The sequence below is a fragment of the Rutidosis leptorrhynchoides genome, chromosome 6 (genome assembly GCF_046630445.1).
Source record: "Rutidosis leptorrhynchoides isolate AG116_Rl617_1_P2 chromosome 6, CSIRO_AGI_Rlap_v1, whole genome shotgun sequence".
Lineage (NCBI taxonomy): Eukaryota > Viridiplantae > Streptophyta > Magnoliopsida > Asterales > Asteraceae > Rutidosis > Rutidosis leptorrhynchoides.
Genome location: NC_092338.1, coordinates 425,669,865 through 425,741,953, shown reverse-complemented (window position 1 = coordinate 425,741,953; position 72,089 = coordinate 425,669,865). Strand labels below are relative to the sequence as shown.

Below are 72,089 nucleotides of genomic sequence, written 5' to 3'. Positions count from 1 at the left end.
CAAGTCTTTAATGCAAAAATAACCGCGCCTAATTCCAAATCATGCGTCGTATAATTTTGTTCGTGAATCTTCAATTGTCTAGATGCATAAGCAATCACCTTCGTTCGTTGCATTAATACACAACCGAGACCTTGCTTTGATGCGTTACAATAAATCACAAAATCATCATTCCCTTCAGGCAATGACAATATAGGTGCCGTAGTTAGCTTTTTCTTCAATAACTGAAACACTTTCTCTTGTTCATCATTCCATTCAAATTTCTTCCCTTTATGCGTTAATGCAGTCAAGGGTTTTGCTATTCTGGAAAAGTCTTGGATGAACCTTCTGTAGTAACCAGCTAGTCCTAAAAACTGGCGTATGTGTTTCGGAGTTTTTGGGGTTTTCCACTTTTCAACAGTTTCTATCTTTGCCGGATCCACCTTAATACCTTCTTTGTTCACTATGTGACCGAGGAATTGAACTTCTTCCAACCAAAATACACACTTTGAAAACTTAGCGTACAATTCTTCCTTCCTCAATACTTCTAACACCTTTCTCAAATGTTCACCGTGTTCTTGGTCATTCTTTGAGTAAATAAGTATGTCATCAATGAAAACAATGACAAACTTGTTAAGGTATGGTCCACACACTCGGTTTATAAGGTCCATGAACACAGCTGGTGCATTAGTTAAACCAAATGGCATGACCATAAACTCGTAATGACCGTAACGTGTTCTGAAAGCAGTCTTTGGAATATCATCTTCTTTCACCCGCATTTGATGATACCCGGAACGTAAGTCAATCTTTGAATAAACAGACGAGCCTTGTAGTTGATCAAATAAGTCGTCGATTCTCGGTAGTGGGTAGCGGTTCTTGATGGTAAGTTTGTTCAATTCTCGGTAGTCGATACACAACCTGAATGTACCATCTTTCTTCTTGACAAACAAAACAGGAGCTCCCCACGGTGATGTGCTTGGTCGAATGAAACCACGCTCTAAAAGTTCTTGTAATTGGCTTTGCAGTTCTTTCATCTTGCTGGGTGCGAGTCTGTAAGGAGCACGAGCTATTGGTGCAGCTCCTGGTACAAAATCTATTTGAAATTCAACGGATCGATGTGGGGGTAATCCCGATAATTCTTTCGGAAATACATCGGGAAATTCTTTTGCAATGGGAACATCATTGATGCTCTTTTCTTCAGTTTGTACTTTCTCGACGTGTGCTAGAACAGCATAGCAACCTTTTCTTATTAGTTTTTGTGCCTTCAAATTACTAATAAGATGTAGCTTCGTGTTGCCCTTTTCTCCGTACATCATTAAGGGTTTTCCTTTTTCTCGTATAATGCGAATTGCATTTTTGTAAGAAACGATCTCTGCTTTCACTTCTTTCAACCAGTCCATACCGATTATCACATTAAAACTCCCTAACTCTACTGGTATCAAATCAATCTTAAATGTTTCGCTAACCAGTTTAATTTCTCGATTCCAACATATATTATCTGCTGAAATTAATTTACCATTTGCTAATTCGAGTAAAAATTTACTATCCAAAGGCGTCAATGGACAACTTAACTTAGCACAAAAATCTCTACTCATATAGCTTCTATCCGCACCCGAATCAAATAAAACGTAAGCAGATTTATTGTCAATAAGAAACGTACCCGTAACAAGCTCTGGGTCTTCCTGTGCCTCTGCCGCATTAATATTGAAAACTCTTCCGCGGCCTTGTCCATTCGTGTTCTCCTGGTTCGGGCAATTTCTAATAATGTGGCCTGGTTTTCCACATTTATAACAAACTACATTGGCATAACTTGCTCCGACACTACTTGCTCCGCCATTACTCGTTCCGACACTATTTGTTCCTTTTATTCTATTAACCTCTGGTCCGTAGACCTCACACTTCGCCGCGCTATGACCATTTCTTTTACACTTGTTGCAAAATTTAGTGCAGAACCTCGAGTGATACTTTTCACACCTTTGGTATAGCTGCTTCTGATTGTTGTTGTTGTTGCGGTTATTATTGTTGTTGGGATGATTATTGTAGTTGCTGTTGTTGTTGTTGTTGTTGTTGTTGTTGGGCCGTTCGTTGTAGTTGTGATTGATGTTGCGATTGTTGGGATAATTGTTGCGATTATTGTTGTAATTGTTGTTGTTGTTGTATTGGTGATTCTTATCACCGTTTTCCTCCCACTTTCTTTTAACTTGCTTCACATTGGCCTCTTCAGCAGTCTGTTCTTTAATTCTTTCTTCAATCTGGTTCACTAGTTTGTGAGCCATTCTACATGCCTGTTGTATGGAGGCGGGCTCGTGTGAACATATATCTTCTTGGATTCTTTCCGGTAATCCTTTCACAAACGCATCGATCTTCTCTTCCTCATCTTCGAATGCTCCCGGACACAATAGGCACAATTCTGTGAATCGTCTTTCGTACGTGGTAATATCAAATCCTTGGGTTCGTAATCCTCTAAGTTCTGTCTTGAGCTTATTGACCTCGGTTCTGGGACGGTACTTCTCGTTCATCAAGTGCTTGAATGCTGACCACGGTAGTGCGTACGCATCGTCTTGTCCCACTTGCTCTAGATAGGTATTCCACCATGTTAATGCAGAACCTGTGAAGGTATGCGTAGCATACTTCACTTTGTCCTCTTCAATACACTTACTTATGGTAAACACCGATTCGACCTTCTCGGTCCACCGTTTCAATTCGATCGGTCCTTCGGTTCCATCAAATTCCAAAGGTTTGCAGGCAGTGAATTCTTTGTAGGTGCATCCTACACGATTTCCTGTACTGCTAGATCCAAGGTTATTGTTGGTATGTAGCGCAGCCTGTACTGCGGCTATGTTTGAAGCTAGAAAAGTACGGAATTCCTCTTCATTCATATTCACGGTGTGTCGAGTAGTCGGTGCCATTTCCTTCAAAATAGTCAAATGGAACAAGTTAATCATACAGAATATTAAGAGTAGTTAATAGTATATCGTAGCATAATATGAACTCATTTATAAAAGCTTTTTCTTCATATTAGCATTTTATAAGTTTAAATTCGGGTAGTACCTACCCGTTAAGTTCATACTTAGTAGCCAATATACAATTCAACTACTACAATTCTATATGAAAAACTGATTATAATAATATTTCGCGTTCAAACTTTTACACAATATTTTACAAACTTACAATACCGCTTATTTTACATATAGCATGAAATATAGCACACAATAAATTTGATACAAGATGGTTGTGAAGATAATTCTAGCTAGTACACAAGTCGTTCAGCAAAGGCAATAAAGACACGTAATTCATACGTCCAGAAACAAGTCATGCATTCTGGTTTTACTAGGATTACTTCCCATCCTTGGTCTTGTGGAACATAACCGTTATGGCCGTTGATAAGACAGCGTGTTGTAACGTCGTCAAAGGGATGAGGGTTACGTAATGTCCAACAGTCCCGTAACAATCTAAAAACCTCATTTCTTACCCCAATTACCGACTCCGTCACTTGTGGGAACGTTTTGTTTAATAGTTGTAGCCCGATGTTCTTGTTCTCACTTTGGTGAGAAGCGAACATTACTAATCCGTAAGCATAACATGCTTCTTTATGTTGCATGTTAGCCGCTTTTTCTAAATCACGAAGTCCAATATTCGGATATATTGAGTCAAAATAATTTCTTAACCCATTGCGTAAAATAGCATTTGGGTTCCCCGCAATATATGCGTCAAAGTAAACACATCGTAACTTATGGATTTCCCAATGTGATATCCCCCATCTTTCGAACGAAAGCCTTTTATAAACCAAGGCATTCTTGGAACGTTCTTTGAATGTCTTACAAACTGATCTCGCCTTAAATAGTTGTGCCGAAGAATTCTGACCGACTCTAGACAAGATTTCATCAATCATGTCTCCGGGTAGGTCTCTTAAAATATTGGGTTGTCTATCCATTTTGTATTTTTATACTGTAAAATAGACAAGAGTTAGATTCATAAAAAAAATACTTATTAATACAAGCAATTTTTACATATATCATAAAGCATAAGCACACTATATTACATATATTACACCACACGAATACAACTGTCTTATTCCGACTCGCTTGTTTCTTCTTCTTCTTCTTCTTTGGTTTTGGTTCGTTTTGCCAAGTTTCTAGGGATATATGATGTTCCCCTAATACGAGCCGTCGTTTTCCACATTGGTTTAGAAAAACCTGGTGGTTTAGAGGTTCCCGGGTCATTGTTACAACTTAAGGACTTCGGGGGTTGACGATACATATAAAGTTCATCGGGGTTGGAATTAGATTTCTCTATTTTTATGCCCTTTCCCTTATTATTTTCTTTTACCTTTTTAAATTCAGTTGGGGTAATTTCTATAACATCATCGGAATTCTCGTCAGAATCCGATTCATCGGAGAATTGGTAATCCTCCCAATATTTTGCTTCCTTGGCGGAAACACCATTGACCATAATTAACCTTGGTCGGTTGGTTGAGGATTTTCTTTTACTTAACCATTTTATTATTTCCCCCACCGGTTCTATTTCTTCATCCGGTTCCGATTCTTCTTCCGGTTCCAATTCTTCTTCCGGTTCCGACTCTTCTTCCGGTTCCTCTTCGGGAACTTGTGAATCAGTCCACGAATCATTCCAATTTACATTTGACTCTTCATTATTATTAGGTGAGTCAATGGGACTTGTTCTAGAGGTAAACATCTATCACATAATATCAAACGCGTTAAGAGATTAATATATCACATAATATTCACATGTTAAAAATATATAGTTTCCAACAAAATTTGTTAAGCAATCATTTTTCAAGTAAACACGGTCGAAGTCCAGACTCACTAATGCATCCTAACAAACTCGATAAGACACACTAATGCAAAATTCTGGTTCTCTAAGACCAACGCTCGGATACCAACTGAATTGTCCTGTTCTTATTGATTAAAAACGTTCCATATTAATTGATTTCGTTGCGAGGTTTTGACCTCTATATGAGACGTTTTTCAAAGACTGCATTCATTTTAAAACAAACCATAACCTTTATTTCATCAATAAAGGTTTAAAAAGCTTTACGTAGATTATCAAATAATGATAATCTAAAATATCCTGTTTACACACGACCATTACATAATGGTTTACAATACAAATTTGTTACGACAAAATAAGTTTCTTGAATGCAGTTTTTACACAATATCATACAAGCATGGACTCCAAATCTCGTTCTTATTTAAGTATGCGACAGCGGAAGCTCTTAATAATCACCTGAGAATAAACATGCTTAAAACGTCAACAAAAATGTTGGTGAGTTATAGGTTTAACCTATATATATCAAATCATAATAATAGACCACAAGATTTCATATTTCAATACACATTCCATACATAGAGATAAAAATCATTCATATGGTGAACACCTGGTAACCGACATTAACAAGATGCATATATAAGAATATCCCCATCATTCCGGGACACCCTTCGGATATGATATAAATTTCGAAGTACTAAAGCATCCGGTACTTTGGATGGGGTTTGTTAGGCCCAATAGATCTATCTTTAGGATTCGCGTCAATTAGGGTGTCTGTTCCCTAATTCTTAGATTACCAGACTTAATAAAAAGGGGCATATTCGATTTCGATAATTCAACCATAGAATGTAGTTTCACGTACTTGTGTCTATTTTGTAAATCATTTATAAAACCTGCATGTATTCTCATCCTAAAAATATTAGATTTTAAAAGTGGGACTATAACTCACTTTCACAGATTTTTACTTCGTCGGAAAGTAAGACTTGGCCACTGGTTGATTCACGAACCTATAACAATATATACATATATATCAAAGTATGTTCAAAATATATTTACAACACTTTTAATATATTTTGATGTTTTAAGTTTATTAAGTCAGCTGTCCTCGTTAGTAACCTACAACTAGTTGTCCACAGTTAGATGTACAGAAATAAATCAATAAATATTATCTTGAATCAATCCACGACCCAGTGTATACGTATCTCAGTATTGATCACAACTCAAACTATATATATTTTGGAATCAACCTCAACCCTGTATAGCTGACTCCAACATTCACATATAGAGTGTCTATGGTTGTTCCGAAATATATATAGATGTGTCGACATGATAGGTCGAAACATTGTATACGTGTCTATGGTATCTCAAGATTACATAATATACATTACAAGTTGATTAAGTTATGGTTGGAATAGATTTGTTACCAATTTTCACGTAGCTAAAATGAGAAAAATTATCCAATCTTGTTTTACCCATAACTTCTTCATTTTAAATCCGTTTTGAGTGAATCAAATTGCTATGGTTTCATATTGAACTCTATTTTATGAATCTAAACAGAAAAATTATAGGTTTATAGTCGTAAAAATAAGTTACAAGTCGTTTTTGTAAAGGTAGTCATTTTAGTCGAAAGAACGACGTCTAGATGACCATTTTAGAAAACATACTTCCACTTTGAGTTTAACCATAATTTTTGGATATAGTTTCATGTTCATAATAAAAATCATTTTCTCAGAATAACAAATTTTAAATCAAAGTTTATCATAGTTTTTAATTAACTAACCCAAAACAGCCCGCGGTGTTACTACGACGGCGTAAATCCGGTTTTACGGTGTTTTTCGTGTTTCCAGGTTTTAAATCATTAAGTTAGCATATCATATAGATATAGAACATGTGTTTAGTTGATTTTAAAAGTCAAGTTAGAAGGATTAACTTTTGTTTGCGAACAAGTATAGAATTAACTAAACTATGTTCTAGTGATTACAAGTTTAAACCTTCGAATAAGATACTTTATATATATGAATTGAATGATGTTATGAACATCATTACTACCTTAAGTTCCTTGGATAAACCTACTGGAAAAGAGAAAAATGGATCTAGCTTTAACGGATCCTTGGATGGCTCGAAGTTCTTGAAGCAGAATCATGACACGAAAACAAGTTCAAGTAAGATCATCACTTGAAATAAGATTGTTATAGTTATAGAAATTGAACCAAAGTTTGAATATTATTATTACCTTGTATTAGAATGATAATCTACTGTAAGAAACAAAGATTTCTTGAGGTTGGATGATCACCTTACAAGATTGGAAGTGAGCTAGCAAACTTGAAAGTATTCTTGATTTTATGTAACTAGAACTTGTAGAATATATGAAGAACACTTAGAACTTGAAGATAGAACTTGAGAGAGATCAATTAGATGAATAAAATTGAAGAATGAAAGTGTTTGTAGGTGTTTTTGGTCGTCGGTGTATGGATTAGATATAAAGGATATGTAATTTTGTTTTCATGTAAATAAGTCATGAATGATTACTCATATTTTTGTAATTTTATGAGATATTTCATGCTAGTTTCCAAATGATGGTTCCCACATGTGTTAGGTGACTCACATGGGCTGCTAATAGCTGATCATTGGAGTGTATATACCAATAGTACATACATCTAAAAGCTGTGTATTGTACGAGTACGAATACGGGTGCATACGAGTAGAATTGTTGATGAAACTGAACGAGGATGTAATTGTAAGCATTTTTGTTAAGTAGAAGTATTTTGATAAGTGTATTGAAGTCTTTCAAAAGTGTATAAATACATATTAAAACACTACATGTATATACATTTTAACTGAGTCGTTAAGTCATCGTTAGTCGTTACATGTAAGTGTTGTTTTGAAACCTTTAGGTTAACGATCTTGTTAAATGTTGTTAACACAATGTTTATAATATCAAATGAAATTTTAAATTATTATATTATCATGATATTATCATGTATGAATATCTCTTAATATGATATATATATACATTAAATGTCTTTACAACGATAATCGTTACATATATGTCTCGTTTAAAAATCATTAAGTTAGTAGTCTTGTTTTTACATATGTAGTTCATTGTTAATATACTTAATGATATGTTTACTTATCATAGTATAATGTTAACTATATATATATCCATATATATGTCATCATATAGTTTTTACAAGTTTTAACGTTCGTGAATCACCGGTCAACTTGGGTGGTCAATTGTCTATATGAAACATATTTCAATTAATCAAGTCTTAACAAGTTTGATTGCTTAACATGTTGGAAACATTTAATCATGTAAATATCAATCTCAATTAATATATATAAACATGGAAAAGTTCGGGTCACTACAAAATAAGGCATCGTTCTTGGACATAAAATCTCAAAGGAAGGAATTGAAGTGGATAGAGCTAAAGTAGATGTAATTACTAAACTTCCACATCCCACCAATGTTAGAGGAGTTAGGAGTTTTCTAGGGCATGCCGGTTTTTACCGATGTTTCATAAAAGATTTTTCTAAAATTGCCACTCCTATGAATAAACTCCTAGAAAAGGATGCTCCATTCATCTTCTCAGATGAATGTATCAAATCTTTTAATATTCTTAAAGAAAAACTCACTAATGCGCCGATCATGATAACTCCAAATTGGAATTTACCATTTGAACTCATGTGCGATGCAAGTGATTTTGCAATGGGAGCCGTTTTAGGACAAATGATTGAAAAACGATTTCAACCTTTATATTATGCTAGTAAGACATTACAAGGAGCACAAACGAACTACAAAACTACTGAAAAAGAACTCCTTGCTATTGTCTTTGCTTTTGACAAATTTCGTTCATATCTCGTTCTAGCTAAAACAGTGGCCTATACTGACCATTCTGCTTTTAGATACCTATTTTCGAAATAAGATGCTAAACCAAGATTAATCCGTTGGATCTTACTCTTACAAGAGTTCGATATTGAAATCCGAGATAAAAAGGGAGCAGAAAATCTCGCCGCTGATCATCTTTCTCGTCTTGAAAATCCTGAATTAGAAGTTCTAAATGAATCGGCCATACAAGACAACTTTCTTGATGAATATCTATTGAAGATAGATTATAGTGAAATTCCATGGTTTGCAGACTATGCAAACTACTTAGTATGTGGATTCTTTGAAAAAGGGTTGTTGTACCAAAAACGAAAGAAATTCTTTAGTGACATAAAACACTATTTCTGGGAAGATCTACATTTATTCAAAAGTTGTCCCGATTGAATAATACGCCGATGTGTATTCGGAGATGAAGCTAGTCAAATCTTAAACCATTGTCATACAGGACCAACAGGAGGGCATTATGGGCCTCAACTCACAGCAAGAAAAGTTTACGATGCTGGATTCTATTGGCCTACAATTTTCAAAGACGCACACCTTCTTTGCAAATCCCTTGATGCTTGTCAAAGGGCCGGAAAAATAAGTCAACGTGATGAAATGCCACAAAATGTCATTCAAGTATGTAAAGTATTTGACATTTGGGGTATCGACTTTATGGGTCCATGAAATATCCCGTTCTTATTGATTAAAAACGTTCCATATTAATTGATTTCGTTGCGAGGTTTTGACCTCTATATGAAACGTTTTTCAAAGACTGCATTCATTTTTAAAACAAACCATAACCATTATTTCATAAATAAAGGTTTAAAAAGCTTTACGTAGATTATCAAATAATGATAATCTAAAATATCCTGTTTACACACGACCATTACATAATGGTTTACAATACAAATATGTTACATCGAAATCAGTTTCTTGAATGCAGTTTTTACACAATATCATACAAACATGGACTCCAAATCTTGTCCTTATTTTAGTATGCAACAGCGGAAGCTCTTAGTATTCACCTGAGAATAAACATGCTTTAAACGTCAACAAAAATGTTGGTGAGTTATAGGTTTAACCTATATATATCAAATCGTAACAATAGACCACAAGATTTCATATTTCAATACACATCCCATACATAGAGATAAAAATCATTCATATGGTGAACACCTGGTAACCGACATTAACAAGATGCATATATATAAGAATATCCCCATCATTCCGGGACACCCTTCAGATATGATATAAATTTCGAAGTACTAAAGCATCCGGTACTTTGGATGGGGTTTGTTAGGCCCAATAGATCTATCTTTAGGATTCGCGTCAATTAGGGTGTCTGTTCCCTAATTCTTAGATTACCAGACTTAATAAAAAGGGGCATATTCGATTTCGATAATTCAACCATAGAATGTGGTTTCACGTACTTGTGTCTATTTTGTAAATCATTTATAAAACCTGCATGTATTCTCATCCCAAAAATATTAGATTTTAAAAGTGGGACTATAACTCACTTTCACAGATTTTTACTTCGTTGGGAAGTAAGACTTGGCCACTGGTTGATTCACGAACCTATAACAATATATACATATATATCAAAGTATGTTTAAAATATATTTACAACACTTTTAATATATTTTGATGTTTTAAGTTTATTAAGTCAGCTGTACTCGTTAGTAACCTACAACTAGTTGTCCACAGTTAGATGTACAGAAATAAATCGATAAATATTATCTTGAATCAATCCACGACCCAGTGTATACGTATCTCAGTATTGATCACAACTTAAACTATATATATTTTGGAATCAACCTCAACCCTGTATAGCTAACTCCAACATTCACATATAGAGTGTCTATGGTTGTTCCGAAATATATATAGATGTGTCGACATGATAGGTCGAAACATTGTATACGTGTCTATGGTATCTCAAGATTACATAATATACAATACAAGTTGATTAAGTTATGGTTGGAATAGATTTGTTACCAATTTTCAAGTAGCTAAAACGAGAAAAATTATCCAATCTTGTTTTACCCATAACGTCTTCATTTTAAATCCGTTTTGAGTGAATCAAATTGCTATGGTTTCATATTGAACTCTATTTTATGAATCTAAACATAAAAGTATAGGTTTATAGTTGGAAAAATAAGTTACAAGTCGTTTTTGTAAAGGTAGTCATTTCAGTCGAAAGAACGACGTCTAGATGACCATTTTAGAAAACATACTTCCACTTTAAGTTTAACCATAATTTTTGGATATAGTTTCATGTTCATAATAAAAATCATTTTCTCAGAATAACAACTTTTAAATCAAACCATCCAGGCCTAGCCTGGGTGACCACCAGCACTTTCAGTGAAGGGGAGGTCTCGGGTTCAATCCTAAGGGGTGCCCGCATTTAATGACCAAACTGGAGAATGCCTTACCTGGTAGCGGTGGAGGGCTGGCTTGCCGTTTACCTCCGGTGGGGGGGGCCAATGTGCTCTGGCCCATAGTGGGGTTCCTCGTAAAAAAAAAAAAAAAAAAAAACTTTTAAATCAAAGTTTATCATAGTTTTTAATTAACTAACCCAAAACAGCCCGCGGTGTTACTACGACGGCGTAAATCCGGTTTTACGGTGTTTTTCGTGTTTCAAGGTTTTAAATCATTAAGTTAGCATATCATATAGATATAGAACATGTGTGTAGTTAATTTTAAAAGTCAAGTTAGAAGGATTAACTTTTGTTTGCGAACAAGTTTAGAATTAACTAAACTATGTTCTAGTGATTACGAGTTTAAACCTTCGAATAAGATAGTTTTATATATATGAATCGAATGATGTTATGAACATCATTACTACCTCAAGTTTAGTAGGTAAACCTACTGGAAGTGACAAGAAATGATCTAGCTTCAAAGGATCTTGGATGGCTTAAAAGTTCTTGAAGTAGGATCATGACACAAAAACAAGTTCAAGTAAGATTTTTACTCGAATTAAGATAGTTTATAGTTATAGAAATTGAATCAAAGTTTGAATATGAATATTACCTTGAATAAGAAAGATAACCTACTGTATATAACAAAGGTTTCTTGATCTTAGATGATTACTTGGAATGGATTAGAAAGCTTGGAAGTAAATTAGTAAACTTGAAGGGATTTTTGAAGTGTTCTTCCTATGATGATTATAGCTTGATTCTTGAAGTGATTTTTGATGAAGATGATGATTAACTACTGGAAAAATACGTTCATAATAGTGTGTATGTGTTGAGAGAGAATTAGAAAGAGAATTGGAAGTGAAATGGAGTGAATGATGAGTGGTAATTGGTGAGTGGTGAGTGGGGTTAAAAGGAGTTCTAGTTAGTTGACTAGCTCATGGTAGAAGTTAAAATTGATTAGTTATACATGACATAATCAAGAGTGGAATCCCATGCTAGTTCCTATTGGTATATACTCATAGTAAGTACGTTTTGAAGCTGTGTATAATACGGGTAAGAATACGACTAGAATTCTTGATGAAAGAAAAGAATGGAAAAGTAACTGTAACCATTTTCGTTAAGTATGAGTGTTTTGATATATGTCTTGAAGTCTTCTAAAAGTATTTTAATACATCTAAATACACTACATGTATATACATTTTAACTGAGTCGTTAAGTCATCGTTAGTCGTTACATGTAAGTGTTGTTTTGAAACCTTTAAGTTAACGATCTCAATTAATGTTGTTAACCCATTGTTTATTATATCTAATGAGATGTTAAATTATTATATTATCATGATATTATGATATATTAATATATCTTAATATGATATATATACATTTAAATGTCGTTACAACGATAATCGTTACATATATGTCTCGTTTCGAAATCCTTAAGTTAGTAGTCTTGTTTATATGTATATAACTCATTGTTAATATACTTATGGAGATACTTACTTATCATAATCTCATGTTAACCATATGTATATCCATATATATCGTCATGTCATTTTTACAAGTTTTAACATTCGTGAATCGTCGGTCAACTTGGGTGGTCAATTGTCTATATGAAACATATTTCAATTAATCAAGTCTTAACAAGTTTGATTGCTTAACATGTTGGAAACATTTAATCATGTAAATATCAATCTCAATTAATATATATAAACATGGAAAAGTTCAGGTCACTACAATCGCCTGGACGTTGGTACACAAATTTGAGAGAAGATAACTCTATTACTCACAAGAATAGATTACAGAGTATTACAAAACTCAAAAAAATAAAAAAAACTCTCAAACTAACACACTAGGAATTCTCACCACTCTCTAGGGTGTATTCACTCTTGGTTATGACGCATCTTCTGGAAATAAATGCGGGTATTTCTTCTTCATATGATCTTCTCATTCCCAGGTGAACTCGAGTCCTCTACGAGCATTCCATCGAATCTTAACAATTGGTATCTTGTTTTGCTTAAGTCTTTTAACCTCACGATCCATTATTTCGACGGGTTCTTCGATAAATTGAAGTTTTTCGTTGATTTGGATTTCATCTAACGGAATAGTGAGATCTTCTTTAGCAAAATATTTCTTCAAATTCGAGACGTGGAAAGTGTTATGTACAGTCGCGAGTTGTTGAGGTAACTCAAGTCGGTAAGCTACTGGTCCGACACGATCAATAATCTTGAATGGTCCAATATACCTTGGATTTAATTTCCCTCGTTTACCAAATCGAACAACTCCTTTCCAAGGTGCAACTTTAAGCATGACCATCTCTCCAATTTCAAATTCTATATCTTTTCTTTTAATGTCAGCGTAGCTCTTTTGTCGACTTTGGGCAGTTTTCAACCGTTGTTGAATTTGGATGATCTTCTCGGTAGTTTCTTGTATAATCACCGGACCCGTAATCTGTCTGTCCCCCACTTCACTCCAACAAATCGGAGACCTGCACTTTCTACCATAAAGTACTTCAAACGGCGCCATCTCAATGCTTGAATGGTAGCTGTTGTTGTAGGAAAATTCTGCTAACGGTAGATGTCGATCCCAACTGTTTCCGAAATCAATAACACATGCTCGTAGCATGTCTTCAAGCGTTTGTATCGTCCTTTCGCTCTGCCCATCAGTTTGTGGATGATAGGCAGTACTCATGTCTAGAGAAGTTCCTAATGCTTGCTGTAATGTCTGCCAAAATCTTGAAATAAATCTGCCATCCCTATCAGAGATAATAGAGATTGGTATTCCATGCTGGAGACGACTTCCTTCAAATACAGTCGTGCTAACTTCTCCATCTTGTCATCTTCTCTTATTGGCAGGAAGTGTGCTGATTTGGTGAGACGATCAACTATTACCCAAATAGTATCAAAACCACTTGCAGTCCTTGGCAATTTAGTGATGAAATCCATGGTAATGTTTTCCCATTTCCATTCCGGGATTTCGGGTTGTTGAAGTAGACCTGATGGTTTCTGATGCTCAGCTTTGACCTTAGAACACGTCAAACATTCTCCTACGTATTTAGCAACATCGGCTTTCATACCCGGCCACCAAAAATGTTTCTTGAGATCCTTGTACATCTTCCCCGTTCCAGGATGTATTGAGTATCTGGTTTTATGAGCTTCTCTAAGTACCAATTCTCTCATATCTCCAAATTTTGGTACCCAAATCCTTTCAGCCCTATACCGGGTTCCGTCTTCCCGAATATTAAGATGCTTCTCTGATCCTTTGGGTATTTCATCCTTTAAATTTCCCTCTTTTAAAACTCCTTGTTGCGCCTCCTTTATTTGAGTAGTAAGGTTATTATGAATCATTATATTCATAGATTTTACTCGAATGGGTTCTCTGTCCTTCCTGCTCAAGGCATCGGCTACCACATTTGCCTTCCCCGGGTGGTAACGAATCTCAAAGTCGTAATCATTTAATAATTCAATTCACCTACGCTGCCTCATATTCAGTTGTTTCTGATTAAATATGTGTTGAAGACTTTTGTGGTCGGTATATATAATACTTTTAACCCCATATAAGTAGTGCCTCCAAGTCTTTAATGCAAAAACAACCGCGCCTAATTCCAAATCATGCGTCGTATAATTTTTTTCGTGAATCTTCAATTGTCTAGACGCATAAGCAATCACCTTCGTTCGTTGCATTAATACACAACCGAGACCTTGCTTTGATGCGTCACAATAAATCACAAAATCATCATTCCCTTCAGGCAATGACAATATAGGTGCCGTAGTTAGCTTTTTCTTCAATAACTGAAACGCTTTCTCTTGTTCATCATTCCATTCAAATTTCTTCCCTTTATGCATTAATGCAGTCAAGGGTTTTGCTATTCTGGAAAAGTCTTGGATGAACCTTCTATAGTAACCAGCTAGTCCTAAAAACTGGCGTATGGGTTTCGGAGTTTTCGGGGTTTCCCACTTTTCAACAGTTTCTATCTTTGCCGGATCCACCTTAATACCTTCTTTGTTCACTATGTGACCGAGGAATTGAACTTCTTCCAACCAAAATGCACACTTTGAAAACTTAGCGTACAATTCTTCCTTCCTCAATACTTCTAACACCTTTCTCAAATGTTCACCGTGTTCTTGGTCATTCTTTGAGTAAATAAGTATGTCATCAATGAAAACAACGACAAACTTGTCAAGGTATGGTCCACACACTCGGTTCATAAGGTCCATGAACACAGCTGGTGCATTAGTTAAACCAAATGGCATGACCATAAACTCGTAATGACCATAACGTGTTCTAAAAGCAGTCTTTGGAATATCATCTTCTTTCACCCGCATTTGATGATACCCGGAACGTAAGTCAATCTTTGAATAAACAGACGAGCCTTGTAGTTGATCAAATAAGTCGTCGATTCTCGGTAGTGGGTAGCGGTTCTTGATGGTAAGTTTGTTCAACTCTCGGTAGTCGATACACAACCTGAATGTACCATCTTTCTTCTTGACAAACAAAACAGGAGCTCCCCACGGTGATGTGCTTGGTCGAATGAAACCACGCTCTAAAAGTTCTTGTAATTGGCTTTGCAGTTCTTTCATCTCGCTGGGTGCGAGTCTGTAAGGAGCACGAGCTATTGGTGCAGCTCCTGGTACAAGATCTATTTGAAATTCAACGGATCGATGTGGGGGTAATCCCGGTAATTCTTTCGGAAATACATAGGGAAATTCTTTTGCAATGGGAACATCATTGATGCTCTTTTCTTCAATTTGTACTTTCTCGACGTGTGCTAGAACAGCATAGCAACCTTTTCTTATTAGTTTTTGTGCCTTCAAATTACTAATAATATGTAGCTTCGTGTTGCCCTTTTCTCTGTACACCATTAAGGGTTTTCCTTTTTCTCGTATAATGCGAATTGCATTTTTGTAACAAACGATCTCTGCTTTCACTTCTTTCAACCAGTCCATACCGATTATCACATCAAAACTCCCTAACTCTACTGGTATCAAATCAATCTTAAATGTTTCGCTAACCAGTTTAATTTCTCGATTCCGACATATATTATCTGCTGAAATTAATTTACCATTTGCTAATTCGGGTAAAAATTTACTATTCAAAGACGTCAATGGACAACTTAATTTAGCACAAAAATCTCTACTCATATAGCTTCTATCCGCACCCGAATCAAATAAAACGTAAGCAGATTTATTGTCAATAAGAAACGTACCCGTAACAAGCTCCGGGTCTTCCTGTGCCTCTGCCGCATTAATATTGAAAACTCTTCCGTGGCCTTGTCCATTCGTGTTCTCCTGGTTCGGGCAATTTCTAATAATGTGGCCCGGTTTTCCACATTTATAACAAACTACATTGGCATAACTTGCTCCGACACTACTTGCTCCGCCATTACTCGTTCCGACACAATTTGTTCCTTTCGTTCTATTAACCCGTGGTCCGTAGACCTCACACTTCGCCGCGCTATGACCATTTCTTTTACACTTGTTGCAAAATTTGGTGCAGAACCCCGAGTGATACTTTTCACACCTTTGGCATAGCTGCTTCTGATTGTTGTTGTTGTTGCGGTTATTATTGTTGTTGGGATGATTGTTGTAGTTGCTGTTGTTGTTGTTGTTATTGTTGGGCCGTTTGTTGTAGTTGCGATTGATGTTGCGATTGTTGGGATAATTGTTGCGATTATTGTTGTAATTGCTGTTGTTGTTGTATTGGTGATTCTTATCACCGTTTTCCTCCCACTTTCTTTTGACTTGCTTCACATTGGCCTCTTCAGCAGTCTGTTCTTTAATTCTTTCTTCAATCTGGTTCACTAGTTTGTGAGCCATTCTGCATGCCTGTTGTATGGAGGCGGGCTCGTGTGAACTTATATCTTCTTGGATTCTTTCCGGTAATCCTTTCACAAACGCGTCGATCTTCTCTTCCTCATCTTCGAATGCTCCCGGACACAATAGGCACAATTCTGTGAATCGTCTTTCGTACGTGGTAATATCAAATTCTTGGGTTCGTAACCCTCTAAGTTCTGTCTTGAGCTTATTGACCTCGGTTCTGGGACGGTACTTCTCGTTCATCAAGTGCTTGAATGCTGACCACGGTAGTGCGTACGCATCATCTTGTCCCACTTGCTCTAGATAGGTATTCCACCATGTTAACGCAGAACCTGTGAAGGTATGCGTAGCGTACTTCACTTTGTCCTCTTCAGTACACTTACTTATGGCAAACACCGATTCGACCTTCTCGGTCCACCGTTTCAATCCGATCGGTCCTTCGGTTCCATCAAATTCCAAAGGTTTGCAGGCAGTGAATTCTTTGTAGGTGCATCCTATACGATTTCCTGTACTGCCAGATCCAAGGTTATTGTTGGTATGTAGCGCAGCCTGTACTGCGGCTATGTTTAAAGCTAGAAAAGTACGGAATTCCTCTTCATTCATATTCACGGTGTGTCGAGTAGTCGGTGCCATTTCCTTCAAAATAGTCAAATGGAACAAGTTAATCATACAGAATATTAAGAGTAGTTAATAGTATTTCGTAGCATAATATGAACTCATTTATAAAAGCTTTTTCTTCATATTAGCGTTTTATAAGTTTAAATTCGGGTAGTACCTACCCGTTAAGTTCATACTTAGTAGCTAATATACAATTCAACTACTACAATTCTATATGAAAAACTGATTATAATAATATTTCGCGTTCAAACTTTTATACAATATTTTACAAACTTACAATACCGCTTATTTTACATAAAGCATGAAATATAGCACACAATAACTTTGATACAAGATAGTTGTGAAGATAATTCTAACTAGTACACAAGTCGTTCTGCAAAGGCAATAAAGACACGTAATTCATACGTCCAGAAACAAGTCATGCATTCTGGTTTTACTAGGACTACATCCCATCCTTGGTCTTGTGGAACATAACCGTTATGGCCGTTGATAAGATAGCGTGTTGTAACGTCGTCAAAGGGATGAGGGTTACGTAATGTCCAACAGTCCCGTAACAATCTAAAAACCTCATTTCTTACCCCAATTACCGACTCCGTCACTTGTGGGAACGTTTTGTTTAATAGTTGTAGCCCGATGTTCTTGTTCTCACTTTGGTGAGAAGCGAACATTACTAATCCGTAAGCATAACATGCTTCTTTATGTTGCATGTTAGCCGCTTTTTCTAAATCACGAAGTCCAATATTCGAATATATTGAGTCAAAATAATTTCTTAACCCATTGCGTAAAATAGCATTTGGGTTCCCCGCAATATATGCGTCAAAGTAAACACATCGTAACTTATGAATTTCCCAATGTGATATCCCACATCTTTCGAACGAAAGCCTTTTATAAACCAAGGCATTCTTGGAACGTTCTTCGAATGTCTTACAAACTGATCTCGCCTTAAATAGTTGTGCCGGAGAATTCTGACGGACTCTAGACAAGATTTCATCAATCATGTCTCCGGGTAGGTCTCTTAAAATATTGGGTTGTCTATCCATTTTGTGTTTTTATACTGTAAAATAGACAAGAGTTAGATTCATAAAAAAAATACTTATTAATACAAGCAATTTTTACATATATCATAAAGCATAAGCACACTATATTACATATATTACACCACACGAATACAACTATCTTATTCCGACTCGCTTGTTTCTTCTTCTTCAGTTTTGGTTCGTTTTGCCAAGTTTCTAGGGATATATGATGTTCCCCTAATACGAGCCGTCATTGTCCACATTGGTTTAGAAAAACCTGGTGGTTTAGAGGTTCCCGGGTCATTGTTACAACTTAAGGACTTCGGGGGTTGACGATACATATAAAGTTCATCGGGGTTGGAATTAGATTTCTCTATTTTTATGCCCTTTCCCTTATTATTTTCTTTTGCCTTTTTAAATTCAGTTGGGGTAATTTATATAACATCATCGGAATTCTCGTCGGAATCCGATTCATCGGAGAATTGGTAATCCTCCCAATATTTTGCTTCCTTGGCGGAAACACCATTGACCATAATTAACCTTGGTCGGTTGGTTGAGGATTTTCTTTTACTTAACCGTTTTATTATTTCCCCCACCGGTTCTATTTCTTCATCCGGTTCCGATTCTTCTTCCGGTTCCAATTCTTCTTCCGGTTCCGACTCTTCTTCCGGTTCCTCTTCGGGAACTTGTGAATCAGTCCACGAATCATTCCAATTTACATTTGACTCTTCATTATTATTAGGTGAGTCAATGGGACTTGTTCTAGAGGTAGACATCTATCACATAATATCAAACGCGTTAAGAGATTAATATATCACATAATATTCACATGTTAAAAATATATAGTTTCCAACAAAATTTGTTAAGCAATCATTTTTCAAGTAAACACGGTCGAAGTCCAGACTCACTAATGCATCCTAACAAACTCGATAAGACACACTAATGCAAATTTTCTGGTTCTCTAAGACCAACGCTCGGATACCAACTGAAATGTCCCGTTCTTATTGATTAAAAACGTTCCTTATTAATTGATTTCGTTGCGAGGTTTTGACCTCTATATGAGACGTTTTTCAAAGACTGCATTCATTTTTAAAACAAACCATAACCTTTATTTCATAAATAAAGGTTTAAAAAGCTTTACATAGATTATCAAATAATGATAATCTAAAATATCCTGTTTACACACGACCATTACATAATGGTTTACAAAACAAATATGTTACATCGAAATCAGTTTCTTGAATGCAGTTTTTACACAATATCATACAAACATGGACTCCAAATCTTGTCCTTATTTTAGTATGCAACAGCGGAAGCTCTTAGTATTCACCTGAGAATAAACATGCTTTAAACGTCAACAAAAATGTTGGTGAGTTATAGGTTTAACCTATATATATCAAATCGTAACAATAGACCACAAGATTTCATATTTCAATACACATCCTATACATAGAGATAAAAATCATTCATATGGTGAACACCTGGTAACCGATATTAACAAGATGCATATATATAAGAATATCCCCATCATTCCGGGACACCATTCAGATATGATATAAATTTTGAAGTACTAAAGCATCCGGTACATTGGATGGGGTTTGTTAGGCCCAATAGATCTATCTTTAGGATTCGCGTCAATTAGGGTGTCTGTTCCCTAATTCTTAGATTACCAGACTTAATAAAAAGGGGCATATTCGATTTCGATAATTCAACCATAGAATGTGGTTTCACGTACTTGTGTCTATTTTGTAAATCATTTATAAAACCTGCATGTATTCTCATCCCAAAAATATTAGATTTTAAAAGTAGGACTATAACTCACTTTCACAGATTTTTACTTCATCGGGAAGTAAGACTTGGCCACTGGTTGATTCACGAACCTATAACAATATATACATATATATCAAAGTATGTTTAAAATATATTTACAACACTTTTAATATATTTTGATGTTTTAAGTTTATTAAGTCAGCTGTCCTCGTTAGTAACCTACAACTAGTTGTCCACAGTTAGATGTACAGAAATAAATCGATAAATATTATCTTGAATCAATCCACGACCCAGTGTATACGTATCTCAGTATTGATCACAACTCAAACTATATATATTTTGGAATCAACCTCAACCCTGTATAGCTGACTCCAACATTCACATATAGAGTGTCTATGGTTGTTTCGAAATATATATAGATGTGTCGAAATGATAGGTCGAAACATTGTATACGTGTCTATGGTATCTCAAGATTACATAATATACAATACAAGTTGATTAAGTTATGGTTGGAATAGATTTGTAACCAATTTTCACGTAGCTAAAATGAGAAAAAATTATCCAATCTTGTTTTACCCATAACTTCTTCATTTTAAATCCGTTTTGAGTGAATCAAATTGCTATGGATATAGAAAATCTGTGAAAGAACGACGTCTAGATGACCATTTTAGAAAACATACTTCCACTTTGAGTTTAACCATAATTTTTGGATATAGTTTCATGTTCATAATAAAAATCATTTTCTCAGAATAACAACTTTTAAATCAAAGTTTATCATAGTTTTTAATTAACTAATCCAAAACAGCCCGCGGTGTTACTACGACGGCGTAAATCCGGTTTTACGGTGTTTTTCGTGTTTCCAAGTTTTAAATCATTAAGTTAGCATATCATATAGATATAGAACATGTGTGTAGTTAATTTTAAAAGTCAAGTTAGAAGGATTAACTTTTGTTTGCGAACAAGTTTAGAATTAACTAAACTATGTTCTAGTGATTACGAGTTTAAACCTTCGAATAAGATAGTTTTATATATATGAATCGAATGATGTTATGAACATCATTACTACCTCAAGTTTAGTAGGTAAACCTACTGGAAGTGACAAGAAATGATCTAGCTTCAAAGGATCTTGGATGGCTTGAAAGTTCTTGAAGTAGGATCATGACACAAAAACAAGTTCAAGTAAGATTTTTACTCGAATTAAGATAGTTTATAGTTATAGAAATTGAATCAAAGTTTGAATATGAATATTACCTTGAATAAGAAAGATAACCTACTGTATATAACAAAGGTTTCTTGATCTTAGATGATTACTTGAAATGGATTAGAAAGCTTGGATGTAAATTAGTAAACTTGAAGGGATTTTTGAAGTGTTCTTGAAGTGTTCTTCCTATGATGATTATAGCTTGATTCTTGAAGTGATTTTTGATGAAGATGATGATTAACTACTGGAAAAATACGTTCATAATAGTGTGTGTGTGTGTGTGTGTTGAGAGAGAATTAGAAAGAGAATTGGAAGTGAAATGGAGTGAATGATGAGTGGTAATTGGTGAGTGGTGAGTGGGGTTAAAAGGAGTTCTAGTTAGTTAACTAGCTCATGGTAGAAGTTAAAATTGATTAGTCATACATGACATAATCAAGAGTGGAATCCCATGCTAGTTCCTATTGGTATATACTCATAGTAAGTACGTTTTGAAGCTGTGTATAATACGGGTAAGAATACGACTAGAATTCTTGATGAAAGAAAAGAATGGAAAAGTAACTGTAACCATTTTCGTTAAGTATGAGTGTTTTGATATATGTATTGAAGTCTTCCAAAAGTATTTTAATACATCTAAATACACTACATGTATATACATTTTAACTGAGTCGTTAAGTCATCGTTAGTCGTTACATGTAAGTGTTGTTTTGAAACCTTTAAGTTAACGATCTCAATTAATGTTGTTAACCCATTGTTTATTATATCTAATGAGATGTTAAATTATTATATTATCATGATATTATGATATATTAATATATCTTAATATGATATATATACATTTAAATGTCGTTACAACGATAATCGTTACATATATGTCTCGTTTCGAAATCCTTAAGTTAGTAGTCTTGTTTATATGTATATAACTCATTGTTAATATACTTATGGAGATACTTACTTATCATAATCTCATGTTAACCATATGTATATCCATATATATATTGTCATGTCGTTTTTACAAGTTTTAACGTTCGTGAATCGCCGGTCAACTTGGATGGTCAATTGTCTATATGAAACATATTTCAATTAATCAAGTCTTAACAAGTTTGATTGCTTAACATGTTGGAAACATTTAATCATGTAAATAACAATTTCATTATATATATATATATATATATAAACATGGAAAAGTTCGGGTCACTACAGTCCATTTCTAAAATCTCATAATAATCTCTACATTCTCGTTGCCATTGATTATGTATCTAAATGGGCGGAAGCACAAGCTCTCCCGACTAACGATGCACGAGTTGTAGTCAACTTTTTAAAACGTCTTTTTGCTAGGTTTGGAACACCGAAAGCTTTAATAAGTGATCGGGGTACTCATTTTTGTAATAATCAACTTGAGAAAGTTCTCAAAAGATATGGAGTAACTCATAAAATCTCAACTGCTTATCATCCACAAACAAGTGGACAAGTTGAAAATACCAACCGAGCTTTAAAACGTATTCTAGAGAAAACCGTAGGATCAAATCCGAAAGAATGGTCCATGAAATTGGAGGATGCACTCTGGGCTTTTAGAACAGCCTACAAAACTCTAATTGGAACCACACCTTTTAGACTCGTTTATGGAAAAGCATGTCATCTTCCAGTAGAAATTGAACATAAAGCATTTTGGGCTTTGAAGACATGTAATCTTGATTTACATGAAGCTGGACGTCTACGGTTAAGTCAGCTAAACGAATTAGAAGAATTAAGACATGAAGCATATGAAAATTCGTTAATCTATAAAGAAAGAACGAAGAAATGGCATGATAAAAGAATCAGAAGTTCAAAAGAATTTAAAGAAGGAGACAAAGTTCTTCTTTTCAATTCACGATTCAAGCTATTTCCTGGAAAATTGAAATCAAGATGGTCTGGACCATTCATAGTCAAAAGAGTTTTCCCGTACAGAACGGTAAAATTAATAAATTCAAATGGAATTGAATTTAAGGTTAATGGTCACAAAGTTAAACATTACATAGATAGTCCAATGGAAGTTGAAGATGAAGTTAATCACAATTTCGACACCACAGCTAACTAAGTGTGGGAAGGTTCGAATCTTTTTAGGGTAATATATATTTCTGTTAGAGTTAGATATTCTGTTTTCGTGTAGTTCTCGAGAATGGAATCCGAATGGTCTTTCCCTAGCAGACCCTAAAGAACTAGTCTTCTCCCCCCATTCTGAATTTTTATTTTTTTTAGGTTGTACGAGATGAAGAATTCCTTTGATCTGAACCATGGTCTAATGCTACACGCTATGATTACTAAACGTAATAATGACACACTTTCGAGTGACCTGGTATCATTCATAAGAGGCAAAATGGACGGAGTAAGGAAAGAACTCAGAAAAGATCATCATAAGATACATTTTGGTAAAGGAAAATCAAAATCCGCAACAACAAAAAAAAGAGGACGACACCTTGAAAGATGTTACAAATGCGGAAAATGGTCACACGAAGGTAAATGTTCAAATAATCAAACATATTCAAATACCGAATTTGTTACTCTATGCAGAGAAGGACCATTCATATGTTTAGAAGAAAAGATATTGAAGATTCGAGGTTATGATTATGTAGCTATGGAGAACCAAATCACACGACTCTCCTATGAGTCGGCTAAAGCAGGTCTCTGAGAATTCTTTCTCACAGGTAAGTATGTAAAGTTTTTATTTTTATTTTTTTGCTTTTAACCTTTTGATAATAAACGCTAAATCGTTCGCTATAAAGTATTAAATTGGTATTCAATAAAATTAGGTATGCGTAACTGAAATTATTGATATCATACAAAAATTTATTACATCACTGTGAAATTTACCGTTTATTCTTAAGGTATAAATATCTTTAATCAATCAACCCAAAATATTTCAGAAATTCTTCAGGAGTAAAACTAGGTAATATAGCCGAAATTACTTTACCGAAAAGAGGGGCATATATTTTTGACAATATTTGATTGATTAAAGTGGGATAAAACACCAAGAAGATTTTTAATTTTAATTTCTTTTACCATGTTTTTAAAATTAATATATAAATATTAAATTAATATTGTAAAACTTTTTAAAATCAATATATTTAAGTTTGTAAATATTTGAAATTAATATTTTTAATATAAGTTTGTATGTATAAAAACAAAAATATAATATAAGTTTGGTGTGAATTTTTAATTTTAATAATACGAATTTTTAATTTTATGCATTTTAAATTTAAGTTTGGTGTGAATTTAAAAACAAAAATTTACTCTATTTTCACTAAGTTAAAAATTTAATATTTAAAATTCATCGTGAGTTGAAAACTAGGTCGTTGAACCGAAATTGCTTTACCCGAGGGAGGGACGAGAACTTTTATTATCATTATTTTTAATCTTATTGAATTAAAGTATGCCAAAAACATTAAAAAAACTCAAAAATCTTTACTTTTATAACAACGTTTAAAAAAAGACAAATTTTAAAATTTTGTCGAGGGACGGACTAGGACAACGATCCGAAACGCCCTCATCCTAAAAAGAAACAAAATTTTAAAAAATTTAATTAATTATTTGTTTTAATAAGTATAAGGTTTTTTATAAAAAAAAAAAAAGGAAAAAACCGCACTCGCGGTACTTTGTGGGTACCCACATCCGCACTCGCGGAGGACTGAAATCCCATACCAGATAAACTGGTCGACAGACCAGTTTCCCCAACACCCACACCCATTTTTTTTTTTTTGCGAAAAACACACACAAACCACTCTCAAATTCGTGATTTTTCACCGTTAAACATCAAATTTTTTGCTAAAATCATGTTGAGAAGGATGCTACCAAGAAGTTTCTCAAGGAAATCGTTAATTTCTACATCTAAATACCCTTTAATTCAGATTATTAGTGTTCTTGAACAAAAATATACCTAATTTGATTTTGATGATTTCTAGTGTAATTGTGCTTAAATTGATTGTATATTATGCTTGTATAACCTAGATTGATGCTATTTAACATGATTAGAAGCCTTAAACTTTAAATTTTGAGTAATCTAGGGTTTGTGTTATTGAGAAAAATTGGGACTTTTTGATATAAACGGGTTATGACCAAATTTTAATGTTAGTTTATACTAAATTGAGTAGTGTAACATGTTTAGGTTGCTAAATGATCAAAACTTTGATCCTAAACATGATTTTCAAGTATTAAAGTAGACTTTTTGAATAAAAAAATGCATGAACTCAATTTAATTGATATGAAGGCCATTTGGAACTTGTTTAATTGCTAGTAATGATTATTTTGGCATGTTATTTAAGATAAAAGCTAAAGAACATTGTATACATTCTCATATTTGTTCATTTGTAAAAGTGTAGAATTGTTAATGTTATGAAAATGCGTATAAAGTTTAATATGGATTAAACATGTCATTATGATTGTTTTGGTTTATGATTTTGCTAACACTAATGCATATTTGAATGTACAAAAATTGTGTTTAATGTGTTTTGCAGACTGAAAGGGGTGAATCTTCATCCGCATCTCAGGCTCACAATACTCCTCCTGAGAATGCAGAAGAACAGGAGATTAACGACCAATATAGACAAGATCTACAACATCAATTCATTTCATATTCAAATATAGAATTGGCAGATTTACATCCTAATTTAAGGTTTGATCGACATTGGATAGATTATCCAAAATACCAGAGGAACTTGCACACACTTCAGTCTAATGTTGTTGAAGTACCTAGAGTAATAGATTGGGAACCGTTAGAAACAGTTGGATTGGCCGGTCCAATCAGAGAATTACTTACACAAAGGTATGGTAATTCTACTTTTACTGATTGGGAATGTTTGTTTAATATACATAGGCGTGTATATAGAGAAAGTGTTGAAATAAATGATCGGGTATCTACCTTAATTGATCGTAGTTTTATTAGATTTTTATTAGGAGGTGTGATGCGCCATATGTCTCTACTAGATATGGCTCAGGCTTTGTGTATATATACGCCTGAGGAACTAGCATCTACTGATTGTCAAGGGTTGATACTTAATGGTAGGAGGATTGATGAAAATTTTGATATGGATGAAATATGGAGTAGAATGACTAGGCATAACCGATTTCGTGGGGGGAATAACTCTTATACTGATATTGATAGAGCTGAGCTAAGAGTAATCCATAGGTTCTTAGCAAACTCGATTACACAGCGAGGTAAGAACAAAGAGAAAGTAAATGAGAATGATTTATTTTATCTCATGTGTATTCGAGACCCACAGAGCACTGTGAGTATACCTTATTGTGTGGGTTATTATTTATCATCTATAGTTAAGAGTATACGGCCTAATGGTATAATAGGAGGTGGCATCTTTGTTACTTTAATTGCTGAGTATATCGGTGTCGATAGAAATCGGGGGGGGGGGGATTAATAATTGCAGCACCAGAACCCCGTGATCCAATTGGTTTGAAAGTATATCATGGTGCTAAGGTTTTAAAGAAATGACATAACGCTGCAGCACCATGTGATGGCCCGCATCCACAGGTCGAAAGAGATCAGCAGCAAGGTAACGCGGGAGGGGGGAATGAGATGACAGAAATGCAACTTTTTATGGCTCATCATGAGTATGAAATGGATAGACAACGAGCATTTCAAGATTGGCAGTATCATCAAAACCAAATCATAAGTCATCGTGCACACATAAATGCAAACTACATTGCTACTCCAATGCCCGTATTTCCTCCCTGGACTATACAGACCCGACCACCGTACCCTACATATGACCCAGCTCAAGCATTCTACAGTACATACGGCTATGAATGGGATCCCTACTGGCATCATCCTTATCAACCCTGATTTTCTTTTATGCTTATTTTTATTTATTTGGTAACTTGTAATTTTATATTTTTTAATATTTCTCTTGATACTTTAATAGTTTTTATAATTTTCTAACTTTTCTTATTAGATTTTTAATAATTTTTGAATGTGGGGTGATATACCCAACTTCAAAAATATGTATATATATATGCTTGTAGTTTATCTCATGTACAAAACAGGGTAAAACAGCGCATTTTCAAAGACTGGCATTAAGTTCAGCAAAAGCAACAAATTTTGACGACAAGATGCAAAATTTATGTGAAATAACAACTGCAGGAATGAACAAATGATGTGCACCATTTATCATTTAACAAACAAATGCCAATATGTTTAGAAACTTTGGTAAAATTTAATCATTTTTCTACGTTAATCACCCTCAATAATTTAAATTGTTACTGATTTCTTGCAAATGAGGGCATTGCAAGATCTTAAGTGTGGGAAGGGGTTAAATTCTTTCGGATTTTTTTTTTAAATTTTTTTGACTTAAACACTTGGTTACCATTAAAAATGCTAGTAATGCAGTAGTTGTATTAGAATCTAGTGCACTCTGATAATAAAGAACATCCCTAGTCTTATATACTGATTACCCAATTCTAGTAAAATTTTTCAAAATTTTCAAATAAATGAATTTAAAATCATGTTTATACATATTTATGAATGATAAAATTAGGTGTTAACACCGAAATTATTGTTACCTCGGAAAGGACATAAATTGAGAAACAACCCAAAATGTTAGAATTCATTTAAAATGGAATAGAGGACAATAAAAAGGCAAAGAAAGGAAAATAAAAGCCAAGTGTGGGAAAAATTTACCAAGTTCTTTAAAACATATATCACATATTTTGTACAAAGATACTTTTGTTTTGGACAAAATTAACCATTTTACCCGGAAAATTGTAATATATTTGAAAGAAAGATGGATCTACACGATGAATCAATTCTATCATTAAAAGGAAGTAAAGTCTTCCGAAAAAGACACGCGCTTCTTGATTTAGGTCAGGAAGTTGTCGTCCAGACCAGTTGTAGAGTCTATGAAAAATCTTGAAAAGTTTTCTCGAAAATCAGCTGGAAATCCACGGACCTCAGCATCAAACAGGGTCGCCATGTGATCAGACTTATCCTAACCATGAGAGGATCTGTCTCGTAAAATGGGGAGGGCGCCGTGCAAATTAGCTTGATAAGACTAATGAATCAGATCCCCAGAAAGGATAATCTCCTTAAAGATCAAAAATCAGCTTTTAAGCCTGATATTACTCAATCCTTGAGGTTGACTTTAAAGATTGAGAATTACAAACTCATGGAATTCAATGATATCTAAACTCGAGCTTGAACGAGAAAATATTTTGATCAAATTAAAACCGATTTGTTTTCTGAAAACCCATTTTCAATGCGTTCATTACCATTGAACGTAAAATCCTAGGAATTCACCTGGAATTCATTAGGTCACCTGAACCAAATTGGGTGTCAACCGTAAGAACGGTGATTGCATAGCATGGTCGAAGACAGGACCTTGTGCCAGACCGAAAAACTATAGGGTGAGCTTTACTATTGCTCCTACAAAGGATAGTAATTGCATCCGACACGTTATAGACCACAATTAAAAGCATGTCAGGGGACATTGCCTTAACAGTTGCTTGTTCAACGCTTTCTTTTACAACCGGACGATAGTTTACCGAAAGGTAATATACGAAGCAAGTAAACTGGACGTGTTGCTTTCCCAATACAAGGTTAGCAAGTGGGTAACACAAAACCGCAAGTTTTGAGCTAAAATTTTCAAATCTGAAACCCACCAAACCCGCAAAAACATTTTGCAAACACCGGTGAAGGGTTATTCCGGAAAACTTATCTAGGGTAAAAGCTAGATTTAATTTTCAAAAGATCAAATGCTTTCATAAAGATCCAATTTCCTTAAGGATCTAAATTTTTATAGTCATGTGGGACTGTAAACCACAACGTTACTATCATTGTTTATACCGCCGTATAGAAATCACTGATGTACAAAGTGTGAAGAATAAAGAAGTGATTCTAGTATTTTTATTTCAAGACTATATTGCTTGAGGACAAGCAACGCTCAAGTGTGGGAATATTTGATAATGCTAAAAACGAACATATATTTCATTGCATTATCCCTCAAGAAAGACAAGCTTTTAGTTGCAATTGTTCTATTTACAAGTGATATTCGTTTAAATAATAAAAGGTGAAGACAAAAGACAGATTCGACGAATTGAAGACGCAAACGACCAAAAAGCTCAAAAGTACAAAGTACAATCAAAGTGGTTCAAATTATTGATGAGAAACGTCTCGAAATTACAAGAGTACAAGACGCAAAACGCAAAGTACAAGATATTAAATAGTACGCAAGGACGTTCGAAAATCCGGAACATGGACATGAACCAACTTTCAGCATGCGACGCAACGGACCAAAAATTACAAGTCAACTATGCACAAGAATATAATATAATATATATATAATTATATAAATTATATATATATATATATATATATATATATATATATATATATATATATATATATATATATATATATATATTAAAAAATACAGCAGCCCACGTTTAAATCAAGAGATGAGCTGTAATCCATTCCTCCGCACTCGCGGAACTATTGTGAACAAAATATCCGCACTCGCGGAGGTCTACAGTGAAATGTGGGGCTATAAAAGTCGCGCATTCTGATCGATTTTTTTACACCTTTTTCTATTTCTTACTCTATATACATAATATATGTATCAATTATCAATCCAAGTCGTAATCTCAATTTGTAATTTTAATTTTAAGTTAGTGATAATAATAAGATTGGGTTAGTCGAATGTTTTAAGGTTTTGTAAGTCGGAACTCTGTCCGTGTACCACTACGCTATTAATACCCACTGTAAGTTATGCTTAATTTTATTGTTAAATTAATGTCTCGTAGCTAAGTTATTATTATGCTTATTTAAGCCGAAGTAATCATGATGTTGGGCTAAAATATTAAAGACGGGGTAATTGGGTTTTGTACCATAATTGGGGTTTGAACAAAAGAACGACACTTGTAAAAATTAGACTATGGGCTATTAATGGGCTTTATATTTGTTTAATTAAATGATAGTTTGTTAATTTAATATAAAGATTTACATTTGGACGTACCTATAAATAACCACATACACTCGATCGGACACTATGGGCGGGATATTTATAAGTACTAATAATCGTTCATTTGACCGGACACGGGAATGGGTTAATAATCTATGGACTTAATAAAACAGGGGTGAATTATATACAAGGACACTTGGTGTAATTATAGTTTAAGTCCCCAATTAGTTGGAATATTTGACTTCGGATATAAGGATAATTTGACGAGGACACTCGCACTTTATATTTATGACTGATGGACTGTTATGGACAAAAACCAGACGGACATATTGAATAATCCAGGACAAAGGACAATTAACCCATGGTAATAAAATAAAAACAACACGTCAAACATCATGATTACGGAAGTTTAAATAAGCATAATTTATATATTTCATATTTAATTGCACTTTTAATTATCGCAATTTTATTTAATTGCACTTTTAATTATTGCACTTTTTAATTATCGCAATTTTATTTTATCGCACTTTTATTGCAATTTCATTATCGTTATTTACTTTACGCTTAAAATTAAGTTATATTTATTTTTAATATTTTACATTAGGTATTAACTGCGAATAAAGTTTTTAAAATCGACAAACCGGTTATTAAACGGTAAAAACCCCCTTTTATAATAATAATACTACTTATATTTATATTTATATTTATATTTATACAAATATAGTTTAAAAAATATATATATAGCGTTAAACTTGGCGAGTTCCCTGTGGACGAACCGGACTTACTAAAAACTACACTACTGTACGATTAGGTACACTGCCTATAAGTGTTGTAGCAAAGTTTAGGTATATCCACTCTATAAATAAATAAATAACTTGTGTAAAATTGTATCGTATTTAATAGTTTTTCATAATAAATATATAACTATTTCGTATACCCCTCGCATAACATCAACTAGATACTCCGAGAGAACATTATTAGTTAAGTTAATAATGAGTTGATCATACGAATTAGGTAGACTCTGAAGTAAAAGTTCAGCACGTTCTTTTGGCTCTATATTGCAGCTTAATGAAGCGAGTTGAGAAAATAGAGTATTCAAAGAATTAATATGCTCATTAACTGAACTAGATTGGTTCATGCGTAGCGCATAAAGTTTCCTCTTAAGGAATATCTTGTTATGGAGTGATTTGGTCTCGTACAATTTTACGAGGTGATCCCAAATCTCTTTCGCCGTCTTCTTTTCTTTTATGCTAGACAAAACGCCATCTGCTAGTGCCAGATGAAGATTTGCGATAGCCTGGCAGTCCATCTCTTCCCATTTTTCATCAGTGACTTCGGTGGAACGTCCACTGATGGCCGCCAAACACTTATCCTTTCTCAGGATAGCTTTCATCTTTAGTTTCCATAACGAAAAATTACTCCCGTTAAATTTTTCAATTTCGAATTTCGTAGACATTGCTATAATCACAATCTTCTTTTCGACAATACTATTTTTTTCTGAGAAATAGTACCCGAGAACTTATCGAGTGAAATTAATCTTACTTATTTTCTGATGTGGACGATCCACTCCCGTGGCAACCACAGAGCATACGATAAGTAGATTAATAATTCACACTATATATTAGACCTTAGCTCTTGATACCACTTGTTAAGAAAAGCGACACCGAATTATAGCAAACAGCTAGTAATAATTGAAATAGCAACAATAAAGAGACATCGAGATTTAACGTGGAAAACCCCAATAGGGTAAAAACCACGGGCAAGGAAAGAAACATTTCACTAATAAGAATAATAGAAATTACACTTCTCTCTAATTACAAGGATAAGCACTAATCTTTATATCTCTTGTAATTAGGAGAATAAACGCTCAAACTCTCTATTAACTTTTTTAGTACATAAGATTGAAGAAGTATTTTGGGATGAGAAAATGAGCACAAGTTAGAGCTCTATTTATACTACTCAAAAATGGGGGTTGGTGAGTATGAAGATGAAAGCCTTCATTTGAATAGTGTGGCCTCAAAATAAATGTGTTAATTGACCACATCAACTCTACCATCCAAGTTTAATATTCAGCAACATGGCGGTCTCATGAATAGATACTGCTGTGAATGCTGGTTTTCTTTGCAAATCTGTAACTTAGATGAATATTGCTACGTAACCAAATTAGCCTCAACTTCCTTATGGCAATAATGAGAACAAAGTATGAGGTTTTACAAATGCAAACTTACGTATTTCGGCACAAATTATTAGGACACGGAATGATAAATCGTACTTAAAGAAACATTTTCACCCACGCTAATAATGTTGGCAACTCAATAGATGAAGATTTCCAGCCTACAATCTAGAAGCCCACCTTCTAGATATTCAAAGTAGGCAACCTTGACAACTCATATGGAGGTAGAAAAGTTGATGACGATGACGGCCGCCAACCTTCTCCGTTCACACCATTCCACCGCTATAGAATTTTTACTATAAATAGAGGTGCAAACCTCAATTGTAAATCATCCTAAATCATTCAGAAAAGTGTAATCACACCTAGTTAGTGTGTGTGTTAAAGTGTAATCATAACCAAGAGTGAATACACCCTAGAGAGTGGTGAGAATTCCTAGTGTGTTAGTTTGAGAGTTTTTTTTATTTTTTTGAGTTTTGTAATACTCTGTAATCTATTCTTGTGAGTAATAGAGTTATCTTCTCTCAAATTTGTGTACCAACGTCCAGGCGATTGTAGTGACCCGAACTTTTCCATGTTTATATATATTAATTGAGATTGATATTTACATGATTAAATGTTTCCAACATGTTAAGCAATCAAACTTGTTAAGACTTGATTAATTGAAATATGTTTCATATAGACAATTGACCACCCAAGTTGACCGGTGATTCACGAACATTAAAACTTGTAAAAACTATATGATGACATATATATGGATATATATATATATATAGTTAACATGATACTATGATAAGTAAACATATCATTAAGTATATTAACAATGAACTACATATGTAAAAACAAGACTACTAACTTAATGATTTTTAAACGAGACATATATGTAACGATTATCGTTGTAAAGACATTTAATGTATATATATCATATTAAGAGATATTCATACATGATAATATCATGATAATATAATAATTTAAAATCTCATTGGATATTATAAATATTGGGTTAACAACATTTAACAAGATCGTTAACCTAAAGGTTTCAAAACAACACTTACATGTAACGACTAACGATGACTTAACGACTCAGTTAAAATGTATATACATGTAGTGTTTTAATATGTATTTATACACTTTTTAAAGACTTCAATACACTTATCAAAATACTTCTACTTAACAAAAATGCTTACAATTACATCCTCATTCAGTTTCATCAACAATTCTACTCGTATGCACCCGTATTCGTACTCGTACAATACACAGCTTTTAGATGTATGTACTATTGGTATATACACTCCAATGATCAGCTCTTAGCAGCCCATGTGAGTCACCTAACACATGTGGGAACCATCATTTGGTAACTAGCATGAAATATCTCATAAAATTACAAAAATATGAGTAATCATTCATGACTTATTTACATGAAAACAAAATTACATATCCTTTATATCTAATCCATACACCAACGACCAAAAACACCTACAAACACTTTCATTCTTCAATTTTCTTCATCTAATTGATCTCTCTCAAGTTCTATCTTCAAGTTCTAAGTGTTCTTCATATATTCTACAAGTTCTAGTTACATAAAATCAAGAATACTTTCAAGTTTGCTAGCTCACTTCCAATCTTGTAAGGTGATCATCCAACCTCAAGAAATATTAGTTTCTTACAGTAGGTTATCATTCTAATACAAGGTAATAATCATATTCAAACTTTGATTCAATTTCTATAACTATAACAATCTTATTTCAAGTGATGATCTTACTTGAACTTGTTTTCGTGTCATGATTCTGCTTCAAGAACTTCGAGCCATCCAAGGATCCGTTGAAGCTAGATCCATTTTTATCTTTTCCAGTAGGTTTATCCAAGGAACTTAAGGTAGTAAGGATATTCATAACATCATTCGATTCATACATATAAAGCTATCTTATTCGAAGGTTTAAACTTGTAATCACTAGAACATAGTTTAGTTAATTCTAAACTTGTTCGCAAACAAAAGTTAATCCTTCTAACTTGACTTTTAAAATCAACTAAACACATGTTCTATATCTATATGATATTCTAACTTAATGATTTAAAACCTGGAAACACGAAAAACACCGTAAAACCGGATTTACGCCGTCGTAGTAACACCGCGGGCTGTTTTGGGTTAGTTAATTAAAAACTATGATAAACTTTGATTTAAAAGTTGTTATTCTGAGAAAATGATTTTTATTATGAACATGAAACTTTATCCAAAAATTATGGTTAAACTCAAAGTGGAAGTATGTTTTCTAAAATGGTCATCTAGACGTCGTTCTTTCGACTGAAATGACAACCTTTACAAAAACGACTTGTAACTTATTTTTTCGACTATAAACCTATACTTTTTCTGTTTAGATTCATAAAATAGAGTTCAATATGAAACCATAGCAATTTGATTCACTCAAAACGGATTTAAAATGAAGAAGTTATGGGTAAAACAAGATTGGATAATTTTTCTCATTTTAGCTACGTGAAAATTGGTAACAAATCTATTCCAACCATAACTTAATCAACTTGTATTGTATATTATGTAATCTTGAGATACCATAGACACGTGTACAATGTTTCGACCTATCATGTCGACACATCTATATATATTTCGGAACAACCATAGACACTCTATATGTGAATGTTGGAGTTAGCTATACAGGGTTGAGGTTGATTCCAAAATATATATAGTTTGAGTTGTGATCAATACTGAGATACGTATACACTGGGTCGTGGATTGATTCAAGATAATATTTATCGATTTATTTCTGTACATCTAACTGTGGACAACTAGTTGTAGGTTACTAACGAGGACAGCTGACTTAATAAACTTAAAACATCAAAATATATTAAAAGTGTTGTAAATATATTTTGAACATACTTTGATATATATGTATATATTGTTATAGGTTCGTGAATCAACCAGTGGCCAAGTCTTACTTCCCGACGAAGTAAAAATCTGTGAAAGTGAGTTATAGTCCCACTTTTAAAATCTAATATTTTTGGGATGAGAATACATGCAGGTTTTATAAATGATTTACAAAATAGACACAAGTACGTGAAACTACATTCTATGGTTGAATTATCGAAATCGAATATGCCCCTTTTTATTAAGTCTGGTAATCTAAGAATTAGGGAACAGACACCCTAATTGACGCGAATCCTAAAGATAGATCTATTGGGCCTAACAAACCCCATCCAAATTACCGGATGCTTTAGTACTTCGAAATTTATATCATATCCGAAGGGTGTCCCGAAATGATGGGGATATTCTAATATATGCATCTTGTTAGTGTCGGTTACCAGGTGTTCACCATATGAATGATTTTTATCTCTATGTATGGGATGTGTATTGAAATATGAAATCTTGTGGTCTATTATTATGATTTGATATATATAGGTTAAACCTATAACTCACCAACATTTTTGTTGACGTTTTAAGCATGTTTATTCTCAGGTGATTATTAAGAGCTTCCGCTATCGCATACTTAAATAAGGACGAGATTTGGAGTCCATGCTTGTATGATATTATGTAAAAACTGCATTCAAGAAACTTATTTTGTTGTAACATATTTGTATTGTAAACCATTATGTAATGGTCGTGTGTAAACAGGATATTTTAGATTATCATTATTTGATAATCTACGTAAAGCTTTTTAAACCTTTATTGATGAAATAAAGGTTATGGTTTGTTTTAAAATGAATGCAGTCTTTGAAAAACGTCTCATATAGAGATCAAAACCTCACAACGAAATCAATTAATATAGAACGTTTTTAATCAATAAGAACGGGACATTTCAGTTGGTATCCGAGCGTTGGTCTTAGAGAACCAGAATTTTGCATTAGTGTGTCTTATCGAGTTTGTTAGGATGCATTAGTGAGTCTGGACTTCGACCGTGTTTACTTGAAAAATGATTGCTTAACAAATTTTGTTGGAAACTATCTATTTTTAACATGTGAATATTATGTGATATATTAATCTCTTAACGTGTTTGATATTATGTGATAGATGTCTACCTCTAGAACAAGTCCCATTGACTCACCTAATAATAATAAAGAGTCAAATGTAAATTGGAATGATTCGTGGACTGATTCACAAGTTCCCGAAGAGGAACCGGAAGAAGAGTCGGAACCGGAAGAAGAATCGGAACCGGAAGAAGAATCAGAATCGGTGGGGGAAATAATAAAACGGTTAAGTAAAAGAAAATTCTCAACCAACCGACCAAGGTTAATTATGGTCAATGGTGTTTCCGCCAAGGAAGCAAAATATTGGGAGGATTACCAATTCTCCGATGAATCGGATTCCGACGAGAATTCCGATGATGTTATAGAAATTACCCCAACTAAATTTAAAAAGGCAAAAGAAAATAATAAGGGAAAGGGCATAAAAATAGAGAAATCTAATTCCAACCCCGATGAACTTTATATGTATCGTCAACCCCCGAAGTCCTTAAGTTGTAACAATGACCCGGGAACCTCTAAACCACCAGGTTTTTCTAAGCCAATGTGGAAAACGACGGCTCGTATTAGGGGAACATCATATATCCCTAGAAACTTGGCAAAACGAACCAAAACCGAAGAAGAAGAAACGAGCGAGTCGGAATAAGATAGTTGTATTCGTGTGGTGTAATATATGTAATATAGTGTGCTTATGCTTTATGATATATGTAAAAATTGCTTGTATTAATAAGTAATTTTTTTTATGAATCTAACTCTTGTCTATTTTACAGTTTAAAAACACAAAATGGATAGACAACCCAATATTTTAAGAGACCTACCCGGAGACATGATTGATGAAATCTTGTCTAGAGTCGGTCAGAATTCCTCGGCACAACTATTTAAGGCGAAATCAGTTTGTAAGACATTCGAAGAACGTTCCAAGAATATCTTGGTTTATAAGAGACTTTTGTTTGAAAGATGGGGGATATCACATTGGAAAACCCATAAGTTACGATGTGTTTACTTTGACGCATATATTGCGGGGAACCCAAATGCTATTTTACGCAACGGGTTAAGAAATTATTTTGACTCAATATATCCGAATATTGGACTTCGTGATTTAGAAAAAGCGGCTAACATGCAACATAAAGAAGCATGTTATGCTTACGGATTAGTAATGTTCGCTTCTCACCAAAGTGAGAACAAGAACATCGGGCTACAACTATTAAACAAAACGTTCCCACAAGTGACGGAGTCGGTAATTGGGGTAAGAAATGAGGTTTTTAGATTGTTACGGGACTGTTGGACATTACGTAACCCTCGTCCCTTTGACGACGTTACAACACGCTGTCTTATCAACGGCCATAACGGTTATGTTCCACAAGACCAAGGATGGGAAGTAATCCTAGTAAAACCAGAATGCATGACTTGTTTATGGACGTATGAACTACATGTCTTTATTGCCTTTGCTGAACGACTTGTGTACTAGCTAGAATTATCTTCACAACCATCTTGTATCAAATTTATTGTGTGCTATATTTCATGCTATATGTAAAATAAGCGGTATTGTAAGTTTGTAAAATATTGTGTAAAAGTTTGAACGCGAAATATTATTATAATCAGTTTTTCATATAGAATTGTAGTAGTTGAATTGTATATTAGCTACTAAGTATGAACTTAACGGGTAGGTACTACCCGAATTTAAACTTATAAAACGCTAATATGAAGAAAAAGCTTTTATAAATGAGTTCATATTATGCTACGAAATACTATTAACTACTCTTAATGTTCTGTAAGATTAACTTGTTCCATTTGACTATTTTGAAGGAAATGGCACCGACTACTCGACACACCGTGAATATGAATGAAGAGGAATTCCGTACTTTTCTAGCTTCAAACATAGCCGCAGTACAGGCTGCGCTACATACCAACAATAACCTTGGATCTAGCAGTACAGGAAATCGTGTAGGATGCACCTACAAAGAATACACTGCCTGCAAACCTTTGGAATTTGATGGAACCGAAGGAGCGATCGGATTGAAACGGTGGACCGAGAAGGTCGAATTGGTGTTTGCCATAAGTAAGTGTACTGAAGAGGAAAAAGTGAAGTACGCTACGCATACCTTCACAGGTTCTGCGTTAACATGGTGGAATACCTATCTAGAGCAAGTGGGACAAGACAATGCGTACGCACTACCGTGGTCAGCATTCAAGCACTTGATGAACGAGAAGTACCGTCCCAGAACCGAGGTCAATAAGCTCAAGACAGAACTTAGAGGGTTACGAACCCAAGGATTTGATATTACCACGTACGAAAGACGATTCACAGAATTGTGCCTATTGTGTCCGGGAGCGTTCAAAGATGAGGAAGAGAAGATCGACGCATTTGTGAAAGGATTACCGGAAAGAATCCAAGAAGATATAAGTTCACACGAGCCCGCCTCCATACAACAGGCATGTAGAATGGCTCACAAACTAGTGAACCAGATTGAGGAAAGAATTAAAGAACAGACGGCTGAAGACGCCAATGTGAAGCAAGTCAAAAGAAAGTGGGAGGAAAACGGTGATAAGAATCACCAATACAACAACAACAACAATTACAATAATAATCGCAACAATTATCCCAACAATCGCAACATCAATCGCAACTATAACAAACGGCCCAACAACAACAAAAACAACAACAACAATAACAGCAACTACAACAATCATCCCAACAACAATAACAACCGCAACAACAACAACAATCAGAAGCAGCTATGCCAAAGGTGTGAAAAGTATCACTCGGGGTTCTGCACCAAATTTTGCAACAAGTGTAAAAGAAATGGTCATAGCGCGGCGAAGTGTGAGGTCTACGGACCAGGGGTTAATAGAACGAAAGGAACAAATGGTGTCGGAACGAGTAATGGCGGAGCAAGTAGTGTCGGAGCAAGTTATGCCAATGTAGTTTGTTATAAATGTGGAAAACCGGGCCACATTATTAGAAATTGCCCGAACCAGGAGAACACGAATGGACAAGGCCGCGGAAGAGTTTTCAATATTAATGCGGCCGAGGCACAGGAAGACCCGGAGCTTGTTACGGGTACGTTTCTTATTGACAATAAATCTGCTTACGTTTTATTTGATTCGGGTGCGGATAGAAGCTATATGAGTAGAGATTTTTGTGCTAAATTAAGTTGTCCATTGACGCCTTTGGATAGTAAATTTTTACTCGAATTAGCAAATGGTAAATTAATTTCAGCAGATAATATATGTCGGAATCGAGAAATTAAACTGGTTAGCGAAACATTTAAGATTGATTTGATACCAGTAGAGTTAGGGAGTTTTGATGTGATAATCGGTATGGACTGGTTGAAAGAAGTGAAAGCAGAGATCGTTTGTTACAAAAATGCAATTCGCATTATACGAGAAAAAGGAAAACCCTTAATGGTGTACGGAGAAAAGGGCAACACGAAGCTACATCTTATTAGTAATTTGAAGGCACAAAAACTAATAAGAAAAGGTTGCTATGCTGTTCTAGCACACTTCGAGAAAGTACAAACTAAAGAAAAGAGCATCAATGATGTTCCCATTGCAAAAGAATTTCCCGATGTATTTCCGAAAGAATTACCGGGATTACCCTCACATCGATCCGTTGAATTTCAAATAGATCTTGTACCAGGAGCTACACCAATAGCTCGTGCTCCTTACAGACTCGCACCCAGCGAGATGAAAGAACTGCAAAGCCAATTACAAGAACTTTTAGAGCGTGGTTTCATTCGACCAAGCACATCACCGTGGGGAGCTCCTGTTTTGTTTGTCAAGAAGAAAGATGGTACATTCAGGTTTTGTATCGACTACCGAGAGTTGAACAAACTTACCATCAAGAACCGCTACCCACTACCGAGAATCGACGACTTATTTGATCAACTACAAGGCTTGTCTGTTTATTCAAAGATTGACTTACGTTCCGGGTATCATCAAATGCGGGTGAAAGAAGATGATATTCCAAAGACTGCTTTCAGAACACGTTACGGTCATTACGAGTTTATGGTCATGCCGTTTGGTTTAACTAATGCACCAGCTGTGTTCATGGACCTTATGAACCGAGTGTGTGGACCATACCTTGACAAGTTTGTCATTGTTTTCATTGATGACATACTTATTTACTCAAAGAATGACCAAGAACACGGTGAACATTTGAGAAAGGTGTTAGAAGTATTGAGGAAGGAAGAATTGTACGCTAAGTTTTCAAAGTGTGCATTTTGGTTGGAAGAAGTTCAATTCCTCGGTCACATAGTGAACAAAGAAGGTATTAAGGTGGATCCAGCAAAGATAGAAACTATTGAAAAGTGGGAAACCCCAAAAACTCCGAAACACATACGCCAGTTTTTAGGACTAGCTGGTTACTACAGAAGGTTCATCCAAGACTTTTCCAGAATAGCAAAACCCTTGACTGCATTAACGCATAAAGGGAAGAAATTTGAATGGAATGATGAACAAGAGAAAGCGTTTCAGTTATTGAAGAAAAAGCTAACTACGGCACCTATATTGTCATTGCCTGAAGGGAATGATGATTTTGTGATTTATTGTGACGCATCAAAGCAAGGTCTCGGTTGTGTATTAATGCAACGAACGAAGGTGATTGCTTATGCGTCTAGACAATTGAAGATTCACGAACAAAATTATACGACGCATGATTTGGAATTAGGCGCAGTTGTTTTTGCATTAAAGACTTGGAGGCACTACTTATATGGGGTTAAAAGTATTATATATACCGACCACAAAAGTCTTCAACACATATTTAATCAGAAACAACTGAATATGAGGCAGCGTAGGTGGATTGAATTATTGAATGATTATGACTTTGAGATTCGTTACCACCCGGGGAAGGCAAATGTGGTAGCCGATGCCTTGAGCAGGAAGGACAGAGAACCCATTCGAGTAAAATCTATGAATATAATGATTCATAATAACCTTACTACTCAAATAAAGGAGGCGCAACAAGGAGTTTTAAAAGAGGGAAATTTAAAGGATGAAATACCCAAAGGATCGGAGAAGCATCTTAATATTCGGGAAGACGGAACCCGGTATAGGGCTGAAAGGATTTGGGTACCAAAACTTGGAGATATGAGAGAAATGGTACTTAGAGAAGCTCATAAAACCAGATACTCAATACATCCTGGAACGGGGAAGATGTACAAGGATCTCAAGAAACATTTTTGGTGGCCGGGTATGAAAGCCGATGTTGCTAAATACGTAGGAGAATGTTTGACGTGTTCTAAGGTCAAAGCTGAGCATCAGAAACCATCAGGTCTACTTCAACAATCCGAAATCCCGAAATGGAAATGGGAAAACATTACCATGGATTTCATCACTAAATTGCCAAGGACTGCAAGTGGTTTTGATACTATTTGGGTAATAGTTGATCGCCTCACCAAATCAGCACACTTCCTGCCAATAAGAGAAGATGACAAGATGGAGAAGTTAGCACGACTGTATTTGAAGGAAGTCGTCTCCAGACATGGAATACCAATCTCTATTATCTCTGATAGGGATGGCAGATTTATTTCAAGATTCTGGCAGACATTACAGCAAGCATTAGGAACTCGTCTAGACATGAGTACTGCCTATCATCCACAAACTGATGGGCAGAGCGAAAGGACGATACAAACGCTTGAATACATGCTACGAGCATTTGTTATTGATTTCGAAAACAGTTGGGATCGACATCTACCGTTAGCAGAATTTTCCTACAACAACAGCTACCATTCAAGCATTGAGATGGCACCATTTGAAGCACTTTATGGTAGAAAGTGCAGGTCTCCGATTTGTTGGAGTGAAGTGGGGGATAGACAGATTACGGGTCCGGAGATTATACAAGAAACTACCGAGAAGATCATCCAAATTCAACAACGGTTGAAAACCGCCCAAAGTCGACAAAAGAGCTACGCTGACATTAAAAGAAAAGATATAGAATTTGAAATTGGAGAGATGGTCATGCTTAAAGTTGCACCTTGGAAAGGCGTTGTTCGATTTGGTAAACGAGGGAAATTAAATCCAAGGTATATTGGACCATTCAAGATTATTGATCGTGTCGGACCAGTAGCTTACCGACTTGAGTTACCTCAACAACTCGTGGCTGTACATAACACTTTCCACGTCTCGAATTTGAAGAAATGTTTTGCTAAAGAAGATCTCACTATTCCGTTAGATGAAATCCAAATCAACGAAAAACTTCAATTCATCGAAGAACCCGTCGAAATAATGGATCGTGAGGTTAAAAGTCTTAAGCAAAACAAGATACCAATTGTTAAGGTTCGATGGAATGCTCGTAGAGGACCCGAGTTCACCTGGGAGCGTGAATATTAGATGAAGAAGAAATACCCGCATCTAGTTCCAGAAGATTCGTCAACACCTTCAACAGCTTAAAATTTCGGGACGAAATTTATTTAACGGGTAGGTACTGTAGTGACCCGAACTTTTCCATGTTTATATATATTAATTGAGATTGATATTTACATGATTAAATGTTTCCAACGTGTTAAGCAATCAAACTTGTTAAGACTTGATTAATTGAAATATGTTTCATATAGACAATTGACCACCCAAGTTGACCGGTGATTCACGAACGTTAAAACTTGTAAAAACTATATGATGACATATATATGGATATATATATAGTTAACATGATACTATGATAATTAAACATATCATTAAGTATATTAACAATGAACTACATATGTAAAAACAAGACTACTAACTTAATGATTTTTAAACGAGACATATATGTAACGATTATCGTTGTAAAGACATTTAATGTATATATATCATATTAAGAGATATTCATACATGATAATATCATGATAATATAATAATTTAAAATCTCATTGGATATTATAAATATTGGGTTAACAACATTTAACAAGATCGTTAACCTAAAGGTTTCAAAACAACACTTACATGTAACGACTAACGATGACTTAACGACTCAGTTAAAATGTATATACATGTAGTGTTTTAATATGTATTTATACACTTTTGAAAGACTTCAATACACTTATCAAAATACTTCTACTTAACAAAAATGCTTACAATTACATCCTCGTTCAGTTTCATCAACAATTCTACTCGTATGCACCCGTATTCGTACTCGTACAATACACAGCTTTTAGATGTATGTACTATTTGTATATACAATCCAATGATCAGCTCTTAGCAGCCCATGTGAGTCACCTAACACATGTGGGAACCATCATTTGGCAACTAGCATGAAATATCTCATAAAATTACAAAAATATGAGTAATCATTCATGACTTATTTACATGAAAATAAAATTACATATCCTTTATATCTAATCCATACACCAACGACCAAAAACACCTACAAACACTTTCATTCTTCAATTTTCTTCATCTAATTGATCTCTCTCAAGTTCTATCTTCAAGTTCTAAGTGTTCTTCATATATTCTACAAGTTCTAGTTACATAAAATCAAGAATACTTTCAAGTTTGCTAGCTCACTTCCAATCTTGTAAGGTGATCATCCAACCTCAAGAAATATTTGTTTCCTACAGTATGTTATCATTCTAATACAAGGTAATAATCATATTCAAACTTTGATTCAATTTCTATAACTATAACAATCTTATTTCAAGTGATGATCTTACTTGAACTTGTTTTCGTGTCATGATTCTGCTTCAAGAACTTCGAGCCATCCAAGGATCCGTTGAAGCTAGATCCATTTTTCTCTTTTCCAGTAGGTTTATCCAAGGAACTTAAGGTAGTAATGATATTCATAACATCATTCGATTCATACATATAAAGCTATCTTATTCGAAGGTTTAAACTTGTAATCACTAGAACATAGTTTAGTTAATTCTAAACTTGTCGCAAACAAAAGTTAATCCTTCTAACTTGACTTTTAAAATCAACTAAACACATGTTCTATATCTATATGATATGCTAACTTAATGATTTAAAACCTGGAAACACGAAAAACACCGTAAAACCGGATTTACGCCGTCGTAGTAACACCGCGGGCTGTTTTGGGTTAGTTAATTAAAAACTATGATAAACTTTGATTTAAAAGTTGTTATTCTGAGAAAATGATTTTTATTATGAACATGAAACTTTATCCAAAAATTATGGTTAAACTCAAAGTGGAAGTATGTTTTCTAAAATGGTCATCTAGACGTCGTTCTTTCGACTGAAATGACTACCTTTACAAAAATGACTTGTAACTTATTTTTCCGACTATAAACCTATACTTTTTCTGTTTAGATTCATAAAATAGAGTTCAATATGAAACCATAGCAATTTGATTCACTCAAAACGGATTTAAAATGAAGAAGTTATGGGTAAAACAAGATTGGATAATTTTTCTCATTTTAGCTACGTGAAAATTGGTAACAAATCTATTCCAACCATAACTTAATCAACTTGTATTGTATATTATGTAATCTTGAGATACCATAGACACGTATACAATGTTTCGACCTATCATGTCGACACATCTATATATATTTCGGAACAACCATAGACACTCTATATGTGAATGTTGGAGTTAGCTATACAGGGTTGAGGTTGATTCCAAAATATATATAGTTTGAGTTGTGATCAATACTGAGATACGTATACACTGGGTCGTGGATTGATTCAAGATAATATTTATCGATTTATTTCTGTACATCTAACTATGGACAACTAGTTGTAGGTTACTAACGAGGACAGCTGACTTAATAAACTTAAAACATCAAAATATATTAAAAGTGTTGTAAATATATTTTGAACATACTTTGATATATATGTATATATTGTTATAGGTTCGTGAATCAACCAGTGGCCAAGTCTTACTTCCCGACGAAGTAAAAATCTGTGAAAGTGAGTTATAGTCCCACTTTTAAAATCTAATATTTTTGGGATGAGAATACATGCAGGTTTTATAAATGATTTACAAAATAGACACAAGTACGTGAAACTACATTCTATGGTTGAATTATCAAAATCGAATATGCCCCTTTTTATTAAGTCTGGTAATCTAAGAATTAGGGAACAGACACCCTAATTGACGCGAATCCTAAAGATAGATCTATTGGGCCTAACAAACCCCATCCAAAGTACCGGATGCTTTAGTACTTCGAAATTTATATCATATCCGAAGGGTGTCCCGGAATGATGGGGATATTCTAATATATGCATCTTGTTAATGTCGGTTACCAGGTGTTCACCATATGAATGATTTTTATCTCTATGTATGGGATGTGTATTGAAATATGAAATCTTGTGGTCTATTATTATGATTTGATATATATAGGTTAAACCTATAACTCACCAACATTTTTGTTGACGTTTTAAGCATGTTTATTCTCAGGTGATTATTAAGAGCTTCCGCTATCGCATACTTAAATAAGGACGAGATTTGGAGTCCATGCTTGTATGATATTGTGTAAAAACTGCATTCAAGAAACTTATTTTGTTGTAACATATTTGTATTGTAAACCATTATGTAATGGTCGTGTGTAAACAGGATATTTTAGATTATCATTATTTGATAATCTACGTAAAGCTTTTTAAACCTTTATTGATGAAATAAAGGTTATGGTTTGTTTTAAAATGAATGCAGTCTTTGAAAAACGTCTCATATAGAGGTCAAAACCTCGCAACAAAATCAATTAATATGGAACGTTTTTAATCAATAAGAACGGGACATTTCAGCGATCCTCTCATACTCATAACAAGTGGTATCAGAGCTGGGCCATAGCCCCGATGTGGTGGACGGCGCAGTAGGGCGCACCCCTGAGTGCACGCAGCGACGTGGCGCACCCCTCGGTCTTGAGCAGCGATGAGTGGACCCAGCTCTCGTTCGAGGGGACCCTGGCACGATGAGTTGATCCTGGAAGCCTTGTATCGAAATCTCCCTGCCCTACCCACCAGGTTGAGAGTTCCGAGTTGGCGGCGGTAAAGGTTGGATCCGGACTATCGTTGGAGGGGAGGCCTAGATGGACTTAGGTTTGAGGGGAGGTTTGTAATGGTGCAAACCAAAGTCCCACATCGGTCATGGGATAAAATAAATGTATGTATATAAGTCTAAGGGGAAGTCCCTCTATTACCATTTGGTTTTAGAAAAGGATGGACTCTTGGGCTTATATTACAGGACATTGTGTGTGGGCTATACGATCCTTACAAGAATAAAACTCTTAAAGAAGGGTTCCCGTTGATGTTACTGATCAACTCCCTATCTACTTTGTGATACCCTCACAAATAAACACACTCCGTTGATAAACTCTATCAACTATGTTTTTCCTTTGTGATTACATTTTTGTGGATGTTATTTTCTTCTCTGCAAGATCACCTATTTATACATGAATATATTCATGCATACAAGTTGCCAACAACTCTTGATGATGCAAAATCAAATTTCTCTTGGACAATTTCTAACAACCACATGTTTATCACATTTAAATGTTAGTCAAATATGGACTACTGTCCAACAATCTCCACCTTGACGAACATTTACTGTCTTCATCACCGAAAATACTGTCACTTGTAAGGATCGGAACCTGGCTCTGATACCACTTGAAAGGATCGTATAGCCCACACACAATGTCCTGTAATATAAGCTCAAGAGTCCATCCTTTTCTAAAACCAATTGGTAATAGAGGGACTTCCCCTTAGACTTATATACATACATTTGTTTTATCCCATGACCGATGTGGGACTTTGGTTTGCACTATTACAATAGATTGCAGACAATATCAAAACAAGTATAATAACGTTGTCTTCTAATCCTTCTTTTTAAGTGCTTGGATGGTTGGATCCCCATTTATTTTATTTTTTTGATAGACTAGGCCTCAAGATGTAGCTAGTGAGGCTTGAAACTGGTCTCCTTTGGATCTCCGCATTCGACAAGCCTTCCCCACGCCGAGGCGGAAGTAAATTTCTCATTGGTAATGATAATTGTACTTTAAAAAAAAAAAAAAAACCATAAATCAAGAACATATTAACCCTTGTGTTGTAGTTCATGTTGTAGTGGCCTCCTTCTCTTAACGAGAGATCAGGAGTTCGACTCCCGTGGGATGCAGGATTGCACACAAGGTTGCCCCTTTACCCTTGAATTCCACCCGGGTGTCTTCCGCACTTCGCGTTGCAGGGGCACTAGGGGTTTTACAGCTCATGCCTAGGATTGGGCCGAGTTTCCTCCTAGGCAACAGTTGGAGACATGTTATGCAACTGTAGGGAGATAAACGCGTAGGTTGTTAAGTCACCCGGGTGATCCATACTGCTGAAAGAGGAAAAAAAAAAAAAATTAGCAATTTGAAACCAACCAGCAACTAAATTGGTAAACTTAGATTGTTATTTTTGATGTTTTGCTTGTGTCTTCCTTTTTTCATTTTCTGTATGTGTTGTTTTTCAGGCTTTATGTCTACAAAGAAAGAAATGCATATGCTCTGATTATAAGTTTTAACATGAGATTTTCAATTGGCTTGCACCAAAAACACAATATTTAAAATTTAGCTTTTTTGCTCATTCATAATTGATGCTGTTCATGCCATTCAATAATATGTACCATATACGTAACTGGTAGTTTGTTACTTTTTAAGTTAGTACTATGGGTTGCCTGAACTTGGTTTTTAAACCCTGATTACCTTTTAACTTTTATTCTCTGCAACATTGGACGATTTTGGAGACCTTTTCATGGATTTCAAAGGCTACCAATCACCACTCTAATCATTACGGAAATACTCGTTGGTCACGAAACATTGACGAACAATTGCTTTTCTTGGTTAATTCTTGTTCTTTTGGCTACGAATTCTCTAATGAATATTACTTTGTTTATGGTTAATCAATTGATCATTAGCTAATTAATTATGTTTATCTAGGCCAATAACCCTAGATGTTGGATATATATCTTGTTAATTGATTTGTTGCCTATGATAATACAGAGTATGATGCTTAAACAACGAACGGTTTTTTTCGCATGTGAACATTGGGATGTTACAGTATACAAACATATGAAAGAAAACAGATAACAAAATACACTCAAACACTAGCACACACTTGCATGAATCTTGAAAGACTAAATCAATAATTTACGTGAAAGAAGTAATTGTTAAACCTGGATATCAATGTTCATTAATTAAACGTACTCCAAGTAATTCAACAATCACAAACAACCAATTTCGTTACACGTATACATAAATAAAATGCATCAACTATCTTTAACAGTCATTAAAAGAAAATAACTTCTAAAACTCATGATCCACATTATTAGCAACTTAATTGGATAACCACGGAACCATCATGCATGAACGTTCCATAAAACTGGGTCAAAGCCCATGACCAAGTCAGAGCTGCTCCAACACGTGGTTACCCCTAATTGTGTTATCCTCCGTAATTATTTCACATGGTCAGCCGATTTTCAAATTATTATGAGATAATAATAATAATAATAATCAGCGGCATTTAAATATGAGATGTAACTGTAATAGCAAAGTAACCCGGCTGCTGACCCGGACCTGGCCATTTTTGGTAAAGTGCAACAATCTTTTTTTAATCTGTAGCCGGCTGCTGGTTATTTCACTTGAGAAGTACCATTGTACCAGGTTGTCAACTGTCAAGTCATGATGTACCAGGCGGGTGGGCGTAGTTTATATTTCCAGATTTTTCAAGTGCCCATAAGCTTAAACATCTGATACAGGCCAAGTTTCGTATTTATCATGACATTTTTCTGGTTTAAGCTCCCGACAACAAATTTTCACCATTAGTACATATATTCAAAATGGAAATGATCGTTGAAATAAATGAGCTACTGATGCCAAAAAATCGCCGTTAAAAAAAAAAGGAATAGACATTAACAGTGGCGGATCTAAGAATAGTAGTCCGTGTCATTCGTTAAAGACCTACATAATTTTCTACTAGATGATTTATTTCAACGGTGTCACCCAAAAAATTTACACTATTCACTGGTATCACTAGTTAAAAACTCAAAACATTTTCTACTAAATCGCATATTTCACCGGTGTTCCGTGTTACCACTAGGAATATACTAGGTCCGCCCCTAGACACTACACAAATGAGATCTATGCCCAGTGTTGGTTTTGAATTTTCCATATTAATCATTTTTAGTAAATTTTCTCAAGTGTTTATTTGTGATTAGCATAAGGGTGGTTTTGATCTTTGTGATTTGTATAATCCTTGGATATCTTAAAAAGGTTTTGCACATAGATAACTGAGTTGCAATTTGGAACATGTGAAAACAAATATTCGTGCGATAATCAACTACAATGCTTGAAGAACAATCAAGAAAAATATAAATAACAACTAAAAAGACTGACGGTCAGTATGACGTCACAAGCTAACGAAGAGTAAAGTTGGAGCAATCTGGTTATTTCATTGTGGACAGTTTAGTATATATAGGAAATAAAATAAGTTTTTGAAAGTCACATTGTAGCTATATAAGGAGTAGTTGTAGCAATCACTTCCGTACATATTCTTGTTGCATCTTACAGTAAGATTTAGCTCTAATTAATTAGTCTGTTTGTTTATCTTTGTTTTCTGATTCTATTGAAACAATAATAACATTACGATGCAATGGTGCAGGTCCAATATCAGTCGGAGATTATAGTTCACCGTTTGTCAGACCTATAACTTGAAAGTAATGAGGTATCTATTATATGTGCACTCTCCTAATGTTTTAATCTCATTTATTTATATATTCATATTCATATTCATTACTGATTAATTTCAAATTCACAAACACAAACTCACACACCACATCGAAAAAAGTATTGCGAGTAGTTAATATTATGACAATAATTTAACTTTTTGATAATTTTTCTCCCATCAAACAGATTCATCAAATGCGCCACTGTGTGGCTCTGTTTGTTGACTATGTTCAACATTCCCTTTAGTACTTCCGCTACGGATCAAGGAGTCAGGGCTGGGTATTGGCCTTCGTACACAGAAGTAACCGCGGCTAACATTAGCCAACATACATCCAGCTTCACTCACATTTACTATGCATTTGCTATACCATCTCCTAATTATACAATCGCTAAATTCGAAGAGGGCGATATAGCGAAACTAAAAGGGCTTGTAAAGGAGAAGAGTCGTTGGAATCCACGTATTAAGACTATGCTATCCATCGGGGGCGGCAATGTTAATATTTCAGGAATCTTTTCTAGAATGGCAAGTCAAAAGGCTTCTCGAGCCAAATTTATTAAGTCTGCTATCAAAGTAGCTAGACGTTTCAAGTTTGATGGGATCGACATTGATTGGGAATTTCAACAGAAACAGACAGATATGAAGAACCTAGGTTTGTTGTTTAAGGAACTGCGTGCAAGCCTTGAAAAGGAAGCCAAAACCACATGTATGGTTCGACTTATATTAACCGCAGCTGTTAATTATGCACCTGTCTTGATGAACGATGGTCCTCTAACCTACCCTGTCCATGAGATGAGTCGATCTCTTGACTGGATTAATATAATGTGTTACGATTATTATGGTAGTGGTTGGTCAACAGTCACTGGCTTGCATTCAGCACTATATGACCCAAATAGCAATGCCAACACAAATTTTGGTGTAAAGGCTTGGATTGATAAAGGTATGACTGCTAAACAGATCGTGCTTGGACTACCGTTCTACGGCCGAACATGGTCACTCGAAAACCCAAACATCCACGATGTCGGGTCCCCTGCCCCCCGCCCTGGTCCTGGAGATGATGGTGAATTATCGTATTCTGAAGTCGTTGAGTTTAATAAGGTCAACCAAGCAACTGAAGTGTTCGATCCTGTTAGGGTATCATGCTATTCTTACTCGGGGAAAACATGGATCTCGTACGATAATAAAGTTTCGATTGCGTTAAAGGTAAGATATGCACGAGCTCAAGGCTTGCGTGGGTACTTCTTTTGGGCATTTGGTCAAGATTTGACATGGGAACTTCCAACAACAGCTTCAGCAACATGGTTGGGTTCATAATAAGTGTGTTTTTACGTCTATGTGTGAGTGTTTATGTGTTAACATAACACAAATAATGTTGCTTCAGTGCAGTTGTGGTTTATTATTATTTGTGTGGAAATTTATTTTGTTCAATATTATTATTGTGTAATAATGAGCAAGAGAGATCACACATTGTGTAGAAAATTTCGCGCTATATTTATATAATTACAATACATACATCGATGAACGATTTCATCGATTTCTTAGATTTATTTATATTAAAATTTTCATATGTTTTTTTTTTTTTTTTTTTGAAAGGCCAACAAACTTTATTGATAATTATAAAAGGAGATACAACATGAGAGATAAAATAAATACAATGGAAACTAGAAAAAAATAAGAGAACCCGACTAGCTAAATTAATACAAACATGAAGAAATAAAAGAAACCGGAGACTAACTATACAAGAAGGAATGATTAGCAAGATGAAACCAGGAAAAAGCCATCATCTTTCGTTTACTAAACAAGATAACGGGGACAACTTGTAACGACAAGCTGGGGAATAGACTAGACACAGTGCTGTACCAAGGCAGCGACAAAGCATCCGGGCCATACCCCACTTAGCCCCGAGACAAGAAGAAAACGAAAGATTCCGGCATAAAAAACCTGCGCTAACCGATTCCTTCTTTTGTGGCTATACCATCGAAGTATCTCGGGTTCGTGGTCCATTTTAACCAATCAAGATTTCCTTTCTTCCACCGACTATTGATCCATTCGAAGCTTCTTGTTTGAATGTCAGAGATAATTTTTGTTGAGCTAAGGAAATTTCTACCAAAAACTCGATCATTACGGTTAAGCCAAATATGATAACATGTGATCCAAACAACAGCTTGCCAGAAAGTCTTCCCTAACGTGGAATTTAATTGACTATTATTGCATAATTCGAGATCCTGGATACGTGAAAAGTTTATTTGATTAAGATTCCACCAAGTTCGGATGCCGTTCCAAATGTCGATTGAATTATTACACGATAGTAAAGTATGATGAAGAGTTTCAATATCGTCGTCACACACCGAGCATCTTGTAGAATGCAAATCGATTCCTTTTTTATCAAGTTCAAATCTTACGGGTAGTTTGTTTTGTTTCGCCCTCCATAAGAAAATCTCTATTTTTTGTGGGACGAAAGGGTTTTGGATAGTGCGGCCCGCTGGAATTTGGGAAGGTATAGAGAGCGAATTTAGAAGTTGCATACACGAGTTGGTGGTAAAGATGCCACTGACGTCATGTATCCAAGACCACGAGGAAGTATCATTATTCGAAAACGAGTGATGTTTGATCAGGTTTATGAGCTCCATGAGTTCATCAACAGCCCGCCATTTGGGTTGTGTATACCATGCCCAGTTTAGAGTTATTACCCGAACCGATGTAGTTGTAACTTTGGTCAAAAAGGGTGGAAAATTTGCAGCGTCAGCGGGATCAGGGGAGGCAGGAGCTGCACTGTTTGGAGACGCAGTTGAGGGGGCAAAATCTGTATTAATTGCGGCTGCAGGAACAGAATGGTCCAAGTTGATTCGGTTCGCAACAGAGGCACTTTTATCGACCTCCAGCCTGAAAAGCCTTGGAGACTTAACACGCAATGGGGAGTCACCGATCCACTTGTCATTCCAAAAAGAAGTGTCACGGCCCGAACCTACATCCTTAACAAACGAGTTAGATAAATTACACCCTAACTTGGTTAGGGGTTGACCAATGCTAATGATATTAGACCAAGTGCGGCCCGAGAGCTTTTTTAAGTTTTGTTTGTCAATGTTTGAAAAACAACCCAACCCGCCATGTTTCCCATAAATGCTTTTAATTATGCGAACCCAAAACGAGTTCTCGTTGGATAAAAATCGCCACCACCATTTTGATAGGAGGGATAGATTTTTTAATTTTAGGGAGCAAACATTTAGACCGCCGAATTCGAGTGGCAATAGTATTTGATCCCATTTGACCCAAGCCATTTTCCTTTCCTCACTCTACCCGCCCAAAAAAAATCCCGACGCAAACCTTCAAGATCTTTTATCACGCTTACCGGAGCCTTGAAAAGAGAGAAATAGTATTGTGGAAGGCTACTTAAGACCGCTTTGATGAGAGTTAGACGACCCCCATACGAGATGGATTTTGCTTTCCAATCGGCAAGTCTCTTTTTAAACTTATCAAAAACAGGTGACCAACTATTATATCATTTTAGATTAGCACCTATTGGCAAACCTAGGTAGTGGAAAGGAAATGAACCTTCTTTACATCCGAACCAAGTGGCTAAATTAGTTAATTTGATATTAGAGGTGCCGATTCCATAAACACAACTTTTGCAAAGATTAATTTTAAGTCCCGATAGATCTTCGAAACATTTTAGGATTTTCAAAATATTCCTAACTTCTACCTTATTCCAATTGCCAAAAATAATGGTGTTGTCAGCGTATTGAAGGTGAGAAACGACGACCTTATCAGTTCCAATTTTGACACCATTTATCAAACTTTTACTGGTTGCAACTTTTAAGAGGTGGTTTAAACCTTCACCCGCAATAATAAAAAGGAACGGAGAGATAGGATCTCCTTGCCTAACTCCTCTTTTGGAAAAAATTGGTCAGTTGGTGATCCGTTAATTAAAACCGAGATAGAGGTCGACCCTAGACACGATTGAATCCATTTTACCCATTTGGAACCAAACCCCATAGATCTCATTATGGAACTAAGGAAGTCCCAATCTAGACAATCAAAGGCTTTTTCGAAATCTACTTTAAAAATAAAACTTTTTTGATTTCTAGATTTGAGATCATCGATAGTTTCAAGGGCAATGAGAACTCCGTCCAAAATGTATCTATTCGAAATAAAAGCGCTTTGCTCATCGCCTATTAGCCTCGGGATTATTTTCCTGATTCTATTTGATAGCATTTTTGAAAGCATTTTATAATAGCTACCGATGAGGCTAATAGGACGAAAGTTAGAGAAATTAAGAGGGTCTTTAACCTTGGGAATGAGGGTGATGAACGAAGCGTTACATCCGTTTGAGATTTGACCTGTTTCCCAGAACCAGTTGATTGCTCTTATTAGGTCTCCTTTGATGATGTCCCAGAATTTCGAATAGAACTTGATGTTAAAGCCATCAGGTCCTGGTGCTTTGTTTTTTCCACACCCTTTGATTGCCTCGATCACTTCGCATTCTGTAAAAGAAACTTCCAATGCAACGGCCATATGATCTTCCAATTTCGAGCCGTCCCACTCATTAAGCATCCATCCTTCCGAATTATTTTTATTGAAGAGACCCTGAAAAAAATTAAAAGCTTCAGTTTTTATTTTCTTAGGATCGGAAGTCCAAATACCTGCAGCATTAATCCCGTGAATGTTATTTTTTTGGTGCCTCCGGCGAATGTAAGAGTGGAAAAATTTGCTGTTTTCGTCTCCTTCTAGCGCCTATTTATATCTAGCTTTTTGTTTGAGCATCTCTACATGTGTTTTTTCTTTTTGAAAAAGAAGTTCTCGATCCTTCGCCCAAATCTGATATTGTTCTTCACTAAGATCACATTCCTCGGCTTTTCGTTCCCAATCATTCACGCTTTTCGTTAAATCTTCGATTTCAATTTTCATCTTGTCATGAGAAGTAGAAAACCATTTTCTAAGTTCCTGTTTCACTTTTTTCAATTTCTCTCGAAAGATCATGTCGGGTCTATTGCTGTTAACATGTATGTTCCAAGCAGACTTAATGATATTGTGTGATTCCGTGTGATTCAACCAATCGTCAAAGACTTTAACAGGTTTTGGCCCAAAATCAATGTCACCATCCTTTAAGATTAGGGGGCAATGATCTGTATGTTTCTTGTCAAGGACCAAGACATTTACGTTCGTCCATTGTTGTATGAAGTTTTCGGAAACTAAGAATCGATCAAGCTTGCTAAACTTTCTACCGTTGTCGCTGATCCGTGTGTATGTTCTACCCCCTAAAGGGAGATCGAGGAGGGAGTTTTCTTTGATAAAATCGTTGAAAAGTTTTGATCGTCTTTCACAGAATTCAGTGTTCTTTCTTTCGGAATTAAATCTAACTTCATTGAAATCCCCGAAAATGGCCCACATAGCGTTCGAATATCTCAGGATATCGGATAAGTCGGCCCACATTTGCTTTTTTTCGCTGTCATTTTGAGGTCCATATGTATTCACCAGTATAAGCTCCGTACCTACATCTTTCCTGAAAGGACCCGTTCATATACATTATAAACGATTCACAATAGTTGATTACATTGCGAGGTATTTGACCTCTATATGATACATTTTACAAACATTGCATTCGTTTTTAAAAGACAAACTTTCTTTACATTGAAAATTGACAGGCATGTATACCATTTCATAATATCCATTATCCAACTATAAATTGATTTAATAATAATCTTTGATGAACTCAATGACTCGAATGCAATGTTCTTCGAAATATGCTATGAAAGACTCCAAGTAATATCTTTAAAATGAGCAAATGCACAGCGGAAGATTTATTTAACACCTGAGAATAAACATGCTTTAAAGTGTCAACCAAAAGGTTGGTGAATTCATTAGTTTATCATAATAATTTATTTCCATCATTTTAATAGACCACAAGAATTTCATTTTCAGTTCTCATAAATATACGTCCCATGCATAGAGACAAAAATAATCATTCATATGATGAACACCTGGTAACCGACATTAACTAAATACATATAAGAATATCCCCTATCATTCCGGGATCCTCCTTCGGACATGATATAAATTTCGAAGTACTAAAGCATCCGGTACTTTGGATGGGGTTTGTTAGGCCCAATAGATCTATCTTTAGAGTTCGCGTTAATTAGGGTGTCTGTTCCCTAATTCTTAGATTACCAGACTTAATAAAAAGGGGCATATTCGATTTCGATCATTCAACCATATAATGTAGTTTCAATTACTTGTGTCTATTTCATAAAACATTTATAAAAGCGCATGCATTCTCAGTCCCAAAAATATATATTGCAAAAGCATTTAAAAAGGGGAGTAATAAAACTCATGCATATAAATATTGTAAAATAGTTAATAAAGCATTTTGCATGTATTCTCAGCCCAAAAATGTAATGAGTAAAAAGAGAGCAAATGAAACTCTCGCATATAAATATTGTAAAACAGTTAATAAAGCATTTGCATGCATTCTCAGTCCAAAAATGTATATAAAAAGGGAATAATGAAACTCACCATAATGTATTTCGTAGTAAAAATACATATAACGTCATTGAACACGTGCAAGGTTGGCCTCGGATTCACGAACCTAAATTAATTATATATAATTATGTGTTGGTCAATATTTGTCTAACAAATTAGGTCAAGTCATAGTGTACCACAATCCTAATGCTCGAGACTAATATGCAAAAGTCAACAAAAGTAAATTTGACTCAAAATAATTTCCGAAAATCTATACATGATTAATATATAGTTTAAATATCGTTGTTTTATATTTTTAAATATTTTTAAAAGATTTATTAGAGTAATAATATAATTTATTTATTAATAAATAAAATTTTATATTAAATTTATGTAATAAAATATACTTTTATATATATTAAGTAATAAAATTTATAGGGTTCATTTAATATCATAAAGATAATATGATAGGTATTATTAAAGTAAGTTATTACACGTAGTAAAATATGTTTGTTTCACATATTTATTTGATAAAATAATATCTATAATGATAGTAAGTAAAAGTCATATTATTTTGTAATAATAATAATTATTATAAAAATATCAATATTTATAATTACTAAGATGACATTATAATAAAACGATAATTCTAATTATGATAACTTTAATATTTACGATAATTTTTAATATTATCTTTAAAATAATAATTCTATTTAAAATAATAATAATAATAATGATATTTTATAGTAACAATGACATTTCTATTAAAATGATATTTTTTGTTAAAATGATAATTTTAATACTAACGATACTTTTAATAATAATAGTAATGATAAAAATAATAAGAACGATAATTTTATCTAAATCAATATCTTATGATATTTTAATTTCATCATGATACTCTTACTCATTATTTCCTAATCGTTTCGTTTAATAGCTTTTAATCGTCTTTTATATCGTGTTCATAATAATGATAATAATAGTAATCAAAATAATTAGGTGTTACAAATATTTGTTTTAATTACACTAATATTAATAATGATAGTTACTATAATATTATTAACGGTAATACTAATAATTATCTTAATGATAATATAGTAATAATAATAATAATAATAACAATAACAATAACCATTTTTAAATAATGATATATATATTAATAATGATAATAATAATAATACTAATAATAATAATAATAATAATTGGATAATAATAATAATAATACTAATTATAACTTTAACGATAATAACGATAGTAATAATAAAAAAAAATAACAATTTTTAATGATAAATCTCTTTTATTGATAAAGATAATAATAATGATAATAATAAGATAAAACTAGAACGACGATAAAAAAGACAATAATAATAATCATTTTTAATAAAAATATCGAAAATTCAATTGATTATAACTTCTAATCTGTTCATCGAAACCATTCGATATCTAAAGGAAAAGTTCTTAATTTTTCGCTAGCTTTCCAAGGACATGCATATCTTATACCTTATCTCAACCGCAAGTGTAACTAATTCAATATTCAACCTAACCTGTCTAAGGGCAATATCAAAAGTACAAGCATGCATAATCCTAAATACTCGAGCACTAGTCAGGGATACACTATTAGTATGTAAAAGTTAAATTATGAGTACTCACGTATCAATATTGAGATTCAATATTACAGGAAAGGTACGTAGACGCAACGGAAATGATAAACACTATATTGACCTCACGAGCATACCCATGAACCATACTCAATCACCTCCATAGCTATAACCCATAATTTCCTTAATCCTCTCCTACTCAAAAAACAATTTCGAAATCACTCGGACAGCACTCCGTCGTAATATTTTATGTATACTAATAATATCTTGAAATAATACGGAGTAAATATATATATGTAAATCGATTGAGAGAGTTTAGAGAAAAATATTTTCAAGTTTCTATGAAATAATGAAACCTATTGAATTCTATTTATAATAGATTTTTAAATTATTAAAGTGAATTATTAAAGTATGAATTATTAAAGTGAATTATTAAAGTATGAATTATTAAAGTGAATTATTAAAGTATGAATTATTAAAGTATGAATTATTAAAGTGAATTATTAAAGTATGAATTATTAAAGTGAATTATTAAAGTTAAAGTAAAGTAAAAATAAAGTAAAGGTAAAGTTTAAGTATAGTAAAAGTATAAAACTATGTACGTATAATACGCGTATAAATATATATAATATTAATTTAAATCGTTATATATATTTAATAAAATAAAATATAAATATCGTTATCTTTATCATACTAGTTAAGTAATGAGTTGTCAAAAGTGGTTCTAGATATTTATAAAAGTTATATACGTTTTAATAATAAAGTTCTTTTTAAACTGAAAACGTTTTTGTACGTTTGAAACTAAATAGATCAATCGAGTCTTTATGAGATTCAATCTTCCACTATCCTTTGTCTAGTTCTCAATGATTGACAATTTGTTCTTATTTATAAATCACTTTACCATTTTCCGAATATTGTTAAAATGGAAAGATTTCTCAAATCAACGTGAGCCTTTCAACAGAGACTTGTAATCATAATTCAATATATCTGATAATTCAATCATTTGATCTTATCTTCTAATTCCATTGATAAACATTTTGAAACAGATACAATCATATACAGTATTTAATCTAATATTTTGTTTACGTTTCAAGTTATAATATATATACACATATACATATATAATCATATTCGTTTAATGGTTCGTGAATCGTTGGAACTTGGTCGAGGTTGAATGAATGTATGAACATAGTTTAAAATTCCTGCAATTTAACTTAAAAAATATTGCTTATCATGTCAGAAACATATAAAGATTAAAGTTTAAATTTGGTTGGAAATTTCCGGGTTGTCACAGTACCTACCCGTTAAAGAAATTTCGTCCCGAAATTTGAGTGGAAAGGTCGTGAATAATAATAAGTATGTTTTCATGATGCATACGGGCTGAAAATTAGAGTTTTATCATCAGCGAATAATTTGGATAAACAATCCATTTATATGAAGAGTACGAATGAAGCTAACATAGAAGAGTGAAATGAGTAAGTGTAGATTCATCTTATCATTTGACGTAGATATGATTGATTCCCAGATTTCAAGGGATTTGAAGAAAATCTTCTAAATAAGATTTGACTCTCCAGTAATCAAGGGAATTAGGATCCGCTTTAAATGCGATTGTCCATTTTAATTGTTCTGTCGGAGATTTTCTTATAAATTCACCTCCTTCGTTTCCTTACAACTCACACCTTCTGTTGATGCATTTTATGCAACTCCCTAGACATCTACCCACGTCCATTGCAGGTACAACAGTTTACAGGCCACCATGATTGCTCGTTATCCTATCCGTGTTTGTACGTGGTTACAGGAACTGCAGGAACGAGATTTAGATATTTGACTATGTTAGACTTAGTCAGACGTACGAGTGAAGCCTTACTAGTACGGCTGACAGGCTCATACGCACGGTTGATGCTGAGCTAAGTCACAATTACAACCTAAATGAGAAGACACGAGTGAGTGATCACCCGTACAGCTGATGAAGCCAACTCATACGTGTGATGAATGAATCTATGGGTGAGTCAACAGTAGGGGTATATAAAGTCTTATATTCTTCATTTTAGGTTAAGCCTCTCATTTGTTACACACACTCAGATCTAGTGAGCTCATTCGATTCTCTCTCAGTCCAAATCACCCAGGTGGTGAATAATAGCTCTAGGTGTTGATCTAATCACACTTGATTTAGTTGTGGTTTGACTAAATTAATCAAAAAAAAAACTTAACCTATTCACTAGAGGGTTTGATTCACTTATTCCACCATCGTGTGAGTTAAATCTGTTGATTTCTAAGTTCCTAGTCATGTTTCATCACCTTCTATTCTTTCCCCCTCAACTCATATTTTAAAGTATTCATCAATATGCTCCATCCAGTTCTGATTCTCGATATACTTCTAACTTTCATATCGGTCATTCTTCATTTTCATCTACCGCTGGAAGAATCTATTCACTTCTACTATACTCTTGGGTTTATAGTGTTTCTAGTTCTCCCGTGTCTTTATATTGCTATATGCATCGATATATATGGTTTATAATTTCTGGTTTGTCGTTGGGATTTATATGTTCCCTTATATTTCAAAGTCTCTGCTTCTGTCTTCTATAATCATTATCATTCACAGTAAATGCTCTCTTTTATTTGCTGCAATTTATACCCCAATTTCTATTTCGGAGTTTTGTCCTTTCGTTTCTTCTTCTTGCGATTAAGCACCACTTGTAATGGTCCAGAATTCACAGATATGAATTTTGGAATGAACATTGTTAATGTTCTAGGAAGGAAATTGTGATGGCACGATCTTGACTTGTCAAATTACTAGAATACCTTGGAAAAGGCCGAATCATCAAGAAATATTTTCTTGATATTTTAGAGGTTAAATAGAATACAAGAGTCGTATAACATGGCACATGATGATGTTATGATCTGTGAATCATCACGTTCCATTTAGAAATTCAGCATGACTTACTGTAATATAATCACATTGATCAAGTGTCATTATATTATACTAATTCATGCTTCAGTTCCCAACATTACTTCAAAATATTCCTATTTTAAACTTGAATGTTTCAGAATTTAGAAACTAAGATAGTTTCTTTTATGATGTAATACAGATAGCGCGAAGAGGTAAATGATTTCAAATAAGAAAAATTAAGAAAATATCTTCAGAAATATGGAGGATATTTATAATGAAAGATATGATGATATTTTAGAATTTCTAATATCAGAGGATGTTGAAGAATATTGTCCGCAAGGGTTTAGAGTCAGGAGCAAGGTATTTGTTAATGACTTCAGCAGGTACTGAATCATTTGGATCCTTTGAAGTCAGGTTCAGTCTTTGTAATTTGTCCACAGCCTCCTTCCTACTTTGCTCAATCCGTTTTCCAGTTCCAAAACTTTTCTTTTTCTGCGCTTTGCCAGCACACTTCATCATTATAATCCAGCTTTTACCGTTTAAAGTCGTTTATAGTTTTTGCTGCTTCATCAGCATTTTTTTTTCCATTTTCGGAGAACCAATTCGTAGTTCGGAGTGTTTTTCAGAAACTTCACATTCAAATTAAGTCCAGAAGATAGACGTTATATATACACATATAACTGTTGGCGTAGACATCCTGCGAGATTTCAAAATACTGATTGCTAATTCCCAATGATTCGTATGGAAATTCTCATTACAAGATGCGAATGAGTAAATGATGGGGTTTCAATGAATAATTATAATGACTTTTTGGAGAGGCTAAAGTCAAAGGGTAATGAAGTTGTTGGTACATCTGCTAATAATGTGGTGGAATGTAAAAGGTTCCCTGGTAACGATGGTGTATATCTCAAGGTTATAATAAGGTTAGTTTGACTGAAAAGTCAAAGTTGACTTGCTGGAGCTGTGACAAAACTGGCTACTTTGAATAGGAGTCGCAAAGTTATTTTTGCTAAAATGCCAAAGAATCTGACGCGGATACGTTGTTTAAACTTTTACTTTGGTTTCAAGAGTTTTTCGAGTACATAACTGTGGGTAACATGTGGTTGGATCATCATCTCGATTGCTCATCATTCGAAGTGTCTTCAGAAATTTTCGAAGGGTTTGAACACAGATTGTAATCGTTAACATACATTTGATGTTCTAACAAAGTTTTGAAGTCAAAATATAGCTTGTGAAAGATGTAAGGATCTAAGAGTGATGATTTTGGTCATATCTCAAGTTGAATTTTGAGATTTCAAAATCAGAATATGTAATTAAATTTTGAATGAGTATGGTTGTTTTGATTTCTATAAAAGAATGTATATTGTTGTGAAAGTAGGGAGTATAATGGATGATTTGCTGAATCGGATTCGAAGAATGTAACATATTAATTGTGAATTTATATATCTCTCGGGTATTACCTACCCGTTAAAAAAAAATTTCACAATTAATATTTTGTACAAAAGAATTTTATTACAGTCTTTATGAAAATATATATATATATGTATATTTTCTTCAGATGTAACATAGATTTAATGAGTTAATGTTAAATTAAACTCATTTGATTTACGGTTGAAACTAGAATTGAATAATCCCTAAAGGCTTTAAAAAGTACATAACTTTTACGCAGTATTTCTTTAATGACATTGAAATTATGAATCAATACTTCGTTATTTGTTGATGTATGATGTTCGGTTCGTGGAATTCTTGTGAATTTCGCAAAGTACGAATGATGTTATCTGAAAAGTTTCGGGTACATCGATGATGAAAGTGTAAAATCAAATATATACTTGATTTATTATGAATTGGAATTTGTTGAATTGCGACAGAGATTGTAGTTAACGCTGGTTAAGTTGTGGCCGAAGGACGTACATTATTGCATATTTGTAATATGAATTAACCGAGTAGTTAAGATTCACACACAATAGCTTAGCACGGAAAGATTTATTTCAAAATATATATATATATATATATATATATATATATATATATATATATATATATATATATATATATAATATACATATAATTTCTTCAGAGGGAATGAGTTAATTCTTCATAACTCGTTGATACAATATACACGTTATTGATTCGTAATGATGTCCACAGTGATTCTTGAACTGATGGAGTTTGTGATGTTATCAATGTTGTTGATTCGGATGTTGACTGTACTGACGATGCTGGTAACGCTGACGGTACTGTTGATGCTGTTGGTAAAGCAAGTTTAGCTTGTTAATCACACACCATTTTTGTCAGGGTTTCTACTCTTCCTTCTATCATTTTGGTTCGTTTAACTGATTTATGGTTAGGGCTAGATTAGATAATCTCTAAGACTTTAGAGATTACATAATCACCGCAGAATGTTTCTCCAATGAAGTTATGAATTAATACTTCATCAGTTATTGTTGTTGGTACTCCTTGGTATCTATGGTGCGTATGACGTTGATGCTCATGGGACAGATTGTGAAGTTGAGGTTTACGACGCGGTTGTGGTTGGAGGTGGTAATGGTACTGTTGGCGTTGATGATGGTGGTACTGCTTATGCTGCTGGTGTTTGTAATCTTTGTTCCATATTCTCCAAAGCCACTACCCGAGCGCGAAGCTCGTTGACTTCTTCTATTATACCGGGGTGATTGTCGGTTCGGACGAGCGGATAAATATAATCTAGAATTTGATGTAGTATATAATCGTGACGAGATACTCTGAAAATGAGAGAGAAAATGGTGTTTCGGATTGGTTCGTCGGTAAGTGCTTCAGGTTCTTCGTTAAGAGGACAATGGGGTGGATGGAAGGGATCACCTTCTTCTTGTCTCCAATGATTGAGGAGGCTACGAACCCATCCCCAATTCATCCAGAATAGATGATGGCTGATTGGTTGATCCATTCCGGTCACACTGCTTTCAGAGCTGGAGTGGGATTCCATTTCGGAATCCGAGGAACTTGAATTAATGATGAATTCCATTTTGTACGATTGAATAAGGATTTTTCGATATGAAATGATTTTCGGTTATCGGAAGGTATTCTAATTACATAGAATATCCATAGATATAGAACAAAAGATTTCGTAGATTACGGAGGAATTTGCGGGATATGTCAGGTAAAGTTTAAAGTAACAGATACGATAAGATATGATTTAGCAGATACGCTAAGATATGAATTTTGTCTATACACTACTCATGCAATTAATGTAGCAAGACGTATCTAGACTAGTAATGATAAGAAGGTAATTTCCTAAGAATGATAAGCAGATAATTTCTGACTAAAAATGATAAGCAAAACTTTTGACATGCAGACACGGTCGAAGTCCAGACTCACTAATGCATCCTAACGACTTATCAGTTAGACACACTAATGCAGACATGGTTCGCTAAGACCACCGCTCTGATACCAACTGAAAGGACCCGTTCATATACATTATAAACGATTCACAATAGTTGATTACATTGCGAGGTATTTGACCTCTATATGATACATTTTACAAACATTGCATTCGTTTTTAAAAGACAAACTTTCTTTACATTAAAAATTGACAGGCATGTATACCATTTCATAATATCCACTATCCAACTATAAATTGATTTAATAATAATCTTTGATGAACTCAATGACTCGAATGCAACGTTCTTCGAAATATGCTATGAAAGACTCCAAGTAATATCTTTAAAATGAGCAAATGCACAGCGGAAGATTTCTTTAACACCTGAGAATAAACATGCTTTAAAGTGTCAACCAAAAGGTTGGTAAGTTCATTAGTTTATCATAATCATTTATTTCCATCATTTTAATAGACCACAAGAATTTCATTTCCAGTTCTCATAAATATACGTCCCATGCATAGAGACAAAAATAATCATTCATATGGTGAACACCTGGCAACCGACATTAACTAAATACATATAAGAATATCCCCTATCATTCCGAGATCCTCCTTCGGACATGATATAAATTTCGAAGTACTAAAGCATCCGGTACTTTGGATGGGGTTTGTTAGGCCCAATAGATCTATCTTTAAAGTTCGCATCAATTAGGGTGTCTGTTCCCTAATTCTTAGATTACCAGACTTAATAAAAAGGGGCATATTCGATTTCGATCATTCAACCATATAATGTAGTTTCGATTACTTGTGTCTATTTCGTAAAACATTTATAAAAGCGCATGCATTCTCAGTCCCAAAAATATATATTGCAAAAGCATTTAAAAAGGGGAGTAATAAAACTCATGCATATAAATATTGTAAAATAGTTAATAAAGCATTTTGCATGTATTCTCAGTCCAAAAATGTAATGAGTAAAAAGAGAGCAAATGAAACTCTCGCATATAAATATTGTAAAACAGTTAATAAAGCATTTGCATGCATTCTCAGCCCAAAAATGTATATAAAAAAGGAATAATGAAACTCACCATACTGTATTTCGTAGTAAAAATACATATAACGTCATTGAACAAGTGCAAGGTTGGCCTCGGATTCACGAACCTAAATTAATTATATATAATTATGTGTTGGTCAATATTTGTCTAACAAATTAGGTCAAGTCATAGTGTACCACAATCATAATGCTAGAGACTAATATGCAAAAGTCAACAAAAGTAAATTTGACTCAAAATAATTTCCAAAAATCTATACATGATTAATATATAGTTTAAATATCGTCGTTTTATATTTTTAAATATTTTTAAAAGATTTATTAGAGTAATAATATAATTTATTTATTAATAAATAAAATTTTATATTAAATTTATGTAATAAAATATACTTTTATATATATTAAGTAATAAAATTTATAGGGTTCATTTAATATCATAAAGATAATATGATAGGTATTATTAAAGTAAGTTATTACACGTAGTAAAATATGTTTGTATCACATATTTATTTGATAAAATAATATCTATAATGACAGTAAGTAAAAGTCGTATTATTTTGTAATAATAATTATTATTATAAAAATATCAATATTTATAATTACTAAGATGACATTATGATAAAACGATAATTCTAATTATGATAACTTTAATATTTACGATAATTTTTAATATTATCTTTAAAATAACAATTCTATTTAAAATAATAATAATAATGATATTTTATAGTAACAATGACATTTCTATTAAAATGATATTTTTTGTTAAAATGATAATTTTAATACTAACGATACTTTTAATAATAATAGTAATGATAAAAATAATAAGAACGATAATTTTATCTAAATCAATATCTTATAATATTTTAATTTCATCATGATACTCTTACTTATTATTTCCTAATCGTTTCGTTTAATAGCTTTTAATCGTCTTTTATATCGTGTTCATAATAATGATAATAATAGTAATCAAAATAATTAGGTGTTACAAATATTTGTTTTAATTACACTAATATTAATAATGATAGTTACTATAATATTATTAACGATAATACTAATAATTATCTTAATGATAATATAGTAATAATAATAATAACAATAACAATAACCATTTTTAAATAATGATATATATATTAATAATGATAATAATAATAATACTAATAATAATAATAATAATAATAATAATAATTGGATAATAATAATAATAATACTAATTATAACTTTAACGATAATAACGATAGTAATAATAAAAAAAATAACAATTTTTAATGATAAATCTCTTTTATTGATAAAGATAATAATAATGATAATAATAAGATAAAACTAGAACGACGATAAAAAAGACAATAATAATAATCATTTTTAATAAAAATATCGAAAATTCAATTGATTATAACTTCTAATCTGTTCATCGAAACCATTCGATATCTAAAGGAAAAGTTCTTAATTTTTCGCTAGCTTTCCAAGGACATGCATATCTTATACCTTATCTCAACCGCAAGTGTAACTAATTCAATATTCAACCTAACCTGTCTAAGGGCAATATCAAAAGTACAAGCATGCATAATCCTAAATACTCGAGCACTAGTCAGGGATACACTATTAGTATGTAAAAGTTAAATTATGAGTACTCACGTATCAATATTGAGATTCAATATTGCAGGAAAGGTACGTAGACGCAACGGAAATGATAAACACTATATTGACCTCACGAGCATACCCATGAACCATACTCAATCACCTCCATAGCTATAACCCATAATTTCCTTAATCCTCTCCTACTTAAAAAACAATTTCGAAATCACTCGGACAGCACTCCGTCGTAATATTTTATGTATACTAATAATATCTTGAAATAATACGGAGTAAATATATATATGAAAATCGATTGAGAGAGTTTAGAGAAAAATATTTTTAAGTTTCTATGAAATAATGAAACCTATTGAATTCTATTTATAATAGATTTTTGAATTATTAAAGTGAATTATTAAAGTATGAATTATTAAAGTGAATTATTAAAGTATGAATTATTAAAGTGAATTATTAAAGTATGAATTATTAAAGTATGAATTATTAAAGTGAATTATTAAAGTATGAATTATTAAAGTGAATTATTAAAGTTAAAGTAAAGTAAAAATAAAGTAAAGATAAAGTTTAAGTATAGTAAAAGTATAAAACTATGTACGTATAATACGCGTATAAATATATATATAATATTAATTTAAATTGTTATATATATTTAATAAAATAAAATATAAATATCGTTATCTTTATCATACTAGTTAAGTAATGAGTTGTCAAAAGTGGTTCTAGATATTTATAAAAGTTATATACGTTTTAATAATAAAGTTCTTTTTAAAATGAAAACGTTTTTGTACGTTTGAAACTAAATAGATCAATCGAGTCTTTATGAGATTCAATCTTCCACTATCCTTTGTCTAGTTCTCAATGATTGACAATTTGTTCTTATTTATAAATCACTTTACCATTTTCCGAATATTGTTAAAATGGAAAGATTTCTCAAATCAACGTGGGCCTTTCAACAGAGACTTGTAATCATAATTCAATATATCTGATAATTCAATCATTTGATCTTATCTTCTAATTCCATTGATAAACATTTTGAAACAGATACAATCATATAAAGTATTTAATCTAATATTTTGTTTACATTTCAAGTTATAATATATATACACATATACATATGTAATCATATTCGTTTAATGGTTCGTGAATCGTTGGAACTTGGTCGAGGTTGAATGAATGTATGAACATAGTTTAAAATTCTTGCAATTTAACTTAACAAATATTGCTTATCGTGTCGGAAACATATAAAGATTAAAGTTTAAATTTGGTTGGAAATTTCTGGGTTGTCACATTTCCAATGTCCTTTTATCGCAATAAAGGACTCTCTTTCAACAACACGGTTAGTAACGAAAATATTTGGATCCCAAACCGTTAGTATCCCGCCCGAATTCCCTTTAGATTTTTTAAAGGCGTATTTATAGTCACAATTACCCCAAATCTTTTCGATCCATTGTTCAAAAATCTTTTCCGCTTTCGTTTCTTGCAAGGCGATTATATTTGGTTTTTGTTGAAAGCAAACTTTTTTAAACCAATTAAATTTCAATTTATCATCCAACCCTAATCCTCTAATATTTAGTGAAAGAATTTTCATGGCTAAACAATTAAAAAAAGAAAAAAACTCGAGAGGAAGGAACCTGTGTTTATGCAATACCCGATTGTAGTTTCTTTTTTGTTAGTTCAAGACTCAGTCCCATTTGTTCACAGTTCAGTGATTTCCCAGAAAGAGATTGCGATTCTTTTGATTTCGATGAACGAGCTTTTGAGGGGGGATTGGCAATTCTGATGGTTCGATTCTTATTGATATTTCTGGCTTGACTTTTGGCACGTAATATTTTGGATGAGGTGTTCCATCTACGGATATTTGTCCAAATTGATTCAGATGAGTTTTTACTTGAGAGTTTACGTTTTTTGTTAGGGAGGGTAGTAGGGGTATTGGTTTTTTCTGGTTTTTTACTGAAGGATTTCCTCGAGTTGAAGGTAAATGGTGCAGAGACGTTTTGTTTAGTGGCATAATGATTTTCAAGAAATTCCAATGAAAAGCAGGGATTTGAGAGGCCCAAGTTTTCTTCGATGGGCTCACGCACGTTAATGGGATTTGGGATGTAATTTGGAGGTGGGCTTGAAGGGTTCTTTAATGGGCTAAAAGTATCCGAGATATGTTCTGATTCATTAGAAGTATTTGGGATAGTGTTTTCTTGTGTGGAGTTGGGGTGATTTTGGGAAGAGTTTGCTTTAAATATCTTATCTTTGGAAATCTCAAAAACATTACAGCTATCACCGGAAGTTGAGGGGTTGGCATTTATATCAGCTTGTGGAAATGGGCTGTTAAACTTGGAGTCGTGATCATTAATGTCACCCAAATCTGCTGACGTGGCTACAAACCTGGAACTTTCGTCTTAATGAAAAAATCAACACCAATTAAAACTTAAAGCGATGTATATTAGAAACAAATTAACAAAAATATATATTAAATTAACACTTAAAGTTATTGTTTGTTCGGGAAAAAAAATATTAGAAAAAATAGTTTATTGAATTGATAAAAATAAATGCTCAAAAAGTATATTCTTAATTTTAATTAAAAATAAGTTAAAAAAAGAAAACAAAAAGGGAAAAAAGAAAGCATGCTTATTTTAAAACATAAAAAAAACTAATAGTTTGAAAATAAACTTACATAAAAAGATTTACTTAAAGTAAACAAAAAGCGTGCTTATTTTATTCTAAATAAAAAGATTAATAGTTTGAAAAAAAAAAACATAAAACATCAATTTTTAAATATGAAAAAAAATACATGCATGCTTGTTTTATTCTAAATAAAAAAATTGATGTTTTATGTATTTTATCCAATCACATTTTTTATAAATCCGCAACTTTTATACATTGTATATTTGTATAGTAAAACACGAATTTATAAAATTCATGAATGTATCTATCATTACCCAATAAATAAAACACACAAAATTGAAGAAAAGTCACATCACATGTTAGAATTAAAAGAAAATTTTATGATAAAAGTCATTAGTGTTGTCACTAACAATTAAAAAAAATTGTATATATTGAGAGGAAGAGAAACTGAGCTTATAAGGTCATGAACTTAATCATTTGGAAGTCCAAGTGATTATGCAAATTATTAATCATCATCTATTCTTTCTATAGTTAATTATCACGTGAGGGATTGAAAGCTGCTGAGGTGTTATCGGGTTTGTTTGATAAAAACGAGATGGCTGATGATGGTGCGTATCAACATCACGAAGGCTGTGATGAGCACGTTAGTGTGTATTCGGTAAGGGAGACATCTGATGATGAGGGTAATGTAGTAGCTGGTGTCCAGGTTTGTGTTAATCTTTCAGGGACACAAGCTGTTGATGAGAAGGATGGTTATCATGTTGAAGAAAAGTTGGATGATTCACATGATCTTGATCGTGAAGAGCCTCGGGTTGCACAACAGACGATACAGGAGCAAGGGTTAGAATATGTATTCCCTCCCTTACCTACATCTGCGCAGCGAATGAATGTTACAAGTCTGAATGTTGCTAGGAACTCCCCTGCTAAGGAGAAGAGTGTACAGAGCCAAGGGTTAAGGGTAGACGGGTTGAATATAAGCAACACTATTAATGAAGATAAGCATTCAAATTCTTTCAAATCAGATGGCGACCCAAGGACTTATCTTAATATTGCAGGTGGTGTGAATGAAAAGAAGAAGGCAGTGAATTTTAGGTTCAGTGACTTTCTTTTCTAAATCTAAGTCTACACTATTCAATTAACACAATAATCCCCTCATAATATTTAAGATAACATCCATCACTATTTTTTCTATCTACAATAAACTAATTTATCATTATCTAATTAATTAAAATCTTCAATAATTCTAACAAGTGGTATCAGAGCCGTGTTGGGCGTTGTTCAAGTACACCATGACTACCGTTGGTGCATAAAATATTCCCATCCCCATCTTTGATGGCGACAACTATGATTTTTGGAGTATCCGAATGAAGATATATTTCCAAGCACAAAGCTTGTGGGATATTGTCGAATTCGGGTTTACAACTCCAAAAGACGTCGGAACTCTGTCCGCGGAAGAACAAGAAAAATACAACAAAAATGTTGTAAGAAACGTTGCTGCTCTAGGTTATATTCAACAAGCCTTGACACCGTCTATCTTTCCACGAATCATAGGAGCTACGACAGCTAAAGAGGCGTGGAAAATCTTGCAAGAAGAATTTCAAGGAAATGTCAAGGTGAGATCTGTCAAACTACTAACTCTAAGACGAGATTTTAAAATTTTAAATATGAAAAAGACCGAGACCGTATAAGATTACTATTCTAGAATTAAAGAAATAGTAAATCAAATGAGAGTCTATGGAGATAACATAATTGATAAGAGGATCGTAGAAAAAATACTTATCAATATGACAGGAAAATACGATCATGTCATTACCGCTATTGAAGAGTCAAAAGACATCGAGACTCTGTCAGTAACGGAATTAGTTGGCTCTCTAGAAGCATACGAGGCTAGACTGAGTTAGCGTAGTGAAAACTCACTTGAAAGTGCCTTTCAGTCTAAACTCAAAATAAGGTCTCAAAAATCTAACAATGGGGGGAAAAGAAATTTTGAAGAACACTCGAGAGGAGGAGAAAAATCCAGAACCGGGTTCGATCGAAGAAGAAAAAGATACCCTCCATGTGGCATTTGTAAAAAGACAAATCACTTGAAGAAATATTTTTTCAACAAAGGAAAGCCACAATGCAATAACTGCAAAAAAAATTGGACATTTCGAAAAAGATTGTCGTTTAAAACAAAATCATCGAGCTAACTACACAGAAGAAAATGAAGATATAACGGAGAAAAACAATCAGCTATTCTATGATTTCCATGCTGCAAATGAGCTAAAAGATGACACTTGGTTCATCGACAGCGGGTGCAGCAGTCATATGACAGGAGATGAGAAGTTATTCCATAGAATCAACACGTCCGTAAAGTCCCGCGTCAAACTAGAGAATGGAGC

The 72,089-nt window shown here is 33.8% G+C and overlaps 3 protein-coding genes across 3 annotated transcripts; 1 reads left to right on the top strand and 2 right to left on the bottom strand.

Moving 5' to 3' along the window:
• The first annotated feature begins 50,150 nt into the window (after nucleotides 1-50,150).
• On the top strand, nucleotides 50,151-51,469 carry LOC139855198 (class V chitinase CHIT5-like). Its single transcript, XM_071844440.1, has 2 exons — nucleotides 50,151-50,155; nucleotides 50,344-51,469. Exons 1-2 carry the CDS (start codon nucleotides 50,151-50,153, stop codon nucleotides 51,467-51,469), a joined length of 1,131 nt encoding a protein of 376 aa, XP_071700541.1.
• Nucleotides 51,470-52,101: 632 nt separating this feature from the next.
• LOC139855197 (uncharacterized) lies at nucleotides 52,102-54,804 on the bottom strand. The gene is made up of 4 exons (XM_071844439.1): nucleotides 54,796-54,804; nucleotides 54,144-54,739; nucleotides 53,480-53,646; nucleotides 52,102-53,120 (listed from the first exon to the last, which is right to left on the bottom strand). Exons 1-4 carry the CDS (start codon nucleotides 54,802-54,804, stop codon nucleotides 52,102-52,104), a joined length of 1,791 nt encoding a protein of 596 aa, XP_071700540.1.
• Nucleotides 54,805-54,886: 82 nt separating this feature from the next.
• LOC139855196 (uncharacterized) lies at nucleotides 54,887-55,585 on the bottom strand. Its single transcript, XM_071844438.1, has one exon. The coding sequence runs from the start codon at nucleotides 55,583-55,585 to the stop codon at nucleotides 54,887-54,889; it is 699 nt and encodes a 232-aa protein (XP_071700539.1).
• Between the last annotated feature and the right edge of the window lie 16,504 nt (nucleotides 55,586-72,089).

What these genes read in the sequence shown, in the direction of transcription:
- LOC139855197 (XM_071844439.1), bottom strand. An exon ending in TCCATAATGAGATCTATGGG is followed by an intron (nt 53,647 to 54,143) that starts GTTTGGTTCCAA and finishes ATGATATAATAG; the next exon opens with TTGGTCACCTGTTTTTGATA. An exon ending in CGTGATAAAAGATCTTGAAG is followed by an intron (nt 53,121 to 53,479) that starts GTTTGCGTCGGG and finishes TTAAGGATGTAG; the next exon opens with GTTCGGGCCGTGACACTTCT.
- LOC139855196 (XM_071844438.1), bottom strand. Translation starts at nt 55,585, where the DNA reads ATGTGGGCCGACTTATCCGATATCCTGAGATATTCGAACGCTATGTGG.